At 39.8% G+C, this 72,089-nt stretch overlaps 2 protein-coding genes across 3 annotated transcripts in view; both read right to left on the reverse strand.

Moving 5' to 3' along the window:
• Positions 1–11,022: 11,022 nt before the first annotated feature.
• Positions 11,023–58,245, reverse strand: CDC5L (cell division cycle 5 like). 2 transcript variants are annotated; one of them, XM_015071182.3, is made up of 16 exons: positions 58,050–58,239; positions 55,660–55,763; positions 54,006–54,167; positions 53,278–53,405; positions 51,803–51,902; positions 43,740–43,958; positions 42,216–42,360; positions 40,429–40,617; positions 35,779–35,927; positions 33,574–33,736; positions 30,893–31,057; positions 28,044–28,124; positions 27,512–27,754; positions 24,282–24,479; positions 12,214–12,426; positions 11,023–11,453 (listed from the first exon to the last, which is right to left on the reverse strand). In XM_015071182.3, exons 1-16 carry the CDS (start codon positions 58,092–58,094, stop codon positions 11,349–11,351), a joined length of 2,409 nt encoding a protein of 802 aa, XP_014926668.1. In that variant the 5' UTR covers positions 58,095–58,239; the 3' UTR covers positions 11,023–11,348. The 2 variants fall into 2 exon arrangements, 1 of the variants encoding a protein (XP_014926668.1); XR_003419594.2 differs by lacking the exon at positions 11,023–11,453 and adding an exon at positions 21,875–22,022 and having other exon boundaries at positions 12,296–12,426; positions 58,050–58,245.
• Positions 58,246–65,395: 7,150 nt separating this feature from the next.
• Positions 65,396–72,089, reverse strand: part of SPATS1 (spermatogenesis associated serine rich 1) — a 26,879-nt gene continuing 20,185 nt past the window's right edge. Inside the window, exons 8-9 of the mRNA XM_053223397.1 lie at positions 65,900–66,015; positions 65,396–65,649 (exon numbers count right to left, since the gene is read on the reverse strand). Coding sequence (XP_053079372.1) covers positions 65,621–65,649; positions 65,900–66,015 — 145 coding nt within the window. The 3' untranslated portion in view covers positions 65,396–65,620. The remainder of the gene's footprint in view (positions 65,650–65,899; positions 66,016–72,089) is intronic.

A 72,089-nucleotide genomic window follows, 5' to 3' on the forward strand; every position in this document is an offset into this window, starting at 1 on the left:
TGTGGCCGTTGAGCACCTGAAATGTAGCTGAGATCACTGAACATAATTTTATTAAACTTAATTAAAATGTTCATTTCAATAGCTACATGTAGCTAACGTCCATATTGGACGGCGTAGTTCTAGAACCCGCACTTTTTTTTTTAATTTTTTAATGTTTTATTTTTTTATGAATAGAACTTGTCAAATTGGCTTCCATACAACACCCAGTGCTCATCCCAACAAGTGCCCTCCTCAATGCCCATCACGCATTTTCCCCTCTCCCCCACCCCCCTCCACCCACCCTGTTTGTTCTCTGTATTTAAGAGTCTCTTGTGGTTTGCCTCCCTCCCTCTCTGTAACTTTTTCCCCCCATCCTCTCCCCCATGGTCTTCTGTTAAGTTTCTCAGGATCCACATAAGAGTGAAACCATATGGTATCTGTCTTTCTCTGTATGACTTATTTCACTTAGCATCACACTCTCCAGTTCCATCGACGTTGCTACAAATGGCCATATTTCATTCTTTCTCATTGCCAAGTAGTATTCCATTGTATATATAAACCACAGCTTCTTTATCCATTCGTCAGTCAATGGACATTTGGGCTCTTTCCATAATTTGGCTGCTGTTGAGAGCGCGGCCCTAAACATTGGGGTACACGTGCCCCTACACATCAGCACTCCTGTATCCCTTGAACCAGCACCTTTTTGAACTTTTTTCCTTAGATTTCCCGGCCTCTTTGTCAAAGTACAAAAATGGGAATTTACGGATACAGCACGAGTCCTTGTTCTCCCCATCCTCACCCCCTGACCGCCCCTGCCCTTTCTACCTTCCCCCCTTCCACCAAGTTCTCTAGAGCTTTCTAGGACCAAATATTATTTCTAATAACAGAGCTTTCTCACTCCAGTTATAATCACAAATCCCTCTGGTGAAAAAGTCTTATAGAGAAACAAATGGCCTATCCAAAGGTTTCCGAAAATTGCTTTTTAAAAACTCTTTGGAGTGGACTATGCAGGGAAATGAAATAAGTATCAGGTTGGTTTGAGTAAGTTATCACATAAGCCCCACGAGCTCCAGGGCATGTTTTGAGAAGGCTTTTTTCATGGCTCCCAAATAACGGACAAATTGTTGATATAATGAGTGATCGAAGGAAGGGCTGGGCGGCAGCCTTCAGAGCAGAAAGGCCTCTGCAGGGAGGAGAATATTAATGCAGGCTTCCCGAGAGCAGGAGCAACCGGGAGAGAAACAACCTTCTCCTTCACGTACAAGGCTGCTCCTGGGTATGTTTCCAGCAGTGTTTCCCGAACTTTAACGTGCATGCACACCAGTTGGGGAATCGCATTAAAACGCAGATTCCCATCCAGTGGGACCGGTGCTCTGAGGCCGCTGGTACAGAAACCACACTTTGTGTAGTGAGGCTTAAGGCCTCAATGCTGCTGGCACCCACAGAGAGAGCCCACTGACGACAGCCAGCAGCTGGTTCCAGCGCCCTGACTCCTGGCCCACTCCTGCCTGCCGAGGGCTAGGTTCTCTTGCAAGGATCGCCTCGAAGCCTGTCTCGCAGAAAATCGGCCCTGCTTTGTAAACTCACCTGCTGCAATCAGCAATCAACAGAACTCTGCGAAGTTGCCAGAACCCATCCGAACACAGACGACCGACGCCCCAAGAGCCCAGGGTCTCTGGGAGAGCCAGCAGTCTGAGTGAACACATCTGCGCCACAAACTCACCGGCTCACAAGGGGGCTGTGCTGAGGCTTGGGAGTGGGGGAAAGACTCCGGAAGCCACTGTCAGCACAAATCTCGGCCCCACCTTCTAGCCTTGTTCCATCGGTAATAATGTTGATATTTTCGCTGATTTCTTCTCGGTTCTTCTCTCCCTCACACTTAATTCCGTCTAAACTGGGGGTGAAACACTTGGCCCGTTCAAACCACTTTACCTCCATCTGGAAAAGGAGGGTATGAGAGCACCTACGCTTCTCGGTTTTGTGAGGATTAAGTTAGTGCACAGGGGTCTAGCACCGTCCCTCGTATGACAGGTACTTACTACACGCAAGCCATTACTATAGGCACTTTACAATGTTCGTTCCATGAATAAATACAGATCAGTCTGCAGTAACAACTGCCCTCTGGGCCTCTAGAGCCAATGCCTGCTCGGTATTTCGCTAGAAGCAAACATTTCACCTTTTCTCCAAAATCTGGTCCCCTCAGCGTCTTCTGTCAGAAATGACTAACACGTAGCTTTTTGTTTGTTTGTTTGTTTTGCCTCCATATCCAAATGCCAACGCTTTTCAATCCTGCCTTCACCTCTTGAATTCTTCTGCCTTCACTGCCCCCCGCCCTTGTCACCTCGGGCTCCTTCGGCAACTTCTCACCAGCCTTCCTGCCTCCACCTCTCTCCTTCCCAACCCCATTACAGAAACAGCCCCCAGGTCAGTCTTTCCCGAGCACCGCTGAAGAAATTCCAAACAATTCCAATAAGCAGTTCCAAAGACTTTTATTTTTAAGCAGTGGCGGCACTGTTGAAGTAAGCGCATGGCTTCCTAGGGGACTGCTTGGGAAAAGGCCACACAAATGCACCCTGGCGCTTACGAAATTAGTCCACAATCAGTCATGGTACTTTAGAGCCACATCGCAGGTACTGTGTGACAGAGATGCAGACAGGCCTTCGTTGCCTCGTCCACACTCAGGGAGCCCCCGCTAGGGCTAGATGGTGAGGCATTAACAGCTCAGTCTAGTGAGGGACAGACGTAAGTCTCGGGTTGGAGGAGCCCGTTTCTCAGACAGCACTGGTTTTGTTTAGGTTTTTTCCCTTACATATTGGCTGTGATTTTGTCATCAAGAAATCACTGCTTCTATTTCTTCGTTACTTGCTAGGGATGTTAGGGCCTAGTATTATTTTGGATTTCATCTGGTTCAAAAATCAGGATTTCCAAAGAAGCAAGTTCCCTTGAAAATAGCAGTGACACTGGAGAATGAACATGTTCTGTTTCTCAGATTTGAAGGTCAAAAGTCTTAACCCAGTTGTTGGTTCCTTGGTTGAAAAACAATTCCTCCACTTAACCACTAGATGGCACTTGAGCCGTGGTTCGCGGAGACAGCTGGGTGGAGTTTAGGGCCAAACCCCGCGGGGGCTGACAAGAGACTTGGAATTCGGAAGGTATGCCGCTACTTCCTTAACCCAGACATAACAAGCATGTCACTCAGAACTGATTCTTATTAAAGGCAAGAACAAAATACTTGACTATCAGCAAAGAAGTAGCAGAAAAGCAGAGATGACTTGGAAAATAATTCCACATAGGAGTCTAGGTCATGATTCTTCCTAGCCCCACCCTCTAGTTTCAGCTCCTCACCCCGTGAAAACGACAGCTTTTGCAGGTTAACTACTTCCAAATCCCTCTGGCTTAGCACCAGGTCCCTATCTGCAGGCTCATCGCCGCTAAGATCCCCGCCTTCCCTCTGAGCCCAATTCTCCAAGATGCTATCCTGTAAGTATTCAGAAACCATTCGTTCACACGGGCTCTTAACTCATCAACCAGAAAAGTGGCTCACTGCCAAGCCTCAGTTTCCTTAGCCAAATACCAAATTAAAACATGGCTGTCATCCTCTTTCTTCTTCCTTTACTAGATTTTATGAACCCATTCTGAACTTTGAGGGCAGACACTGGACACTTCCACGGTTGTTAAAAACTTCTACATTTCTCAAGCAAGCAAATCCTGAATCCGGACATCTCCTTCCTCCAATAAAGAATTTTAAACACAAAACTAATAGTTGGCAGACCTGATGCTTTTTGTTGGGGAGTAGGGAGTTCTCCTTGGCAGAAATCAAGTAACCATCACCTACATATTTTGAACAGCTCTCTTCTCCGTCAGATACTAAATTTCCCTGCAAGGGCTCTTCTGGAAACAGAGAGTAAATTACACATTTGATCTTCCAATTAATCCATAACATACCTCCTCGAGGCAAGCCATATGCATCACTTCTAAAATCTGGTCCAGCTTCTGTCTTTTGGCCACCTCCCTATACCAGGACAATCTTCAAGTACATTCTGTCAGAAACTCTTGGCAAGAAGGGGCACAGGGACAGAACATCAAGTGATGCTCGGTGGGAAAGGGTGACAATTGCTCTTCCCTGAATCAGTTTCAAGGGTAATCAGTACAAGATAATACTCCTAAGATATAGAAGTCCATAATTATTCATTATTCATTAAAGAGGGATTATTCAAAAAGGTGGATTTCTTTAAACTGAAAGGTGGGGCGCCTGGGTGGCTCAGTCGGTTAAGCGTCCAACTTTGACTCAGGTCATGATCTCACAGTCGTGGGTTCGAGCCCTGTGTCAGGCTCTGTGCTGACAGCTAAGTGCCTGGAGCCTGCTTTGGGTTCTGTCTCCCTCTTTCTCTGCCCCTTCCCTGCTCATGCTCTGTCTCTGTCTCAAAAATAAATAAAACATTAAAAAAAATTAAAAACTGAAGGGTGATGAGTCAGTCCCAAGTTTATTAGATTATAGGAATGTACAGTGTGATTTCATTTAAAAACAAGTGTCCCTGGATGCATCTTCTTTGAGATTTCAGATCCCATGGTGCCTGCCTACAGTAGAAAAACCAGGCCTACACTCTGGACGTGGCTTGAACATCAATTTCACTATTTAGGCAAATCCCTTCCCCTCATGAGATTTCAGTCACCCCATCTGCAAAGGAAATTATACTGCACTAACCGCTTCGGGTTTCCTCATGACTATATTTTGCACACCTAATATCAAGAAAGAAAAAATAACAATAAAAACAACAAAATCTAACTAGTCACTTCTGCTATTTAAGTTGAAAAGCCCCAGAATCCAAGAATGAGTGTAAGGACAGGACAGTGACACAGTGCACACAAAGGACACAGCCACCACCAGCCTCTCTCAGGCACATATATGTGGGGTGAGAGGCCCAGGAGGGCAGGGCACACCACACTTGTTTTGTTTTTTAATTTTTTTATTTATTTTTGAAGGAGAGAGAGACAGAGCGTGAGCAGGTGAGGAACAGAGGAAGAGGGAGACAGAATCTGAAGCAGACTCCAGGCTCTGAGCTACTAGCACAGAGCCCAACCCAGGGATCGAACCCATGGACCATGAGATCATGACCTAAGTTGAAGTCGGATGCTTAACGGACTGAGGCAGCCAGGCGCCCCATCTGCATTTTTTTTGTGTAATTTTTTTTGACATTTATTTATTTTTGAGAGACAGAGCAAGACAGAGCATGAGTGGGGGAGGGGCAGAGAGAGGCAGAGACACAGAATCTAAAGCAGGCTCCAGGCTCTGAACTGTCAGCACAGAGCCCGATGCAGGGCTCGAACTCATGGACCATAAGATCATGACATGAGTCGAAGTCAGACACTAAACCGACTAAGCCACCCAGGCGCCCCGCCCCATCTGCACTTCTGATCAAAGAGCAGAGAAAGCTGTGGATTCTCTGAGGAGATGTTCCTTATTTCCAGCCAGCTTAATCTAAATTAGCAGTTCTCAACGGGGGGGGGGGGGGGGGGGGGGGGGGTTGGTCTCAGGATCCCTTTATACTTTAAAAAAAATTGAGGACCCCAAACATCTTTTTTGTGAGTCACATCTGTTGATATTTACTGAAAACATCACACTCCCTGATTTCTAACTATATTACAAAGCTACAGTAAGTAACACAGTATGGTGTTGGCATAAAAACAGACACACAGATCAATGGAACGGATTATAGAGCCTAGAAATAAACCCATGCATATATGGAAAATTAATTTACAACAAAGGAGCCAAAAACATACACTGGGGAAAGAACAGTCTCTTCAATAAATGGTGCTGGGCAATGGGACAGCCACATGCAAGAGAATGAAAGTGGACCCCTGTCTTATACCATTACACACAAATTAACTCAAAATGGATTAAAGACTTAAATGTAAGCCCTGAAACCATACACCCTCTACAAGAAACATAGGCAGTAAACTCCCTGCCTTGGCAATGATTTTCTGAACCTGCCAAAAGCAACAAAAGGAAAAATAAACAAGTGGGGTTACATCAGACTTAAAGCCTTCTGCACAGCAAAGGAAACCATCAACAAAATTAAAAGGCAAGCTATTGGGTGGGAGAAAATATTTGCAAATCATGTATCTGGTGAGGGTTTAATATCCAAAATATATAAAGAACTCATACAACTCAATAGCCAAAAAAAAAAAACAATCGATTAAAACATGGGCATTTTTCCAAAGACATACAGATGGCCGATGAGTACATGAAAAGATGCTCATCATCATTAACCATCAGAGAAATGCAAGTCAAAACTACAATGAGACATTACCTCACACCTGTCAGAATGACTAGTGTCAGAATTACTAGTATCAAAATGACAAGAAATAGTAAGAGTTGGCAAGGATGTAGAGAAAAGGGAGCCCTCGTGTACTGTACTCAGGAATGCAAACTGGTGCAGCAAGTATAAAAAACAGTATGGAGCGTCCTCAAAAAAATTAAAAACAGAACTACCCTATGATTCAGCTGTTCCACTTCTGGGTATTTATCCAAAGAAAATGAAAACACTAACTCCAAAAAATATCTGCACCCCCGTGTTCATTGAACCCTTTACAATAGCCGAGATGTGAAAACAACACAGGTATCCATCAGTGGGTGAATAGGTAACAAAAACATCACACACACACACACACACACACACACACACACACACACACAAGAATATTATTCAGCCATAAAAAAGAATGTTCCCTACTTAGGTACTCTCTATCTGTCTACAAGTAGTAGTTCCTCTCTACATCTGCTAGTCCTACATTCTTTAAGGTTGCCTTTGTCCCTCTTAGTGATCGATCTCCCGTTACTAGCAAATAATTCTTTGTATTAAATTTCCCTGTTCAAATTACTGGTATGGTTTCTTTGTCCTGAATGGATCCTGAACCCTAAATGATACCATCATCATCTGTAAAACTTAAAAGAGAATGCATATTTCCTAAATCACTAACAAAATTAAAGCCCAGGGCATTATAGCCCATTTAGGAAATGAGAGGAATCAGTGAGAAAGCATAAAACATGATCACAAAGACCAAAGTCAGTAATTAACATAAAAGCAAATGGATTAGTCTCCCCTATTAAATTGCAAAACCTCTCCAAATGGGTTGAAGTATAAAATCCAACAAGACATGCTCTTTAGAGAAAACAAAAAATTATATAAAAGTTAAAAAAAAAATAGACAACTTATCAAGCAAGTATAAACAAACAAAAAAAAAAGAATATTCCAATCTCAAAGAGATAACACATAAAGGACAAAAAGAATAACTTTATAGATTGCTTGTCTTATGAATGATCCCCAATAGACACAAGTATTTACATACTAAACAACCGTATCAAAATATACAAAGAAAAAGCTCCAAACAAGATAAAACTGGGAGAAAGAACGATCTAGAAGCCTTTAAGACAACACTACTAGTCTATGGTAGTTTACACCCAAAAATAAGAAGATAAAATTTCAATCATATAATTAAAGTGGTTCAGTACGTGTTCAGCTGTCCCACATACACTGAATAAACCTTCATTTATCCATAGCATGCTTTTTTAAAATGCTGGGCCCCAAAACCTCAATCAATTCTAAAAAGCAGAAACTACATAAGCCATTTTTCCTTGCTACAAGTAACAATTATTTAAAACAAACAAAAAAAAGCCAACCACACAGAAATTTTTAAATATTCTGAATTATTTAACCAAAAGTTTAAACACAATGATAAACTACTTAGAAAAAAAAAGACACATCAATGTAGCTGGGATAGGAACATATTTGAAATTAAAGATAACTAAAACCCTTCATTTGTATACATATAAAAACAAAAAATAAACATCAGACTCAAAAAGTTACAGGGAAAAATTCTACAGAAAACAAAAGAAATACACATGAGAAATTAAAATATTTTAAAATAAATCACACATGATAAATCCAAACAGCAGGGTTTTTTTTTTTAAGGGAAAAAAGATTACCTTTATCAAGTCTAATCAAGGAAAAAAAGGAATGGTCAAACTAAGAAAAGGTCATTTCTTATAACTTAAAAGTAACAAACTTAATATAGAAAATTTCTTACCCTAGTATTATTATTACCCTGCTAATAAATGTGTTAAATTTCAACAAAATTCAGTTTTCTGGAGAAACATAAATCACTTAAATTTAAAAAATAACAAACACAGAAGGAGAAATACATTTGAAACAAAATTTTAAAATCAGATATGAAAATACTTAAGTTTAAAAATAGATAACAGTCACAGAAGAAACTTGAGTTATCAAGAAATGACTTCCAAACAGGGCTCTCAATTCAAAAGTTTTATAAGCGCAATCCTTCCATGTTTAGTGGAACAAGTCACCCCAACGATATACGTGCTTGATGCAAATACCCATATTTATCCTATTCACCTCATACAGCTAGCAAAATACGCCAAAAATTGGACATGAGCCCAAAAGACTAAATTCACTCATGTAAAAGTGCCATTTTCCTAAATAACATTATTAGCAAATCAAATTTTATAAGACCAATAGGGCGACCACATTTGAGGAGAAATGCACTGCATGACATCACAAATTTCACAACGGATTTTCCCAGAAAAATAAATGTAAAAATCAGGAGAATAAAACGGTTGAAGTCTACAATTGATGGTAGCAGAAACGCGGCATCATTTCTAATATTTCGGAGAGGAGATCCCACTCATGCTGGCGGGTTTGAGGGCTCTTTATCACATTTAATGTCTGTCCCAAAGTTACTGCCACTTGTACGTGATACACTAATGTTAACCACAACCATTCAATGAATGCCTGTAAGAGAATACGATAAATGTGAATGTGAAAACAGTCACCAAAATCACTCTCAGAGTGGTACTGAAGAACCCTGGGCTTTACAGGATGCTCACAGAGGAGGATGGCAGAACTCTTTACCAGTTAAAGCTTCACTGCTACAAAGCAAAAGCATGAGCCATCCACGATGCAGACTGCCAGTTATGAAATTACACAAACCGTGGTCATTCTTTAGGCTGGAAGTATGTGTGTACTACTTCAGATTTTGAAAACAAAGGGAGCCTTTAATATGAGAGCAGCTATTTTAAATCCATATAATTCAAGTCTACACAAGACGTAAGTAAAATGTAAATCTTAAAAAAAAAATTTTTTTTTTTAATTATCTACCTGATTCCAGGAGTTCAAAGATTGGTTTAATGTTGGAAAAATCGACTGATGATGTCATCAACAAACTAAATGGAAAAAACCCATATGACTATCTTACAAGATACCCAAAAAGTGTATGTGACAAAATTCCAGAGCCAATCCTAATTCAGATTCTTTAAAAACTAAAAATAGATGGGTATTTCCTTTCTAGATAAAGAAGAACTCAAAACAGCCAACCTCAAACGAAAATATTACGGTCATTCCCATGAAAATCAAAAACAAGAATGTCTGCCATCATCATCATTTAAAACTGTTCTAAACATTTGTGCCAACAAAATATGCAACAAAAATGAAACTACTAGAAGAAACATTACTGCTATTCACAGATGATGAAGTGTTTCCTAGAAAACCCATGTGAAATTATTGAAAAAAGTTCTAGAATTAAAGTGACTAGGTAACTAGAAAAACATATAGTCTGAGGAGACCGCATACTGATTACTGCTCAAGTCCCTGCACCTGCCCCACCAGGACTGCCTCTATCCTGGTTGGAGTCAGTATTATTGTTCGTCTGCCATTACCTTCATGCTCAACTAAGTGGCTTCCCCACCCCCCGTCAGCCTGGTGAGACGTTATGCACTATGACCACAGGATGTTTCTAAACCAAATCTGATGCCATTCCTTTGCTCAGAATCTTCTCACAGCTTCCCATAATAGAATAAAAACCAAATTTCTTACCAAAGCCTTCTACATATGCCCCTATACGCCCAGGCCTTACTCAAATGCCATTCTTGACACCCTAGCCACCTTGTCTTCCTTCCTCTTCCTCAAATACCCCAAAGGCGCTTTGCCGGCATTGCTCTTCCCCACATCCTATCTTAAATGTTACCCCTTCAAAGACCTCTTCTGATCATCCAAACTAAAGTCGCCATCCAGTCACTGTCTCCCATCACCCGATTTTAATTCCCTCCATAGAATCAAAGCTCATGATCTGATACTTTTCCCTGTATGTTGAGTATCTCCTCCCACTAATGTCACCTCCATGAGAGCAAGAAGTTTGTCTTAACTCTTTATCTCCAGCACTTAAATAAGTGTCTGGCACTTAAGAAGAGTCACTCAAAAAACATCTGAATTTTAGTCGCCTATCATCATTCCCAATGGACTGTAAGCTCCACAAACTAGGAGTCATACCTACTTTACTCATTGTTCTATCTCCATGACTCTGACACTGGGCGGTTAATAAATTACCTGATAACTGAATAAATCCCTCCTTCCCTCCTTTTAATCCCTAGGATTAAGATGGGGAAATATTCCTGGTATGTCCAACATACTGTTGGTCTATAATGAACTTATAGCCAACTAATAACTATCCCAAACGATTTCATGTGAATTATAAAGTCTGGTCTTCCCACTTCTACCAATTCCCAAAATTCTACACTTGTGTAATTAACTTAGGATAAACACAAAGCTTTAATAAAGTGTGATAGCCTTACTGAAATTAATCTTCAACACACCTTTGCAGAAAAGACATTTAAAAGAACCTAACAGGTCAATAAAAATGAAATCTTTTGAGTCCTAATGCATAAACTGTGTGAGTAGCTGGGCAAAGAAGAGAACTTCTTAAAATTATACTTGAAAAAAATCCAAAAAACAAAAAAACAAACCCTGAGGTATTAAAATGTTAATCCATCTTGTCAGTGTATAGAGAAATGAGTGCCCTGAGCTAAAACTAGCGAGGCCACAAAAGGACTGCCTCTGAAGGAATTAAGATACCGAATCACCATTCTGATTACCCAAGAGTTACTCATTAAATATGACACAGAGTACATGCTTGCTGGTTTGTGGGCACTCTAAGTATCTAATTACTTCAAACAAAAGGCTACACTAACAATTTTTTTATTTTGTTTTTATTCAAGAGTTTACTCACAGGCAGCACTTTAAAACCAGGCTTTTAAAATTAAAGGCCAAAACTAAAAAAATTTTTGCAAATATGACACTGCTAAAAGAATGATCATCTTAATAATTTAAACCCTAAAACATTTTGTGGAGTTAAAGTCTTTATACATAGACTACGTAAGATCAATATCATTTAAAGTAAACAACTGAAAAACCACAGATCGTGGGCAAATTTGTCAATGAAGATAATCATCAGTTTCAGCCTTCCAGAGTATGAAAACCAGCAATTAATTCATCCTGTGACAGAGTATAAACTATGCTTCAGAATTTGGACTTTAAAGTCTCTTTCTCCAGCAGCAGATCAGCATATCTATGCTGAAGTTCTTTTTCTCTTTCCTGTTGTCGCTGAACATCTTCTTTTAGACACTTGAAGAGACAAAAATATTAAATCATTATTTCGTATGTAAGCACGCAATGAAAATTAAAAATATCTTATGGCACTTTATCATCTTACGAACAGAAGGGTTAAGTCGTGACTCTTAAGAGAGAAGTATTCCCCAGAGAAACAAGGAAGAACAACTACTTATGCTCTAAAGCCAGTACTACAACCGTTCTTTGGTCATACGGCTACCATCTTGTTGGGAGAATCTCTGCTAGCTCGAATACACAAGCCACTGCTGCCCTATCAGTACCCACAAACGCACCTCGATAAGCCCTCACGGCCCTTTATCTGGGTAGGGACTATCATGCACACTTTGGAAATAAAAGTCAAACCAGATCTGGCCAGAGGAATTGCATGCTGTACAATGACCAGCTATATTCCCAGCATTCTAAATTACAAAACAGACAACGGTTTAATGTACCTCAGAGAGCTGTAAGAATGGGATGCAATTAGGTTTCAGGGGGACAAATCACAAGGGTTACTTATTCTATTTCACCGTGTATCTATATGCACACCAGAAAATCAGTAAAGGAAAAGCCACTGTATCCACCACTGGCCTGGTCTATCCACCTATACACAGACAATTCTAGATAAGAAAGTCAAAAACTTCAGGCTCCCACTGAAAAAAGCCAGACAGTATCAACTTCAGAGATAAATCTGCACAGGAGAAAGAAAAAAACAGGAAAGCCCTGGTAATTTTTTGCACTTCTCTTTTTAAGCAATGCTGCAAGGCAATGATGTTACCTCTAGCCTCCGGGGAATAGCAGAATCCTCGTGTTTCTTGAGTTCTTCAAAAGTGCGTAACTCCAAGTAAGCCTGCTCGATTTGGTCCCATAAGTCATTCAACTGTTTCATAAGCCCCATAGCACGAGACTGGTAACCCCCAAGCAAAATTTTCATCTTCTTTTCCATCTTTGCAGCTCTCTTGGCTTCCGTTGTCATGTGACCCCTGTTTATCTGGGGGAGCAGGGGAAGATCATCACATCAGCAGACATGAGAAAAGCAGGCTAAATAACAGAAAAGGCCCTGTTGGTTCATGTACCTCCTCAAAGCCAAGACGCATTAGAATTCCTCATACTTGAGCTACTATAACACAAAATGTGTGGCCTAAGAAGGATTTGTCTTGCACTGGAAGGGTTGTACAGTGTAGTCCCAAATAATCGATTTGTAATAATCTCACCCATAATTCAATTTCAAAGCAGGCTTGAATTTCACAGTGTAAGAAAAACTAACCTGCGCTTCTGAAAATAACTTCTGCTATCATTAATCTGCATGGATTTGGGGACTGGCAGAGACCCGTCTTCACCAGCTTCATCCTCAAAATGCATTGCTATACCATATGACGACTACAGCTAAGACTCCTGTATGACGTACCGGGAAGTTGTTACAAGAGTAAATCTGAAGATCACAAGAGAAAATGTTTTTCTTTCTCTGTTTTCTTCTTCCTTTTCTTTACATTTTATCTATGTGAGATGACAGATTTTTAACTGAGACGAGACTGTGATAATCATTTCACAATATATGTAAGTCAAACCATCATGCTGAATGTCCTAAGTTTATACAAGGATGGATGCCAATTATTTCTCAGTAAAAGTGGAGAAAATGCACTTCTATATTATACATCCAGTACATTTTTAATAACTGAATAACAACCAATTACTGCACCACAGTTGTAATCAAAATGTAACCCCCTCAAACTATAAAACTACTGGTTATTTTTATAATGTTATAATTCTAAATTTGGCATAAAACCCATAAAGGAAAAACAATGCCACATTTGGCAAAGAAAAAAATACTTAGTTTTGGTACAGTGAAAAGACACCATAAAATTGAGAGATGGCAGTTTTCCTATTAAATATGTATACTGGGCACAGATGGGCTGCCTCCTCGGCTCACTCTAAAATTAGGGGAAAAGAGTTCAAAATATATAAACTCACAAAAGAACAGGAGAAGGACAATGAACAGGAGCAAGATATCAACAAAATTCTAGAGCTGAAGCAGGACAGAGAAGGCCCCAGTTGAGAGAGAACGAGAGAGTCCAAGGAGAGATGGACGAGAAGGGTTTGAAAAGGTATGCAATGCAGAATCCCATCCACATGGCACCTACACCAGGTATCTAGTCTACGTCCCACAGTATAACCACATCATATTTTAAAGTGATCTGCAAATGCACATACGACACTTACAACTGTGAGGTCAAAGCCTTAAGAGTAACTATTAAATCTGTTAGCTTCTTATATTCAATCTGTGTTAATTTATTATCTATGTCTGTCCGTTCCTTTCCTCTCTCCCTCCCTCCCCTTACTTCACCTCTCTCCACTCTCTTCCACTCCCCCTCAAACTGATTTCATCAAGTGACTCCAAAACTAAGTAGTTTCAAGATAACATACACCCAAATGATAACCCATAATTCATAACAATGTAACTATAAACAAGGAAGACCACGTGACAATGTAAATACTCTTTTTTTTCTAAGATACCAAATGTGGAATAAATAGGATAGGGATAAGTAAACAGAAATGGTACCACGGATAAATGTCAAATGCAAAATAACTGATAGGAAAAACTATACATAGGATGTTTTATTAAAATATTTAGAAACCATATAATCACCAAAACAAATATATAGCTTTCCAAAATAACAACTTTGAAACATCCACTTCAATGCCTAATATCCGATTTAAAAATAAACACATCAATTACAATGCTTTATGGTTAGAATATGTAAGAACACCAAAAAATTAAAATGTTCCTCAAGGGCACCTGGGTGGCTCAGTCAGGTAAGCATCCAACTCTTGGTTTCAGCTCAGGTCATGATCTCATGGTTCCATGAGTTCAAGCCCCCTCATCGATCTCCGCACTGACAGTGCAAAGCCTGCTTCGGACTCTCTCGCTCTCCCTCTCTCTCTGCCGCTCGCTCCCTCCCCCTCTCTCTCTGCCGCTCGCTCCCTCCCCCTCCTCTTTCTCTCTCTCGCTCTCGCTCTCAAAATAAACAAACAGATAATAAATAAAGTAAAATAAAACATAATAAAATATTCCTCAAAATACATAGTTGAGCCTTGAACAACATAGGTTTGAACTGCACGGGTCCTCTCACATGGACTTTTTATAGTACTGTAAATGTATTTTCTCTTATAATTTTAATAACATATTCTTTTCTCTAGCTTACTTTACTACAGGAACACAGGGCATAATACATACACAATAGAAAATATGCGTAAATTGACTTTATGTTATCAGTAAGGTGCCCCAGTCAACAGCAGGCTGTAAGTTTTGGGGGAGCCAAGCCATGCATGAATTTTGAACTGGGGGGAGGGGGGCGGTCAGCGGCCATAAACCCTGTGTTGTTCAAGGGTCAAGTGTATACTTTTACCGGAAAAGTAACACTTCATACCTATCCACCTCCAGCTTCGTTTATTAAAAGTCGAAGTCAAATAAGCCTGTGGGGTGGAAAGAACGAACATGTTGCATGTCCACGCCTTGCCTTAAAAATGTGAGATGGATCTAAAATTAAAATACAGCTTTGTAACAACCATTTATATCTTCGGCATTTTATACAAGTTAATAAGCTTTTATTCCTCTGCAATTCATTTGAAGAATAAATCCAAGAGTAAACAATGTCCTTTATAAAGGGGCCACTTTCCTCTAATAGATAGCAAATCAAAGTAAGTTCCATGGCAGTTGTATGTCTTCTAAGGAAATACTGTGTGAAGTCAAGGCAGCACAGTATAGTGGGAGAGTGAGTCGTTCTTTCCTCGCAGCACAGCCACCCAACTGTTGTGAATCGATACAAGTTATTTAACCTGTCTCCATTTCTCCATCAGTAAAATGGCAGTCACTACTAAGTTATTATGAAGCTTAAATAAGATAATGTACGTAAAAGCCCTTAGCCACCCAGTGACTGGCACAGAGTAAGCAGTTTAACAAATGTCAGCTCTGATTACAATTATTTCATATATACTAAGAGTTTAACCATTTTGATCTCCTCGCTAATGGACCAAGGGACTAATGATGAGGCTTTCAAACCTTCTTTAAAATTCCAACCTTAATTAAAAAATGACCTGGAATCCTTGCTGGAAATAAAACAAGGAAAAATAGCTGTTCCTTCTTTAAGAGAGCAGTTTGCCTCATGAGGACAACCATACCAAGTAACACGTACTCAAACACATCTTCTCAAGCCAGTGGTTTTCAATCCCAGCTAAACTTTAGAATTACCTGTAGAGCTTTTACAATGTACCAGTGTCAGTGCCCTAAACCCAGAGACGCTTATTTAAATGGTCTCAGACTTTGGTATTTTTAAAGCCCCCAAATGATTCTCCTGGACAATCAGGATAGAGAATCTGTTTCAACTACTGTCATTACAGAAGCTGGACATCAATCAGCTGTTTTCTCTTAACTAGACCCACCAAAAAGCTCTCACTCCCAATAATAAGTGAACTAAACCAGTGAGTTGCATGCAGTTCCTTAAATATAATTCAGCACGTTCTAAGATACTCTAATCACATGTGGATTCAAATAAACATTCCAAAAACCTTACCAGTACAGAATTTCAAATACACATAGCACATTTTTAAAAAAATAGACATACAAATTTTCATTTTCATTGGTCAAGACAATCCACTTAACTATACGCTGCACTCCATGGATATTCAATTTCCAATTTGGTGCAATAGCTTAATACTTATGTTCCAAAAGTGTTTAATTAGTCATCAAGGCACATTTACTATGACTGGTATCTTGAATCCGGGGAATACCTTGCCTCGCACAGTTGAGTCATTTATGCTTCCCAAACTATCAAGGATTTTAAAACTACTAAGCTGCTAGGTTCCATTTCACGCCAACAATTTAATTTAGCTCAAGCTTTATATAAAATCTTCTGGCTCAAACACTGTGCTAAGATTTCAAGCAAATATGGAAATAAATGATACCCCAAAAAATTAAGTACAGGAAAAAATTTAGTCAAGTAACTATATAAATTTAATCACTAAAAGTATAAAGAAGAAATTAAATGCAGCTTTTAATATTCAATTTAAGCTCAGTTACTTTAACACTTATCATCTTATAATCTGATCATTAAAATGTGAAGGAAGAGATCTGTACACTTTGTAAAATGTTCTATGACTGCTCAATGTGCTTTAGGAGGGAAAAAACTAACCTATAAGGCTGGCGTTTTTCTAACAACAAGAAATCACAAGCATGAAATAAATGCATATGCAAATTAGTCCAACCCCCCCCCCCCCCCATACACTACAGAAACATTAAAGTCCAACAGGATATAAGACCTTATTGTTTAAAATACAAAAAATCAGGGATGCCTGCTTGGCTCAGTCAGTTGACCACCCAACTTTTGATTTAGGCTCAGGTCATGATCCAAAAGTTGTGGGATCAAGCCCTGCATCTGGCTCCACTGCTTAATATTCTCTCTCCCCCTCTGCCCCTCTCCCACACTTGCTCACTCTTTCTAAAATAAAGAAAATTTTTAAAGATTTTAAAATACAAAAAAAAAAAAACAAAAAAAAACAGGGAAAAAAAGACTCTGATTTAATCATATTCGTGTTTCTAAACCTTTTTTAAAAAATTAAGTATTCACGGGGCACCTGGAGGGCTCAGTTGGTTGAGCATCTGACTTTAGCTCAGACCATGATCTCACAGTTCGTGGATTCAAGCCCTGCATCGGGCTCTGTGCTGACAGCTCAGAGCCTGGAGCCTGCTTTGGATTCTATGTCTCTCTCTCTCGGCTCTTCCCCCACTCGCTGTGTCTCCCTCTCAAAAATAAATAAATGTAAAAAAAAAATTTTTAATAAAAAATATATATTAAGTAGTAGCAACTGCCCTTCCTGAAGGACAACTTATTTTAAACAAAACGATATTGGCTTAAGGAGCTTGGATGGTACATTAGAGCTGACTTACAAAAAGTTCTCAAAAATTTTTTTCAAATCCTTATCTGCACTATAGATATGCACTTCAAATTCCTCTTCAAACATCTAACAGAGGGCTACAGAGGGGTAGCTGGGTGGCTCAGTCACTTGAGCATCCAGCTGGCGCAGGTCCTGATCTCACAGTGGTGAGTTTGTGCCCCACATGGGGCTCGCTCCTGTCAGCACAGAGCCCACTCCAGATCCTCTGTCCCCCCCTCCATCTGCCCCTCTCCCACTCGTGCGCGAGCTCTCTTTCTCTCTCACAAATACTAACAGAGACAGTAGTGGAGACAGGATTAAATACTTTGTTAACTTGTCACTAGACAAACCTACCAAATATGGTTATAATGGAAGTCTATGCTTTAAATACATATCTATATTTCTAATATCTATGAGGAAATTAAAGTAGGCAACACTTGATATAATTAAAGCTGACTACGCCCAAAATGAAAGAATAAAATTCAATCCAAGAGATGAATGAGAATATATCTACAATAAGTGTGTAGGGACACCAAGACGACAAATTTCATGTACCATAACTGTTTTACAATACAATGTCTGGAATTTGGTTCAAAATAGTGGGGAAGGGAGAATGCCATATGAAAACAAAAGTGGCGGTGAGTTGATACAGCTGGATGATAACACTGGAGGACTCATTAAACTAATCCACTTCAGGATGTACTTGAAAACTCCCATAATAAAAGGTTTTATAAAATTCAAATTCAAGATCTACTGCAGAGGCTATTTAAGACTGTACACCACAAACCATGAAACACCAATACAATGAAATATAAGAGACATCAAAATTTACATGTCAACGATTTTAGCACACCAGATGTATATATGAAATGTTAAATTAAAATCCACAATTACGTTAAGATCCATTTATACTAACCAAAATCTGAGCCTTCAGTCTTACTCAATCTCTGTGAAAATCAACCCATATCTCCAATTTCAGACAGTCATCAAAACTTCTAGAATAAAAACTCAGCCACCCTGCTGTTCAAGGTAACAAAGTTACTTCATGACACCTAAAAGTATCAAACCAAGTTTAATCCAACTTAGACAACACTAACGGTGGTTAACAGACCTGAAGAGACATGGGAATTCCCATTTGCTAAAACTTGCTATTTGCTAGGCACACAGTATCTCACTTAATCTTACATTATCTCAAACTCTCACTTCCGTGAGATAAGAACTATTACCCACCCTAATTTTACAGGTAAGTATGAGGAAATACGAGGCTCAGAGACGTAAGTAACTTGCCCTAGGCCACATGGCCACTAAGTGATGAAGCTATGAAGTATGTCCTACTTGAAAGTTCAACACACCACTACTAATAAACCGAATGTCCCCTCTGCCTCAGCCCGTGAAATGCAAACATGCCTGAAGAAATTCAAGCTGTGGGACTGAATGGCTTAATGCCATCAGACAGTTCCCTGAAAAACAAGTTATTCTAGACACATGTAAACAAGATCTTAATTAATGGACCTGCCCATCACTCTTTCCCTGATTGAGACATTAACCTACAAGAGTTTTATTTGACACTTGAGAAAAGCTTTGACTTTCCTCAGATTATCCTTTTAAATTCCTAACTCTTCTATTCTTAACAAGCTATAAAATTATAAGAACACAAACATTTCTCAGAAAAAATTTACAGGGAAAAAAAATGTTATTTAACAACTTCTCAAGAAGTTGGGCAGAATATAACTAGCATAATTGGGGATTTCACCAAACCAGATCTTTGCCACAACTCTATAAATGAGAGCAAGTGATCAGGTCTTTTTAAAATGGTATTTGTAATATGTTATTAAATCTACAAAGTAGTATATGATGATTCCAATTCAGTTTTAAACATCTTCCTCCTTTCATCCACACACAGATGCATACAGTAATTTTTTTCTATATTTAATTATACACACACACATATATTAATAGATATACACACACATACATATCCCTCAAAATGTGTAAGGCGATTATGTTTGGATGGTAGGCTTCTTTTCAAATTGTTTTTTAATTTCTTTTTAAATTTTCTACAAAGTACAGGTATTATTTTTAGAAAAACGCCCACAAATGTTATTTTTTAAATGCATAGAAGAGAAACTGTCTAAAAAAGGCTGGCCAGAGACCAATGGAAAACTGATGGTCCCCAGGAGATGAATCAGTGGAACCATAAGTGTTTCCTCGGGTCATTACAAAAGGGGGCTGTATGGGACTTATAAAAGTGTAATTGTTACTTTCAAACTCACTAAGTTTGTTAAGGTTACTAAGCTTAAGTAATTCCAAAATAAACACATTATCCTTGGGTCTCCAATACTGTCTTCAGTTAAAGTCTGTTACAGTGAGGTTCAGAAACATTAAGAGCATCCCTCAGTGAAACTCTTGCTTGGAGGCCCAGAATATAACTTTACACCACTGGAAAAACAGGTTTAAGGATACCCAAAATAAATACATAGTTGATGGCAGCTCCACTTCCTAGTCCATCGTTTAGCAATATGATCCTATGGTAGTAACGATGTGGTTCAACCACCGAAATGTTTGCAAACAACAAGAGCCCATCAGTGCCTTTCCTTTCATCTCTATACTACTCGCTAGCATTAAATCGTATCAGTGAACCTTCTCCACACTGACGAGATGCAGGTCCAAGCATGTGATTATTGCTTGCATCTACCAGAGTTAGCATCCACCAGACTGCATCCCGGCAAAGCAAGCTAAACAGTAAGGCAAAAAACCTTACCAAAAACCTTTCCGAGAACAGTAATGTACCAACAAAGCAATACCAAGAGCACCTGACATCTGCATGAGCTAGGAAATGAAACACATAAACTGCATGAAAGAAATTCAACTCAACGTTGAGGCATAACAGAAGCAACACGACTGTACCAAGGAGATCTCTGGTCCAGCTCTTCTTGATAGAAAAAGCAAGAAATCTGCCAGTGCCCTTAACGGTCAAAGCACAGAGCAGAATTTGAGAAAGGGAGCATTCCAGAGTACCAGAAACTTCTCTCCTGTGCCCCATGTCACCCCTCCCCCACACGCACAAGAGAACATAAACCTGCCCAGTTACTTCAACATACAGTCCTCCGTCCAGATTTGCCCAACAACTTGATCCTTACCCTAAATTTTCACTCTTTAAAGTATTAAGGGAATTTTTTCCTATGTAAAAATATCTGACTTTATAAATAAAATCACTGAGAAAATATGATCCATTGTACAGCCAATTTTGCTGAAATATAGCCATTCAGTAAAGTCAGGGGTGCTCCTAAGAGTTCTACAAGTACACTGAGAAAGATGTGTTATCTGTGTTTTTCAAGTTACTTTATTTCCAAGAAGTCGATGTTACATAATATTTCTTGACTAAGTTGACTGTGCCAGTAAAATACAGAGAGAAGTATTACTTCTGGACCTAGTTTCCACCTCTAAGGAAAGCCTTTCCATTTTTATAGCTAACATGACAAAATCTACTTTTCAGCCAAACTTCCTCAACGCAGCAGTTTAGATACTATTTCAAATACTATTAAATTTAATAGCAGGCCTAAATTCAGACTTCTCTTTTCACTTTTGCACCTCCTGGAAATTATTTCACTCAAAATAATTATGTCTTCAGACGATTTCCTATTTCCACTTAAAGTGGAAACAAATTAGAACACTTCAAATTCTATTTGCACTTCCCAAATACAGTAATGACTCATTTATCTGGCATCATCAGAAAATGAGGTTCTCCTCCACATGAAGCATTTTCCAGATAACTGATGTCCACAAGAGCATAGAGCTTGTCCGCTTTGTTCCTGCTACGCTCCCAGGTGCTAGAACAACGGCTGGCACATATTAGATGCTCAGTAATAGTCACTGAACATACGATCACATCAAGGACTATAAAGTCCTTTTATTTTTTACCATTTGATACAAAATTTTCCTACTATTTTAGGCATCCTTCTTTAAAAATATATATATAACAGTGAGCAGAAATTAACCATTTTTTTTAAATATCTGGGGCATCACTACAGATAGCAATCACTCTGCTCTCCCACCACACACCCATAATGCCCTCAGAAGCTAATAAAATACTGTATCTAAATGGCCTTGACATGCTATGCTTTCTAACTTTTCTTTTTCTGATATTAGTTATCATTTGTTTGCTGCTGCTGCTGCCTTGTTTGACACACAAATGTATGGCACAGTTCTAAAATTAATTCTGCCTCCAAAGCAGAATAAAACACATGAACTTGGTTACAACTCAGAAGTCTTTCCCACTTACTTCTGACCTGTGACTACTTTCTGATTCCATTTATTTAACAGACTCCTTACACCACCCACCACATTCTACATAAAATCTGAGATGGTTCCATTAGTTTTAAGTGAGTATCCTAAGGATTTTCATTTAAATTCTGCATTTCAAATACTAATCATGAGTAATGGCTCAAAGACCCAGCTCCAATATAAACCTCAGGGCATATTTTTTAATCCATTTAGGAGACACCAACCACGACAAAGCTGGATTTCATCTTGCTTGATACACTGTGATAGGGCCATAATTTAGATTCGCTGTTCCAAAGTTCATGACAGCAAAAATCAAACACACTGGCAGCCATGGTGTATTGTGCTTGCACAGAAAGGCATATCTCCCTGAACCTAAGAGTGGAAAGAATAATTTAAGTATAGCATTTAGTTTATATAATACAACTGGAGTTCCTTCCCCACAACAAACTTTGAATAGTGTTTATAATTTAGCAATCAACTGAAATGATGAAAGAATTACCACAATTGAAATAAAATATTTATGTATTTCAAACCAGGAGAATTGTGTCTTCAAAAACTAAAATAAGCTAACACAAGCCTAGTTCTGAATTAGGGATGGATACAAATAAAATGGGGGAGTTGTTTATTTGGGTTTTTGAGTCTCTTTTCTTCTTTTTAAAGATTTAATGAACTTTCATTTGAAATAAGTGTAGTTTACTAAATTAAAGGATTTGATTACATATTCTTTAAAAGTAACTAGCTGGGTAAACAATATAGTAAGTTATCCAGAAGTCAAGAAAAGAAAAATTACTTCAGACTGTTTTATGAATATTCTTCCAAAATCACCAATCCTTCAACAAAAATAGTTCAACGGAAGATTTCAGTTCCTGGTACTGAACTGAACAAAGAGAGCCACATGTTTTTAATGGTTGCTCATAAACGACCCAAATAAATCTCCAAAAGAATGGCAGTGGTTCTTTCTGTATTTTTCCCTTCAAAACTCACAAGACCAATTCAACATAAAAATAAAAATTACTGTACTTTATGGCACCACTCACTTCGTGACACATTTATTTGCTGTCACGAAAGTTAGTGCCTCAGCAAAGTAAATGAGATTTAGGGAAAAACTTTTTTTATATTTTAAAGAGCACAAAATGTCCTTACCACGTGGGGCAGAAAACGTTTACCCACCTCAAATGAGAAGATTTTCAAACTAAGTGAGAGACCGAAGTATTTATATATAAAGGTTACAAGAAAGCTTTCCAAATAGCTTTCTAATCAATTACAATGCTGACCTTAGATCAGGATTACACTGCTAACTACCACTTATAAATAAACGAAGCCAACACAACAGAAAATGTAACTCAAAATGTGCCCACTGATGTTCTACTTTCCCTGACTTTAAATCCCAAATTAAAACACAGAACAACAGCACACCCTGCTGGAAGTTAGCAGTACTACGGAGTAACAAGCAGCAACTGGACTGCAAAGATTTCACCCACGATGAGAATTACTTCAAAGAGAAACTAATTTCCCACTAAGTGATAAAAGAGGCTCAAAGGCATTAACCACCAGATGCCTATACGTGTAGTCTTAAAGGTAAAATTAAGACTTAAAATAATTTCATATTACAAGAACTCTTTTTCCTGTTCATTTCCCTAGCCCCACATGATACCAACCACTCCAAGTGGTACTGCTATTTTTAACTCTAAATAAAAATATTTTCCAATTTGCTTTCTGTAAAGAGAAATTAGTAATCACAAAGGAGGAAATTGAGGCCATTTCTGCATGTGACTGCCTGAAGCACCCTTTTCTCCCCACCCTACCCTAGCCTCAGAAACATCCCTGAAGACCACCTTGAAAAATCCACAAGACAGCCCAGTGGTCCATGAACCACAATTTACATGCCATTGGCCAAATGCCTACACAGATTCTGGAATTCAAAACCTGCAGACTATATTAAGAAACCATGTGCCATGAAACTCCCATCTAGTACATTTCAACATTTCCTCAGATGTGAAAAAAATCACAGAAGCCATTATCTAAGATAATCCAGCTCGGTGCTCTCTCTCTAACAAACCCAAAGGAATCAGAGAATGAACAGAAAGGAACCAAAGTTACATGAATGTGCTCTCTTGGCTCCAGAAAAAAAAGCTCCTTGGTACCACTGAGATCCTTCTTTACAGAAAACAAGCTATTCTAGCATTGATGGACATTGTTCTGGGTGACCAGTGTTAACTTCTTGTCTTCCTTGCTCCCACACTTAAAAGGTCCTGTTTGACCTGTGATCAACCTGGAGGGCACCATTCTTTATCATAAAGGCCAGCAATTCTGAAAAATTAATGAAAGCCAAACAAGACCAAACACTTTAGTACAGTTTTCCCTCCAGAGCTGCAAAAGCAAGGGGCACTCAGCTGGCTCAGTCAGAAGAGCATGCAACTGTTGATCATGGGGTCGTGAATTTGAGCCCCATACTGAGTGTAGACATCACTAAACAAAAGAAATAGACTTTAAAAAAAAAAAAAAAGGCAAGAATTGCAAAACCAGTAACTGCCTCAGGTCTATTTTTCTGTAATTGTCTCCAGTGGTTATTACTTGGTCCATTGTCTCAATCAAGGTACATTTAAATTAGAATTTTAAAAGGATACCAACCTCAAGCCTCTTTTCAAGTGACTCGATTCTGTCCTTTTTGCTAGCTAAGTTGGCCCGTGTGTAGCGGCTCTGCCCAGGAAGATACAAAACTTGACTGTAGCATTCTTCCCACACCTGGTTATAAGCTTCACTTGAGAGTTCTCCGTGGCTCATACCTTGTTTCACCACTTCCATCTCCTGTACCAAAACATCCTGGGCCTGTGTACAGTAATAATTTCAGTAAGCTTGGGTACCAGAATTACTTGCTATCAAGAGAGAACTTTAAAAAACTAATTTTTCCTCTTTCTTTGGGTAAAGGCAAGGTGTTGTGGTTGACTGGTTTTTTTGTTTTTCGTTTCGGAAGGGGGGAACAATATCTAAACAAAATGAATTAAGAAGCCAGTAAGTTGACGCAGACTGATTTGAAAGTCAAGCTTCCATATATCACCAATAAACATCTTTGCCTTCACCCTATTATTAACAGTAGCTACCATTTCTTGGACATCTACTCTATGCCAAGAACTCAATTTAAAAATTTTATCTACATTATCTCCAAACACCATTAACACATTACAAAGTAGCTGGTATTACTCTCTTATTAAAGATGATGAAACTAAGGCTCAGAAAGATTAAGCAATTTTTCAAAAACACATCACACTAGTAAAGGCAAGACAGGATCATGCCCCAAGCCGAATGGTACCTTCGCTTGGGTGTGCTCCTTCCACTCTACCAATTCCTCCATACACTTCAGACTTCACAGAATTATGAAGGGGAACCAGGCATTTATTGCTTCTGATACATGCCTTTTTTCTCATCTGAAGAGATGCCCCTGACATTGCCAAAGAATGAGATGGGGGCACAGATCAAATAATAATGGCTCACACACCAGCTTTTACTTTACTAAAGAGAGTTTAAGATGACAGAATGAGGAGAGATAAAGTTGGACAGGCCTGGGTACATATCATACCTTTACCATTTAAGTAGCTGTCTGAACTTGCTTAACATCTCTGAGCCCATTTCTCATCTGTAAAATGAGGATAATACCCACCTGACATGTTTGTTATCAGAATTAAATGATAAAACATACACACAGAGTGTGGCCCAACTCGAGACCCAAGGACTCCACAAGCATACCACATCAACTTTTTCCAGCTCTTTGCATCCTGGCTCAAAACTGACAACTATCGTTTTGTGCCTTAAAGAAAGCTTTCGATCATTCCAGTACATCAAAGACCAAAATATATAATAAAATCAAATACAAAAACTTAAATCAACGGAAAATCATGTCTATAGAAGATAAAGAACGGATATTTTTAAAGAAGATCTCTGAGAAAATAACAAAAACAAACCAATTTTAACACACTTAATGAAAACCCAACATTTCATAGTAACAGAAATGGTGTTTCACTCCAAAACTGTACACAGTAAAAATTTACAAATTCAGCTCTTATGATTATTAGAAGACAGTAGTACTAAGTTATCTTTAAATTTTTTTTTTATGTTTATTTATTTTTGATAGACAGAACACGAGCGGAGGGACAGGCAGAGAGAGAGGGAGACACAGAATATGAAACAGGCTCCAGGCTCTGAGCTGTCAGCACAGAGCCCGACGCGGGGCTCGAACTCACAGACGCAAAATCATGACCTGAGCTGAAGTCGGACGCTCAACCAACTGAGCCACCCAGGCGCCCTACTAATTTATCTTTAAACTGCCCATAGAGAATCTGCTCGCTAAGTAAATGCTGTTTCAAATTCATTTTGGAACAGAGAAGAATATAAATATATACAATAAAATATGAAAGAATATTTAAACTAAAAAAAAAAAAAAAAAAAAAAAAACTAGGGCTGCATGGGTGGCTCAGTCAGTTAAGCACCCAACTCTTGATTTCAGCTCAGGTCACGATCTCACTCATGGTTCATGGGTTTGAGCCCTGCATAGGGCTGCACACTGACAGCAGAGGCTGCTTGGGATTCTCTCTCTCTTTCTCTCCTCTCTGCCCCTCCCCTACTCACCCTCTCTCTCAAAATAAACTTAAAAAAAAAAAAAATTCAAACTACTTTGTAATGGTTTCCAATAATTCTAAAGCACTACCTACAACTATTATTTTTAAAAGTTTTATTAGAATCGATTCCCCACAGAACCTTCTGTTACGTAACAATGTGATCCTTATTTCAGGTTTCCATACATACAGTAAATTTCTCAAATCCCATCTTCCCCTATTTTCACTTTAAAAAGAGGAGACTGTTCAAGTATGGAGTTCAGAGTGTAATTCTCAACCCCAGTCCAATGGTAAAATGTGCCTGCCACAAGTGTAAGCATTCAACAGATGTCAGTTTCCTATCATACTTACTAAGAGTAATTCAAGGTTACTCAGAAATCAGGGGCAAACTGTCCTTCCTTTCTCTAATTTCTAAAAATCCTTCAATAAACACGTATTACTTTTGCAAAAAGGAAAATAGAAAGCAAGAAAAAAATACAGGTAAAGAGCAGGAGAGAAGACAGAAAAAAAAAATATATATTGTAGGGATTCTCTCCCCAAGTATTCAATAACCCATTCCAATCAACAAGTCTATAACTGCCCCTCAGGGCTAAGGACTAAAGAAATAAGACTAAAGCTAATGACCACTCTGCTTCCAACAATGACACCAACTGTATTTTCTCATACCATGGAACAGATTTCTATTTGCAATCACAGCTGTTTGCTCTGTCAGAACAGAAAAATCAAATGCATACGGAGGAAAAGGCAGGACAGACTTTATACAAGAAAATGTTCCTGCATTTCCTTATCTAAAAAGGTAGTGGGAAATGATTTAAGGGAAAAAGATTCAGTAAAACCCTATTTCTTTTCTTTGAATAGGTGAAAAAAACGTTTTTTACGCATGCCTGCTTTTTCATATTAATCTAAATAAATGAGGTTTAGGTATTAAAGGTATTCAATTCAACTCAGAAGTAGCAGAGTTAAACACAGAAAATGGCAATTTGCAGCAACTGTCCATGAGGCATACACCCATGAAACAAAACACCTCGCCACCTAAGCCAGTGTTTACCTGGAAAAGGTCTGTCACTGAATGAAGAGTGGGGGGGGGGGGGGGGGGCGGTGATTAAGTATGTCTTCTTCATAACATAACACTTACTATGAACATTTATCTCCTAATCATGAAATTCACTTGTTTATAAATATCAGAATGAGAAAAGACAGTGTTTGTCCATTATACACAGTATTTAATGAATACTTTATAATCAATGATACCTTTTTCAGCTCTTCTTTGGAGAACTTTTCATAAGGGTTATGTTCCAGATAGGCAATGTGCTCTGAATTATTAGTACCAAATCCTACAGTTTTTCCTTTTTTATTTCCAGATGGTTCATAAGGGTGATGTAGAAGGTCATAATGAAGCATTGTGATCATTTCTTTTTTGATTAGTTCTTCACTTTTTTGTAAATCTGTTAGAGGTGGTTCTACATTTAAGGGTCTTAGAATAGTTTCATTTACCTAAAATTTTAAGACAAGTACAATTACCAAACATTATCACTCCAATGCTGATGTTATTACTTGTTCTAGCATGAATTAAATAGTAGTTTTACATTTTCAAAAGAATTTTGCTTTCCTTCTAAGGTCTTATTTGTACCAGCAAAACATTTTACATTATATCTGGGAAGTGCTTTACTATATTCCAGAAAGAATATAATATTTTGTTTCACAAACTTTATGAATGATATAAAAGCATCAATCACATAAGAAGAAACTCAAAACTTCCTAAGCCAGAAATTCTAATACTTACTTCTGATGGTCTTGGCAGATCTTTCTGGACAGCTTTGTGCATTCGCTTCATTTCCTTTACACGCTCTGCCTCTCGTATAGCCTAAAAAAATTATTTTTATATCCATTATTACAGCTATATGGTATTTGCCACATTTCAATAAAGTTGAAAACATGTATAAGAACATGTACGTTCAAGAGTTAAAGCTGTCGAAGTCTGTGTAAGTTTGTAGAAAGGTAATATAAGGCAACAGAAATCAGTCTATTCATTCTCTCATTACAATACAAACTAAGAACTGCCAACAGCTACTAGAGCATTCTCCAAGTTTATGTGGCTCCATCCATCAGATAATCATTCTTTTCTTGTTTAATTTGGAATTCTAATAAAAATCCTAGAAGAGAGCATAGGCAGGAATGTCCCTGACACCAGCTGTAGCAACATTTTTCTAGATATGTCTCCAGAGGCAAGGGATATAAAAGCAAAAATAAACTATGGGAATTACATCAAAATAAAAAGCACAATGAAGAAAATAATCAACAAAAGACAACCTGTTGAATGAGAAAAGATATTTGTATACAACATATCCAAGAAAAGGTTAGAATCCAAAATATATAAAGAACTTATACATCCCAACACGAGAAAACAAATACTCAGTTACAAAGTGGGCAAAAGACATGAACAGACACTTCTCCAAGAAGACATCAAGATGGCTAATGGACACATGAAAAGATGCTCAACATCTCTCATCATCAGGGAAATACAAATCAAAACTACAATGAGATATCACTTCATACCTGTCAGAATGGCTAAAATCAAAAACACAAGAAAGAACAATTGGCGAGGATGTGAAGAAAAAGGAACGCTTGAGCACCGGTGGTGGGCATGCAAACTGGTATAGTCACTGAGAAAAACAGTATGGAGGTTCCTCACAAAGTTAAAAATAGAACTACCCTACAATCCAGAATCACACTATGGGGCATTTGCCCAAAAAATACAAAAACACTAATTCAAAGAGACATGCACCTTTATGTTTAGAGCAACATGATTTACAAGAGCCAAACTACAGAAGCAGCCCAAATGTCAATGGATTGATGAATGGATAAAGAAGTTGTGGTGTGTATATGTGCGTATATGTATATACCTATAAAGATAATGAAGATGTAATACATACACACACACACACACACACACACATATATATATATATATATATATATATAACATGGAATATTACTCCACCATGAAAAGGAATGAAATCTTGCCAATTGCAACGACATGGATGGAGCTAGAGAGTGCAATGCTAAGTGAAATAGTCAGAGAAAGACAAATACCATAAAATTTCACTCATATGTAGAATGTAAGAAACAAAACAAACCAGCAAAAGAAAAAAAAAGAGACAAACCAAGAAGAAGACTCTTAACTATAGAGAACTGATGGTTACCACAGAGGAGGTGGGTGGGGGGGATGGGTGAAATAGGTGATGGGGATTAAAGAATGTACTAGTCGTGATGAGCACTGGGTGAGGTATAGAATTGTTGAAACACTATACTGTACACCTGAAACTAATATCACATTGTATATCAACTAAATTGGAATTAAAATAAAATTTAAAAATTTAAATAATCAATTGGAATCCTAAACTTAGAGGGGACTCTTATTTGTTCCTCCTGCAACACAGCCCTCACTTCCACCCCAAAAGCTACTGATTTTTAATTTAAAAAACTAGCCAATGTGTTGTTTCCTGATTCTTAAATCACAAATAATGTAAGTTAACATATTAGAATTTCAAGGCATTTCTGAGAGTAAATGTAGGGCAAAGTAACTAAGAAAACTAAACATAAAAAGTAATATCCTGGGGGCAGGTGGGTGGTTCAGTGTGTTAAGTATCCAACTCTTGATTTCACTTCAGGTCATGATCTCATGGTTCATGAGTTCAAGCCCTGCACTGGGCTCTGTGCTCACAGTGCGGAGTTTGCTTTGAGGTTCTCTCTCCCCATCTCTCTCTCTCTGTCTCAAAATAAATTAACTTAAAAAATAAAGTATTATCCTGTACTACCAACTAAAAAGCACATTCAGGGGCGCCTGGGTGGCTCAGTCGGTTAAGCGTCCGACTTCAGCTCAGGTCATAATCTCATGGTCCGTGAGTTCAAGCCCCGCGTCGGGCTCTGTGCTGACAGCTCAGAGCCTGGAGCCTGCTTCGGATTCTGTGTCTCCCTCTCTCTCTGACCCCTCCCCTGTTCATGCTCTGTGTCTCTGTCTCAAAAATAAATAAACATTAAAAAAAATTAAAAAATAAATAAATAAAAATAAAAAGCACATTCGTTGACTTCTCTCTGAAATACGTTTACATTGATGCTATTCACACTCGAGTGCCATGAAATTCCATTTCTAAAATTATCCTAGGCATGCCTGGGTAGCTCAGTCAATTAAGCACCCGACTCCTGATTTTGGCTCAGGTCATGATCTCACAGTTCACGAGACTGAATCCTAATTTGGGCTCTGTGCACTGAACATGCACTTGTTTTTAAGACTGATCAATAACACCTTTTCTTGGCTAGAGTGAAAAGCAATGTCTAAAAGAACATTTATGTGTATTTTAAAGAAGCATAATAAATTTGACAGGAGGTATTTAAATTATGTACATACACATATACATACACACATTTTAAGACTGCCTATCAAGATATTCTTGTATATTATTAATTACATGAGTACATATTATTAACTATGTTAAGCAATTTAGGGTAATTTCTTTTTTTAGATATTGAAAAAACTTTTAAATATGGACACATTTAATGACCATTCTTCATTCTTTCAGCCTACTGACACAGTCAGCGACTTCACACTTCTTTTCTAGCACAATTACCCACCTGCTTTCGTGCATCCACATCAGCAGCATCTTCAATGTAAGTATCATCTATTTCACGGTCTTCCAGCTCCTTCTCAGCATTTTCCGGCAGAACAATCTCAAAGTCATTCTTAGGGGCAGGGAGGCCCAACAATCCTAAACGGAGATGCTCACGAGATTCTCTTTCCTGTAGAAAAAAAAATTGATCTTCTCAATTCATACATCTTAAGTATTCAACCTCCATTCTTAAGAGTTTCTAAAAAATAATTAGCCTAATTTTAATTCTAGAAAAATGACCCTAATTTCAGAGCTGAGACAAGTTTGTTTGATTTCTATCTCAGTTTCTTCTCTAAATTAAGATCAAAAACTCTGATTTGTGATCCGTAAAGTTACTCTCGGATATTCTAATAGAAGGTTTGGGAATTATCTCTGCAGGGCAGAAAAAAATCCTTTAGAATTTCCATTTAAGGAATACATTTCTGACCATGAAATTTAATAGCAAATGAAAGAACAAATTCAGAAGTCAATTTGTTCTTGGACCAATAAAATCTAATCTGAAAAGATGCCTGAGTTTTTGTGTGTGTTTATTTTTAATAGAAATTACCAAATCATGGGGTGCCTGGTTGGCTCAGTCAATAGAACATGTGATTCTCGATCTTGGGGTTTTGAGTTCAAACCCCACATTGAGGGTAAAATTTACTTAAAAACAAATTAATTAATTAAAAAAAGAAAAAGAAAGGAAGAAATGACTAGATCATATGATGACCCAAGAATACAGTCCACACTTCCCAAAAGAAACTGCCTGGTACCCAAAGTTTTTCCCAGTACATCCTTGGCTTACCTTTTATTCCCCATAGCTCCATTACACGTATGGTAGGTGTGAGGCCCAACCAGATGACCTGCTATGTCCAAAATACACTCCATGCTTACTCATTTTGTGGCCTCTGAGACAGCCCCCACCTCTCCTTCTGAGCATACCTCAACGAAGGTTTTCCTAGTACCCACCCAACAAATGTGATTATTTCCGTCTTTGGCCCCCCCAAGCATGTTGGTTTTACACAGAAAGCTTATTTTGTTCTTACGTTACAATTATTTGTGGACTTGGTTTAGCATTGTCAATCTCTCCAGAGTATAAACTTCCTTAAGACAAAGGACATCTTTACTCAACTTTAGATCCTCTGAAGTCTCCAAATCAGCGCTCTGCACACATTAAATTCATTTGTTTAGCTATTATGTAGCCATTCACAGTTGACATTACTTGATATCAAGCTGGGCATTAAAAAAATTCTAAACTCGGGATGCCTGGGTGGCTCAGTCAGTTAAGCGTCCAACTTCAGCTCAGGTCATGATCTCATGGTTCGTGAGTTCAAGCCAGCGTCAGGCTCTGTGCAGACAGCTCAGAGCCTGGAGCTTACTTTGGATTCTGTGTCTCCCTCTCTCTCTACCCTCCCCAGCCTGCGCACTCTCTCTCTCTCTCTCTCTCTCTCTCAAAAATAAACAGTAAAAAAAACACTCTTTTTAATAAAAAATTCTAAACTAACCAAATCTATACACTAGGTTAAAATTAATTTGTAAACTAAAAACAGGTATCACTGGAACTCATTAAAAAAAAAACAAAAAAACTCACAATGCTTTTCTGTGGCATCATATAAGACCCAAGAGTGACATAAGAAAAGCAATAACATGGGCAGAAACAAAACTGTGGCTTTTATGATTAGCTGTCTGTATCAGCTTGCAAAATATACAAAAGAAAACTTCACTAAGATAAGCAATAAACATCAACTTAATTTGGCTTTGAGATCTAGATAGTTCTTCTAAAAGTCTAGAGCAAACAAGAATCAAGGCTCAAAATCTAATTTATGAGGCATTCCAAACACACGATTTGTTTTACAGAAGTTAAAGAAAAAAGAGTGCCATTCAAGAAAGTAAACTATTGGGGCGCCTGGGTGGCGCAGTCGGTTAAGCGTCTGACTTCAGCCAGGTCACGATCTTGCGGTCTGTGAGTTCGAGCCCCGCATCGGGCTCTGGGCTGATGACTCAGAGCCTGGAGCCTGTTTCCGATTCTGTGTCTCCCTCTCTCTCTGCCCCTCCCCCGTTCATGCTCTGTCTCTCTGTCCCAAAAATAAATAAACGTTGAAAAAAAAAAAATTAAAAAAAAAAAAAGTAAACTATTAATTAGTAAGTGATAAAAAATAAAATCATATGACATACAAGGAGAACTACTATCAGCATAATCAGTATTCACAAACACATTAAAAATTAGTCAGCTTAGGGGCACCTGAGTGGCCCAGTCAGTTGAGCGTCCGACTTCAGCTCAGGTCATGATCTTATGGTTCATGGGTTCGAGCCACACGTCAGGCTCTGTGCTGACAGCTCAGAGCCTGGAGCCTACTTTGGATTCAGTATCTCCCTCTCTCTCTGCCCCTCCCTTACTCACATGCTCCCTCTCTCTCTGTCAAAAATAAATAAATTTTTTTTTTTTAATTAAAAAAAAAAAAAAAAAAGAGTAAGTAGGCTTAGGAGACCAAAAGGTTCTCCTTCTCAAGTTCTATAAATCATTTTCCTTTTCTGGAATCCATAGGTGTACAGTTATCTTAAAGTATATGTAATATGCACCAACAAGGGACAATATTTTAATACAACGTCCACGAGATAGAACAGTTTAAAAAAAAAAAAAGAATATTAAAGGGATTTGACATGTACCATCTGCTTCACATAAGAGGGATCACTGTAGTCTGCCATTCCATCCTCGGGATTAATGTTTAACTTGTCTCGAAGAGGAGTTCTACCCGGGGTGGAGTTAATAACTGGTTTGGGAGTTGTCCCACTGCGGGGAGTCAACCCTTCAGATCCATGAGAAGGAGTCCTAGAAAGACAGAAATTCCAATTAATAAAAGTGCCAATTTTATCTGGATTGTGCTTCCAAATATTTTTCACATAAATTATTTTACAAAGAAAGCATGAAAGAAACTAAGATTGCAGAATATCTGTCTTCCTACCTGGTTTTAAGTGAGATCTCTACGTTGGAGTACAAGTTTATTAGTTCAACTAGCTTAGTATTTACACACAGTATTTTTATTTTAATGACTTCAAGTAAAGTTATTACATTTGACATTTTCTTGCCTTGCTAAACTAGGCCCACCAAACATTATTTCAACCTTTTCTTGATGCATTGTGGGGTGGCTAAGAACATACCATGGGCAGAGGGCAGCCATAATGCTCAAAGACCCCTAGGAAATTGTTTATAAGTTCACAATAGTGTCTTCATCTTATCATTTGCCCCTCACCACCAGTAGCTGCTGGCTAAAACACCACTATCATAGGTATGCATTCACTTCAGCGGTTCCTCCTTTACGTTCTGTTTGGAAACTGAATACCATGTCTACATATGGACAGTTCTGAGTGAGGGATGAGACTCTCTTAGCAATAAATAAAATCCACAGACTTTGCAACTGATATCTTAGTTGTTCAAAGCCTGTTTTTGGTTGGTTGGTTGGTTGGCTGGGTGCTTACTTCCTATACCTTAGCTCTGTTCCAGACAAGTGATCTGCCAGGCAGATGTTCCCAAAGGTGAGATGAGGTGTTATCAAAAGACAGGGTCCCTGCCCCCAAGGAGCTTACAATCTAGTTGAGAGACAAGACATACACAGGGAAAGAAGGATTAGGCTCTCTTACAAGCCCTGCAAAAGTGTTAAGTTGTATATTAGGATTTGGCTGCCAATGCTTCTTGATCCTGCTGTCAGGCACAGTTATAACGGTTTGAGACACTCCCATACTAAATAACCAGTACGAGGATATAGCCTAACACTGAAAATTAAAAACGAACCTAAAAGATTTCCAAACTTAAAAGCTCAAATTTCATTTTAATATGACCTGCTTCTACAAGGTTTCTATCTAAAAAATTCCTCTTAAAAAATAGTAACTTAAAAAAAAATCATAAACAAAGACTGAACTCTGGACTCTAGTTAATGATAAGCACAAGAAAGTGTTAGAAGTGAAACGGACTGAAATCTGCAACTTATTTTGAAAAGCACTAAATAATTAGATGGACTGACAGATGGATGGATATGTGAAAAGCAAATACGGTAAAATGTTAACAACTGTAGAATCTAGATGGTGAAATATGGATGTTTGCTTTCCCATTCTTTTAACCTCTCTGAATGTTAGAAATTTTCAAAATAAAATGTTGGGATATGGGGCATCTGGGTGGCTTAATCGGTTAAGCATCTGACTCTTGTTTTCAGTTCAGGTCATGATCTCACAGTCATGAGATCAAGCCCCACAAAGGGCATGGAGCCTGCTTAAGATTCTCTCTCCCTCTCTCTCTCTGCCCCTCTCCCGCTTGCTATCTCTCTCTCTCTTTCTCAAAAAAAAAAAAAATGTTGGGAGAAAAGCAATAATAACACATACAGATAAAGGACTACAATTTTTATAAAATTCAACAAATGATCAAACGAACAATGGACTGATTTGTTCTTTTAAAGCAGATAAAATGGGGGTGCCTGGTGGTTCAGTTGGTTAAGCATCTGACTTCGGCTCCGGTCACAACTCTGCAGTTCATGAATTCGAGCCACATGTTGGGCTTTGTGCTGACAGCTCAGAGCCTGGAGCCTGTTTCAGATTCTTTTTTTTTTTTAATTAAAAAAAATTTTTTTAAGTCAATAAATCAGATAAAATGTATTCAGAAAAAAGGTGATAGCATCAGAAACTCTGAAAAAAGAAGACAGTTCCATACAGTAATAACCAACTCCTGGGTATTATTATGTTATTTACTACCATGAGTGAGAAGAAATCAAAAAGCCATGTTAAATACTTATTTCCATTCTCTGTCAACATTACTAAAACAAACATGTTGTCTAAATCCTTGAAGTTTTTCTAAAACAATAAAGACGTATTCATTTACAATACCTGAATGGGGTAGAAAGAACTGTGTTTGGAGTCTGTACAACCTGCCGCTGTGGAGTCACACCTGAGAAGTCGCTCTCATGCAAAGGGGTATTAAGTCCACCTTTCAATGGGGTGTCCACATTGGTCAGGGCCATGAGGTTCTGAGCTTCCTGATAAACAAGAAGGTAAAGAAGTGTGTTTGAACAGTTCAGCCAGAATAGCCGAATCCTCTCTTCTGGTCCTACTATATAAACCTCAAAGGAGACAGAATTCTTCTACATTTTCTTAATGAACACCAACAGATAAAATGAACTCGCCATGACAGAATTCAATACTTCCATTCCTCTGTCAACCTAACACAGCAGATCAGAAGTTTTGGAATAAAGTTTTAAATATCAAAAAATGTTTTAAAATGAAAGTATCATGACTCAAAAGCTTCTATTACCTGTGCCAAATCTCTTTACAATCATAAAGAACTAAAAATGGAAATTTCCCAACATGAACTTAGGCTAAATGTCAGAATACCCAGATTTTAGTCTGGCTTTATCACGAACTCTCTCCAGTGTTCATTAGCCCCTCTGACTCTCAGTTTCCTCTACTGGGAAGTTAGGATACCTCTAACTGGCCAGTCCAATCCACTTCCTGAGAAAACTCATGAAGGCAAATTCCTTTCGGAAGTCTTGTCCTCTTTAGGCAGGCCTGCCAATGTTCTGAAGTCTTTAGTCCCTCTGCCACAACCCTGCAGCACTTACTACTATCACTGCACCCACAATCTCCTAATCCCCAACTCCGGGCCTGTGAAAGACTACATCTTCCAAGATAATGACAGCCATATCTCTCATCTTATGTGCTCTTCTTAGAACCCAACCTTGATACTCCTCCCATCATGAAGTGGAAGTCTATGTCCCCTCCTTTTGAATCCAGGTGGCCTTGTGAATTACCTGTAACTAACAGAATGCAGGAAAAGTGACACAGCTTGACTTCCAAGGCAGGGTGAGCAAACATACAGCTTCCTACCACACTCTTTACAACACCCCTAATGGAGCCTTGAGACACCATGAGAGAAGTTTAACTGTCCTGAGGCCACAGGCTGAAAGAAAGCGCAAGCTTTGGAGAGGCCACATGCAGATGCATTCCCCATTCTCAGGTGAGGACCCAACCCACAGCCAGCATCAACCACCAGTCATGGAAAGAAGATGATTCAAGTCCCTATGTGTCAAGACACCCCCCAGTGCTGAGTCTTCTTAGCTGAGGCCCTTGACATCATGGAGCAGAGACAAGCCATTCTTCCTGTGCCTGGTCCGAATTCCTGACCAAGAGAGACCATTAGCATCAATGACATGTTTTAAGCCAGTAAGTTTTGGGGCAAAATGAAGATAACCAGGGGCACGTGGATGGCTAGTTGGTTGAGTGTCCCTGGACTTCAGCTCAGGTCATGATCCTAGGATCATGGGATTGAGCCCCACATTAGGCTCTGTGCTGAGCATGGAGCCTGTTTAAGATTCTCCCTCTGCCACTCTCCCCCACCCACTTGTGCACACACTCTCTCTAAAAAAAAAATAAATAAAAATTTAAAAAATAAATGAAGATAACCAGAATAAGGCTTATTCCATTATCCATTACTCTGTTCTTAATTCATGGAAAGAACCTTGAATTTCATACTACCAAAGTCCTGTGTGTGTTCTTTTTGCTAGTCCAAATACAAAACACTTTCCCCAACTAGGCTCCTAAAAGTCTGGCCAGCTTTATACCTTTGGGCAGAAAATTGGAAGCTACTTTTCTCAAGAATCTGACTAACCCAAAAGATGTAGAATACTGACATGAAGAATTTGCCAAAGAAACCCAGCAGACAGTTCAGCCTACAGGGAAGCCTGGAGTTGAGGAGCCTTACCCACACTAGAGAGCTTCTAGTCTACTTTTAACTGCCCTGCCCTTAACCCCTAGATACAGGCAGAGAGCCAAAGATCAAAAGATATTTGAGGAAACATCCAATATGAAAAAAGAGAGAACAAAAGAAACTTAAATACTATACAGGGAAAAGAAAACATAAAAATAAAACAAAACCATCATTAATAGCTTCAGAGAAATAAGACAAAATATTCACTAAATGAAACATTTAAAAACTGAATACATTTTTTTAAAGAGCTCTTAGAAATTAAAAATGTGATTGTAGAAATTTAAAAACTGAAAAATGATAAAATTCACAGAAAATCTCCTAGCAAGAAGTCAAAAGGTCAATTAAAACAGAAAACCAGAGAGGAATAAATAAGAAAATTCTTATTTTATTTCATAAGAGAAAGAGACCAATGAAAGGGAGGAAACAAAATTTTCAAAATAACATCCTAGAACTGAAGGCCAGGAATCTCCAGAATGAAAAGATCACTAAGTTCCTAGCAAGTGATTGAAAACAGACCCACACCAAGAACTATGCATGTGAAAAAGAGATCATATTAGCTTCTAGAGAAAGGAAAAAATGGATTTGCTAAATGGCAGAGATCTCAATAGCTATAATAGAAGCCAGAAGACACTGGAGCACTGCCTTCAAAACTGTAAACAAAAACCATTTCAATCTGGGAGCACCTGGCTGGCTCAGCCAGTGGAGCATGCAACTCTTAATCTCAGGGTCATGAGTTCAAGCTCCACGTTGGGTGTAGAGTTTAAAAGACAAAAAAAAAAAAAAAAAAAGATTTCAATCTGGAATTCTATACCCAGTTATACTATAGATACACCAATAATTCACAGCTATGCAAGGTCTTAAAAATTCTATCTGCCATGAACCCTTCCTCAGAAAGTTATTGAAGGAACTTCCATAGCTTCAGTAACCTTTCACTAACAGACATAAACCAAAAAAACCAAAGACATGGGAGCCAGGAAAGAGGTGATCCAAGAGACTTTCTAGGGTGCCAGTAACAGGAAATCAAGAGAACAAGCTGTAAACAAGATCTAATCGTCCAGGGGTATTTGGGTGGCTCAGCTAGTTAAGCACCAACTTCAGCTCAGGTCATGATCTCATGGTTTGTGGGTTTAAGCCCCAAGTCAGGCTTTGTGCTGACAGCTGGGAGCCTGAAACCTGCTGTGAATTCTGTGTCCTCCTCTCTCTCTGTTCCTCCCCCATTCATTCTCTGTCTCTGTCTCTCTCAAAAAAAAACATAGGGGCACCTGAGTGGCTCTGCTGGTTAAGCGTCCAACTCTTGGTTTCAGCTTAGGTCATCATCTCATAGTCTGTGAGTTTGAACCCTGCATCAGGCTCTGCGCTGATAGCACAGAGCCTGCCTGGGATTCTTTCTCTCCCTCTCTCTCTGCCCCTCCTCTGCTGTGTCTCTCAAAATAAATAAACTTAAAAAAATAAATAAATAAGTGGGGCGCCTGGGTGGCTCAATTGGTTGAGTGTCCAACTTCGGCTCAGGTCATGATCTCACAGTCCGTGGGTTCGAGCCCCGCGTGGGGCTCCGTGCCAACAGCTCAGAGCCTGGAGCCTGCTTCGGATTCTGGGTCTCCCCCTCTCTCTACCCCTCCTCCGCTCACGCTCTGTCTCAAAAATAAACATTAAAAAAAAATTTTTTTTTAAAGAAAAAAATAAGTAAAAATAAAAATTAAAACATTAAAATAAAAAAGATAAAAGAGTAATCGTCCAGAATAGAACACCCAGAAATTCTGAGAAAGACTTTTTCAAGAAGCTGAGAGTATCTAAAATTTGATCAGATTACAAGAGATTTGCACAGTGTCAATCTAGAGTTGAATTTGTGCTAAGTCATCAAAAAATTTAGCATCTGAACAAGTATTAACTAAAAAAAAAAAACATAATCATAAGTAATCATAAGGCACTTTGTGGGCTCAGCAATGAATATAGCTTGCACAGTCATAAAGTAAACCATGAATACAGAGCTAATCAAAATTATGATATAACCATAATGGAAAATGAGGGAATAGAAAGAGTGTGCGTGCATGATAGAGCAAGAGGGTGGGAGAGCCAAATGTTCAAATCCCCAGGTGGAGAAGTGGCTAAAACTGAAAATAAAATCAACAAGTAACAAGTGTCCAAGCAAGAAGATGGTAAAAACAGAGTTGTAATTGGTGCCTCTAGAGAGCAAGCAATGAGGAACACAACTATTTTTCTTACTAAGTTTTAATAGGAACCATGTGACTCCCAATAAAGACCTTAAAATTGTACTTCTGACTATTAGAGAAGAGGAAATGAGACGTAAGGATGTTCAATAGTGTTTTGTTAGGTGTGGCTATTCTCTGGCATACAAACCCCCTACAGAGCTGTATACCCCATGTGTTTAGGAGAGAGAGGGAAACTACTGATGGCAGCCTGTGCCAAGCTAAGCACAGAAATGCAAGGAAATTTTAAAAGTTACTGACTACAAACATCTGACTTCTTTCTAGGACTGCTAGGCAATGTGAAATTTTAAAATGCTTTGCTTTACTAATAGGTACTAAAGATTTCGAAGGGCTAGCTTCAAAAAAACAAAACAAAACAAACAAACCTATGAATAAATGTGGAAATGAAATCACCTCATTATTGAATCTGCTAATTTAGGTTCCTAATAACGAAATCTCTAGGACCTAGTTTACCCCTTTTAAAAGAAACAAACCAAATCACTTACTATGCTCCTTCACTTTCAAGGACAAGAAGTGAAAGGCTCACTCTACTATCTGACAGCTTACCTGCAGAATTCTGTCCTGGGAAGCCGGTGTACGAGGTGTTCTAAGAGCGATGCTGTTGTTGGTGACATTGTACTCAGACAAAAGCGTACTGGAGGCAGAGTTTGTTATGCCAGATTCCTCAGCGGTCTGACGTGCAATTTCACTTGCTTGGCCTACTTTTACAACCTCCTGGAGTTCTGCATCTGAAATCTGAAAATCATCATACAGCAACATTTTAACCAAAGAACAATACAGCCTAAAACTTCCATATTCCAGAAAGACGAATCACTGAAGCTGTGTGATGAGTACACAGGGGTTTGCTGTACTACTTTCTTCACTATTGTGGGTTTGAAAAATTCTACAAAAAAGTTTTTAAGTCTTCCCCATATAATGTGGGGATAAATTCCATATATGATATACTATCAAACGGCAAAGTCTTGTATTTCTATAATGAAATGCTTTCAAACCAACTAACACATCAATAAACCAAGAACATAAAATAATCACGTTTGTATACAACCATCAAATGAGGGGGGCCTAAAAACCAATTAAAACATCAAAGTCCACTGAGCCATAAGATCCCTGAGAAAATCAAAAAGCGTTATCTTAGTAATTTTACAAAAATAAGTATCCTAGGGGCATCTGGGTGGCTCAGTCGGTTAAGTGTCTGGCTTCAGCTCCAGATCATGATCTCACAATTTGTGGGTTCAAGCGCCACGTCGGGCTCTGTCCTGACAGCTCAGTCAGCTGTTCTCCCTCTCAAAAACAAATAAACATAAAAAAAAATAATAAATTTTAAAAAAGTAAGTATCCCAAAGAGAACTAAGAAAAAAAAATTACAGGCAAAATCTCAATTTAAGAAATATCACTACTTTAGGGCGCCTGGGTGGCTCAGTTAAGCAATCGACTCTTGATTTCGGCTCAGGTCATGATCTCACAGTTCGTGGGTTTGAGCCCCGTGCTGGGCTCCACACTGCGGAGCCTGCTTGAGATTCTCTCCCTCTCTGCCCCTTCCCCATTCAGGCACATGAGCACTTTCTCTCTCTCTCTATCAAAAGAAATAAACCTTAAAAAAAAAAAAAAAAGGGAATATCAGTACTTGGATGGCAGCATCTGACAAAATTATGTCATGTTTATGCCCAAGAATTTTGTGTTGATGTAAGTGCATCATTTGGATAAAGAAAGAAGCTCTTCTGGCCTCCTAAGTCCATCCTTCTGCTCCATTAAACCAAACAGTCCAATTCTACAGAGCTGTACTATTCAAAATAAACCAAGAACTTTTTCAAAATTCCCATGGTTCTGACCAACTATAATTAAGTCAAAGGAAGAGAAGGCTCTTCCTTGATAAGCTGAATGATAAGCTGAACGAGGGTATGTTTCTCTCTTCACATCTCCCACATTAATTTTCACAGCTGTTGTCTCAAAAAGAGAAGTATGACACAACAAAACATTCCCTATAAGAAAGCAGCCTGAAGTCCACACAGCCAAATACCACCTGTATCCTAATCGGCTACAATAAGAGGCCGGGAGCCCTAACCTGCTCACAAATTGCTAAAAGCTGACAATTACTTACTAAACCATCACGGGGCAATTTAAGGCCAGATATAATGATTTATACAGAGAAGTTGTTACTTATCATAGTAAATCACAAGGACTTATCCTTATGTGGCTCACCTATTACACTGTAAATTTCTTAAGGGCACCCAACAGCTAGCAAAAGCCTGGCATGTAGACCCTTCAAACATGTGCTAAATAAATTATAAGCATATGAGTTCACACAATAAAAAAAACTGTTATTATTAGATTACCTGAGGGGCAGGGAGTACTAGTTTGCTTCTTTTTTTAGTAAATTCAGAAACACCACTAGTCTGAAGAATAGCTGATGGTAAATCAGATTCTTTTTTCCTTTTTAAATGCTGCTTGTCTTTTTTTCTGTCTCTTCCTTCTTTTTCCCTACCATGAATCAAAGCAGAGAGAGATTTTTAAAAGTTACACATAGACAATAACAGTAAAAGCCATATAAATACTCATACACTTCGAACAAAATAATCCCATTCCTAAAAAAATTACTGATAAAAAGACAAAATCCAAATACATTAAGCTGTGCCCTACACCATTACTCACCCACTATACTCAAGAGGAATGCAGGCAGAGAATAGCGATAGAATTAATAAGAAGATATAGTACTAAGTAACTTATATATTAAATATTAAGCCTACATAAAGACTATGATTATAAACAAAATTTTATATATAATTTCAACAAGAAAATTAAACTATTCCTGTATCATGATTACATTCTTACAAAAGTATGTGCGTGCACTTAGGAAAATGATGGAGACAAGCATACAAAAAAACGGAAAACAGTAATACAAAGGGGATGGGATTAAAACACTGAATTTTTAAATTTCCCTTTAAAACTGTTCTTCAATTGTTCATTATGTTTCTTTTAATTCACTTGTTTTTTTAAAGGATATTTCAGTCCTGACAAATGGTTAGTCTAACGCCAGGCTCAAGGCCACCTCTGAAAGCTCCAAGAATGCCTCCTCCCAGTCTGGGTGTCAGCCTCTTCCCCATCCAGCCTGTTCCTTCCAGATGAGCCGCTCCCACTTCCACCTCTTTATTCAAACAGCCTACCTCATACAAGGTCTTAATTTGAGAAACAAATACAATGGAGTACATCCGAGAAAATCCTGTTTCATGGTGCCCGACACCTGTCATTTAGTCCCAATTCATGTCAACTGAGTGGAAGGTCAGTAGGGGAGTAGAAAACTAAAACTCTCTGACAACCATAAAAAGTTCTCCCCACAAAATTCAGATGGAAGAAATAGAAAAAACTCTAAAAATCCCTAGAAACAGGCAAAATCCTCTGCACCTTTAGACAAACATTCTATAAATACACTTACGTATCCCCATAAAAAGACTTAGGTATGCATCGGTAACTTTAATTTCATTCAAAGAAAACAAGATAAAATTTTCACTAGAATAAACAAAAAACCAGACCAGATTTTGACAGATTCCTCAGTCCCTTAGTAAAATAACTAACTTGTTCACAAATGCACATCAACGTTAAGACTGTGACTCAGTGAGTAAAGACTACACTAAGAGCCAAGTGCTGACGTGTCAGGAGATGCCAACAGCCTTCTATGCCAAAGACACGACCGCAAGGGTCACTGGTTTTCTCAGAAACGTGAATCCAGTAAATAAATAAAAACATTATGTAGGTCACATTGTCCTAAATAATAAAAATCTGGCTCTGACAAGGATAGCGCATGGCCCTCCATAAAATTCCTACTATACTTTTCCATTTTCAAAATCAGAAAGGCAACTTACGATCTTAGTTCCCCATCAAGATCTTGTTGTCTTAATTTTCTGAAATCTGCATCAAGAGCCTGGTAGTTTTCCTCAGAAGTATCATAGAAACCAAGAGCAGGCTTTTTTTCAAATGGGATTTCAGCATTATAATCAACTCCTCTCTTCTTTTTTCTCTTCTTCTGAATTTCTATGCCAGCTGCTCTAAGTTCTCTTCTCTTCTGGAGGGCTGCAAGACGCCTAAAGAAAAACAACACAAGATCACCCTGAAAATCACATACCATGGGGAAGGGACAGATCATCTAATAGAGTTAAGAAAACTACTTGGATATTTGGGGAAGAAATATTTATTTAAATTTTTTTCTTAATGTTTTTATTTATTTTTGAGACAGAGAGAGACAGAGCATGAGCGGGGAGGGGCAGACAGAGAGGGAGACACAGAATCTGAAGCAGGCTCCAGGCTCTGAGCTGTCAGCACAGAGCCCGACGCGGGGCTCAAACTCACGGACTGTGAGATCATGACCTGAGCTGACATCGGACGCTTAACCAACTGAGCCACCCAGGCACCTCAAGAAATATTTATTTAAATCCTGACCTCACAACCATTCACCAAAATAAATTCCCCTTTTGATTTAAAGATACGCACACACAAGCAAAAAGAAAAACCAGAAGGAACTATATAAGTAAGTATGCATCTTATCTGTGGTTGGGAATTACTCACTTAATATAAATTAAATAAAAGGCAAAGGTAAATACCCAACAGCTTTGAGTTTTAAATTTTATATCTCTATAGAATTATTTTTTTAATCATAAAACAAAAGTTAAACAACAGGAAAAAACATTTGTAATTTATATTGGGAACAGTTAGATATAAACAATCTATTCAGGTTTTTTTGTTTAATATATTCCAAGGGGGGGGTGGGGGAGGAAACAGAAGAAAACAAATAGTTCTCTAAGGAAAAATATGCAAATAGCCAAAATGATAAAAGGTATACTTAGCTAATAATCACAAATTAAATCAAGTACCATTTCTGCAGATCTAATTAATAGTGTTCAGTTTTTTGTTTCAATGGCAAGTACACAAAAAGTGGACAGTCACCCTCAGTGGTAATGGAAAACAAATGGGTGTAGTTTCCCCAAAGAGAATTTGGAAATACACATTAAAACCCTGAAGTTTCTCACATTTTTTAACCCAATAATTTCATTCCTCAGCCTTTAGCCTAAAGAAATAAGTAACATAAACAAGACCTTGGCTGCAAGACTTCAAGCAGCATTCATAAATAAGCTAATAACTGGACACAATCTAGACATCCAACAAGAAATTAAGAAAACGTATAGCATAATTATAAGCTAGAATATTAGACAGCCATCTATATGACGTTTAAAAAACCTGTAATTTGCCAGGGAACGATGCTCAAGACATACTGGTGTGTAAAACACGTTACAAAGTTTACACACTATAGAGCAACATGTAAAAATTACATGCATATATCTATCAGTGAATATATGCTTGTAAGATGTGAAGGATGTCCAACAAAATATGAACAATAATCACTGGAGGTTAGAATTTCATTTAATATTTACTTTTTTGTATTTTCCCATGATGCTATAATTCTAATGATATAATGACGAGAAAAGTTATTTATAATATTAAAAGGGGAAATCAGCATATAAGAACACTTTCCAGCATGAGGCTCTGCAGACCTACACCCCCAGTAAAACTGACAAAAATTAGAAAAAAAAAAAAAAAAAGTGTAAGTATCTGGAAAGGATCCAAAGGAGATATAGCACATGATGAAACATTTATTCAAGAAAACCTGAGGGGTCCCTGGGTGGCTCAGTCAATTAAATATCCAACTTTGGCTCAGGTCATTATCTCACAGTTCAGGAGTTTGAGCACCACGTCGGGCTCTCTGTTGTCAGTGCAAAGCCCACTTCAGATCCTCTGTCCCCCTCTCTGGCCCTCCCCTGCTTGCGCTTTTCTCTCAAAAATAGACATTTAAAAATTTTTTCTTTTAAAAATTTTTAACATTTATTTATTTTTGAGACAGAGGGAGACAGAGCACAAGTCGGGGAGGGGCAGAGAGAGAGGGAGACACAATCTGAAACAGGCTCCAGGCTCTGAGCTGTCAGCACAGAGCCCAATGCAGGGCTCGTACCCACAACTGTGAGATCATGACCTGAGCCGAAGTCGGACGCTCAACCGACTGAGCCACTTAGGCGTCCCTTATTTTTTTTTCTTAATGTTTACTTTATTTTTGAGAGAGAGCATGAGTGAGGAGGAGCAGAGAGAGAAACACACACACAGAATCTGAAGCAGGCTCCAGGTTCTGAGCTGTCAGCACAGAGCCCTACTGGGGGCTCAAACTCACAAACCAAGATCATGACCTGAGCCCAAGTCAGATTCTTAACCAACTGAGCCACCCAGGTACCCCCCAAAAAATATTTTAATTAAAAAAAAAAAAAAGAGAAAGAAAGAAAGAAAATTTGAAAGACAAGGCACCTGGGTGGCTCATCAGTTAAGCATCCAACTTCCGATTCTGGCTCACGTCATGATCTCAGTTTGTGAGATCAAGCCCCGTGTCAGGCTCCGAGCTGACAGGTCAGAGCCTGCTTGGGATTTTCCTCTCTCCCTATCCAACCCCTATAAATTAAATAAATAAATAAATAAATAAATAAGTAAATAAGTAAACAAACAAATAAATAAATAAATAAATGGAAAAAAGAAAATCTGAAAGAGGGCTTCAACTACCCCCATTGTGGTATCAGTCTGTACTTTTTAAATTTTTATTTATTTTTTTAATTTACATCCAAGTTAGCATATAGTGCAACAATGATTTCAGGAGTAGATTCCTTAATGCCCCTTACCCATTTAGCCCACCTCCCTCCCACAACCCCACAGTCTGTACTTTCTAATTAAGTTCTTCTTTCCAGCTTACCCCCTCAAGCAATAAGGACTGCCCCAAGCCAGTAAGACCCTGCAGGTAATGAACTCCAAGACCTTGAGTGCCAGACTTTTCCTGCCCACCTGCACATACCCACTGACCTTTGTCCCACTTTCCTTACATAAACCAGGAAGTATTTCTGGCATTTTGGAGACAGTCTTTGAAACGCTAGTCCAAGTCTTCCCGGCGTTGGCCTCACTGAAATAAATTTCTGTCTTGTTCCACCACCACTCGTCCCTCCGCCTTTGCATTTTGTCAATGGGGAGTGGCCAAATCTGGTGTGTCTGGGACCCCCCCAGAGCCAGGTACTCTTGCACCCCTGCACCCCAGCTACAAATCTAGTAAAATTCATTAAAGAAAAGTGAAAGTCTATACTATCTGAATTAAGACCCACTTCCTCATCTCCTACCCCTGTCAGCACTGGGAGATATAAACTCTACTCCACACTGGTGCAGCCAAAACCACAGGGTTCTCTCTCCCCTCCAGTTCCCAACAGGAAGGCTTTCATTACAAGAGGGGCACAACATCAGCAATTCTCATCCTGCCTCCAGATACCTGTTGCAGAGGTTAAATTCCAACAAGAGTGGCCCAGAACCAGGGCCACTTCTTTCTTGTGCCCAGACAGAGGCTCTATCTTGGACACAATGCTGCTAAGAATGCTGGGGCTCCAGGAGTCCTTGCCCTAGCTTGCGGGATGAGGCTTCCACACTAGGAGAAGCAAGCGGAGGAGACCTAGGGCTGCTGCCCACACGGAGCACTCAGCTCCTGAAATGGAGATGTCATTCAGAGAGACACACCACAGCCCAAGGGTAGAAGAGAGAATGCCAAATCTCCCCGCAAAAAAACTGACTTCGTTTGCAACAGAGTATGGAGAAAACGTTCAAGCCTAAAAGCACTCTCAAAAACAGTGGAACTTGTGGTAAGAGGTAACTGGGAAGAAACTGGTAGATTCACTGAAGAAAGAGACTAAACTGTTGGCCCACTAGTTTGCCAGAAAAAAATGGGAGGAGACTTCCTGGGGTCAGAGCAAATACCAAGCACTGATGTGAGAAACTATGCCTTCAACTGGGTGTTGTAAGTGACAAATGAATCACTGAATTTTACTCCTGAAACCAATATTGCACTGTATGTTAACTAAAATTTAAATTTAAAAAAGGAGGAGGAGGGAGGAGGAAGAAGGAGGAGGAGGAGGAGGAGGAGGGAGGAGGAGGAGGAGGGGGAGGAGGAGGGGGAGGAGGAGGGGGAGGGAAGAGGAGGAGGGGGAGGAGGAGGAGGAGGGGGAGGAGGAGGAGGAGGGGGAGGAGGAGGAGGAGGGGGAGGAGGAGGAGGAAGAGGGAGGAGGAGGAGGAGGAAGAGGGAGGAGGAGGAGGAGGAAGAGGGAGGAGGAGGAGGAAGAGGGAGGAGGAGGAGGAGGAAGAGGGAGGGGGAGGAGGAGGAGGAGGAGGAGGGAGGAGGAGGGAGGAGGAAAAACAACCATCCTTTCAAAGGAGCCCAAATTTAATTGGATAGGTTTGTGGAACACTTTATGTGTCCCAAGACATTGTTGAAAACAATACACCAATCAGCTGGCAATTAGTAGAGCTTAAAATGTGGGTGTAGCTAGGGAAAAAGATGCCAAAAAGTGTGGTCAAAACCACACCATCCCAGGTGACTGTGGGCATACCCAAGACTGCACCCCCCATGAGGTGCAACATCAGAGGCTTTGCATTCTGAGGGGGCTGCTAGGGGAGAAGAGACTTCACTAACATAACCCACACACAAGCAAATAACAATAAAAAGTCTGGATGGAGAGAACACAGCACCCAGAATTGCTACAATGTATGATCTAAAGTGTCCAGTTCCCAACAAAAAAAGACCTGTGAAGAAACAGGAAAGCAAGACCCATACGGGAGAAAAAAAGCTGGCAACAGAAACTGCCAGTGAGAGCAACTAGATGTCAGATGTAGCAGACAAACTTCAATGGACCCATTATAAATATTTCCAAAAAACAAAAAGAAACCATGATTAAAGCAGCAAAGTATGATGAAAATATTGCATCAAATAGAGAAAATCACTTAAAGATAGAAATAACTTAAAAGAACCTAGAGATGGTAAAGATTAGGCAATCCAGAAAAAAAAAAAAAAAGTAAGAACAGAGCCTCACAGAAATGCAGGGCATCATTAGGTGCACCAAAAGGAGAGAGAAAAAGAATAAAATATTCAAAGAAATAATGGCTGAAAATTCTCCCAAATTTACCAAACCTACACATCCAGAATGCTCAACGAACTACAAGTCAGATAAAGAAATCTTCACGCAGGGGGTGCCTGGGTGGCTCAGTCGGTTAAGTGTCCGACTTCAGCCCAGGTCGTGATCTCGTAGTCCGTGAGTTCGAGCCCCGCGTCAGGCTCTGTGCTGACAGCTCAGAGCCTGGAGCCTGTTTCAGATTCTGTGTCTCCCTCTCTCTGACCCTCCCCCGTTCATGCTCTGTCTCTCTCTGTCTCAAAAATAAATAAACGTTTAAAAAAAAAAAAATTAAAAAAAGAAAGAAATCTGCACACAGAAACATCATGCTAAAAATGTTCAAAGCCAAGGGAACTCCAGTAAGGTTAACAGCTAACATCTCATCAAAACAACATGTAACAATATCCCATTTTATACAAATATTACTGTGTGTATATGTACACATAAATGTACCTCTGTACTGAAAGGCTTGCAAAGACACACATTTCAAAAATAAAGTTATTTCATTCTTTTTTTTTTTTTAATGTTTATTTATTTGGAGAGAAAGAGAGCTGGGGAGGGACAGAGAGAGAGGAGAGAGAGAAGGATCCCAAGCAGCCTCTGTGCTGTTAGCACAGAACCAGACATGGGGCTCAATCCCATTAACCGTGAGATCATGATCTGAGCCGAAACCAGGAGTCAGACACTTAACCCACTGAGCCACCCAGGCACACCAATAATTTCATTCTTTAAATAAAGGAAATAAAGACTTCAAATGACATCAGAAATGCTTTCACTAAGTGAATATAACCAAGCTAATAGCATCATATCAACCTCAAAAAGAAAACAGTGCAATACCGGAGGAAAAACGTATTACATTTATAATCAATAAAAAGCTTTAATGGGAATGCAAGCTGGTGCAGCCACTCTGGAAAACAGTATGGAGGTTCCTCAAAAAACTAAAACCTACAACCCAGCAATTGCACTACTAGGTATTTATCCAAGGGATACAGGTGTGCTGTTTCGAAGGGACACATGCACCTCAATGTTTATAGCAGCACTACTGACAATAGCCAAAGTATGGAAAGAGCCCAAATCTCCATCGACAAATGAACGCATAAAGAAAATACAGTATATGTATACAATGGAGTTTTACTCAGCAATCAAAAAGAATGAAATCTTGCCATTTGCAACTACATGGATGGAACTGGAGGGTATGATGCTAAGTGAAATTAATCAGTCAGAGAAAGACAAATATCATATGACTTCACTCATATGAGGACTTTAAGAGACAAAACAGATGAACATAAGGGAAGGGAAACAAAAATAATACAAAAACAGGGAGGGGAACAAAACAGAAGAGACTCATAAACATGGAGAACAAACTGAGGTTTACGGGACGGGTGGTGGGAAGGGGGATGGGCTACACGGGTCAGGGGCACTAAGGAATCTACTCCTGAAATCATTGTTGCACTAGATGCTAACTGATTTGGATGTAAATTTTAAAAAATTAAAAATAAAATTTAAAAAAAAAAGCTTTAAAACACATCTGTAATTTAGCATTAAAGAAATAGTCCTGCAATGTATTTTACATACAGACCAATCTGGTCTATTACAAGACATATGTACAAGTTAAGACACACAGATTCTATAAGAAAATCTACAAGATAGACCAGAGAAAATTTAAATCTGTAAAACAGTATTTAAAGCAAGCAATACCACTTATACTTAGAGAAGCATCCTTAGCCATCCACGGTTAAAAGGCTCAAAATTATTTGGTCTCCAAACAACAATGGACGAAAATGGAAAAGTGAATTTTTTTCAACCCCACTCACATTATTTAACCCTAAATAGTGTACAAAATACAAAAATGACTGAAACTGGGCAGAAAATTGAGTATCTCCTCTTCGTTTCTGTTTATTGTTCCAGGCCATTCATACTTCCATTAAGTAACTATTCTGGACTAGTGGCTGGCCAGCTTAGCTATGCCAAGAAGCATCCTCAGGTGTGATCCACCCCAAGATCTGGCACTTCAAAGTCACTACTGGGGAAACCATCAACATAATGCTAGTCATCAGGTCAGGAAGGACTTCCTAGTGTGGGGACCAAAAACGGCAGCTGTGTAAGCTAGGAAGGTCACCCCAGTACCCAAATTCCAAAAGCTAATAAGCTCTTAGACAATTCAGATTTTCCCTTTAACCATTTCATGGTTTCTGGGCCATAGGAAATGAGCTCAATCATAGATCTAACCAAAAGGAAAAAGGAAGGGGAAAGTGGAGAAAACCTCGAGCAGACGGCAATGATACCACTCACTTTTTAAACAAAAATTTCTAGAAGGGCCTAAAATTTGGTTCAAGGCTCATTAACTCCCTCTACATTCAGCCAAGTTTCTTATTTCACAGCCAATACCTGCACAATACTAATCAAGGAGAGTAAGTAACAGTCACATAGCCTTGTATGTCCTCTAGCCATATGACTCCAAGATGCCTACAACAAATGAAGCTCTCCTATGTTAACAGAACAAATCCAACATAATCAAGCGATCACCTGGGCGTCACTTCTGCCAACATCTTTTACTTCTTACAACATCTCTTTAAAGACGTATTTTTTTTTCTGTATCTATTCTATGATGGTTAGGGAGAAAAAAATAAGATTTTTCCAAAGTATAAGGGTGTCTGGCTGGCTCAGAAGAGAAAGTATGCAACTCTTGATCTAGGGTTATGGATTCAAGCCCCATGCAAGGTGTACAGATTACTAAAAAAATAAACTTAAAAAAAAAAAAAAAAAAACTTTTCCAAAGTATAAAGGAACTAAAGAGTATTAGCAAAACTGGAATCGGACGATTCTAATTATTACCCAACAGAGTTGACAGATCACAGTTTTATGGGGTCTAAGGATACACAAACTAATTGTTCAACTACGGATGGAAACAACTATACCTTGCTTCTTCCAACTGTTTCTCTCTTGCTTTCCTCTTGGCTTTCTTTCCCTGAGTATTTGCCAAGCGGGCTCTAGCTTCAGAAAGCATCTCAAGTTCATCTGCAAAAATAGAGAAGAAAAACTAAGTTCTTCAACAGAAGTATGGTATGTGAGAGATATACTATAGTACTTAAGAAGAGAAAAACCATAAATATAATCATTACATGGTGTTGTATGGGTTTTGAAGTCGGAGAAACCGAAGTTAAAAACCAGGCCCACCACTTGCTAGCTCTGTGACCCTGGATAACTTATTTACCCTCCCTGAGCATGTTGCGTCATCTATAAAAAGGGAATAACAAATCTTATTTCACAGGAATGTTGAGAAGAGCTAAGTAAAATATAATAGGTAAAGCATCAAAAAGTATTCATTAAATAGTAGCTATAATTACCATATCTCTCATTATCATCAATTAACTGACACAGCACCAATCGTAACAAACTACTGTAAAAACTACTATTTAATTATAAGGAAACAGATACTCTATTAAACAAACCTTTTTTTCCTCAGAAAAGGTTCTTTTCTCCCCTCCAATACATTTCCACGGCTCCCAAAATAGAATAAATTTCATTACTGATGCCTTACAGCAATTCCTGTATAAGGTTGTTGAGTGGAATCACAACTTTTTTTTTTTTTTTTTTTTTTAACAAGATAACTTTTTAAAAAACTCAGATCCCAAGATTACCCACTCCATGCTGCAGCTTACTGACTCAGATCTCCCGGGGAGACCCTGGTACTTGTATTTTTAGAAGGTCACCACATAACAATGATGCAGGTAGGAACCACTACTTTTAAACTTCTAAATTTTAAAATTTCAACAAACATTCACTGAACACTTCACAACATCTCTGTTGAGGTAAGATAGCTATCATTATTCTCTATCTAGCAGGAAAGAGAATCAAATCTCAGAAGGATTATGATCTTGCCTAAGATCAATAGCTAATAAGTGGCAGGCAGGAGACCAAAATCCAGTTCCTCTGATTCTCGATTCAGTGTCTGAAGAAGGCATCATGAGTCTGCCTCCTAGTACTGCACTGCTGCCTTACTATAAAGATTAAATTACCTGCCTGAAGTCAAAATAGTTAACAGGACTGAACTCCAAATCCTGTCGTGGTGCCTCTCTCCACAGAATGGGAAGGAGAAAACAGAACTCTCAAGGGCTTACAACTAGCCTTTAGGGAATCTGTCCAGTAGTATTACGCTGCTTAATTTATTAAATGAAATGAAAAATCAAAAAATAAAGAGACACTGTCCAGAAAGAACAATTACTCTATAATAGAAGACTGGACACAATTAGAAAGAGAGAATAACAACTGCAGACAGAACTGGGGTTCTAAAAAGTCGGAGGAGCTTAGAAAGAAAACTCAAAGAGTTAAAAAGAGGCCTGAGGACTCTATGGTTACCAAAGAAATAAAGTCCTCAGAAGCACGCACTCACCCTCATCCATATCAATCGGATCAGGCCGTGCTGGTTTTGTTTCTGGATTTGGATCTATTTCCCCAGGTTTAAGTTTTCGTGGATCATCTGTCGTTTCCTCTTCATTGTCTCTTTGTGCAGCTTTATCCCTAGAAAAAAGCCCATAAAAGTTAGTCACACTATCACACCATTCAGTCTTAAGAAATACCAGGTTTCCTAGCACTGGCACTCTTTTCTTTCAAAAACCCAACAGATGGACATTCACAAAATAAAGTGATTCTACTTTAGAGATGGCATTCAAATTCTAATTTCGATGAGTGTTCCATTCACTATGAAACAGAACCCAAGGAGCTCCTTAATCACAAATGCAATAAAGTCATACAAAAAAAAAAAAAAAAAAAAAAAACTTTTCGTGAAGAACCAAGATGTTCTGGTTCACTCTTAGCAATATAATTACGGGTGTAATTATGGGTGATTATTAGCTTTTTTACCATTTTTTCCCTAATTTTCTAAAAAAATAGAGTATGTATGATTATATAATTTTAAGTTACTCTTTTAAAAAGCATGTAACAAGTATGTAATATTATCAATAACATGAGACTTAAGAGTATATACTCCGATAGCTTTAGCTCCTTTGGCTTTACTCAGATCTGTAACTGAATGTTTAAACACAGAAAATGCTAAACGCTTATTCAGCCTCATTCAGGAGATATACATACATTTTAATACTGATTTGGAAATTCACTTACAAAAGAAATTCATAGTGTTCCAAGCACTGGGCAGCTGTTCTTCCAATGATTGGCGCAATGGTCCTCCACTGAGTTGGCATCAACTTGGCCAAGTGCAATAGTTTTTCCTCTTCTTCTCGGGACCATTCTGTTTTCTTAATGCTTGGATCTAGCCACTCATACCTATTAAAATGATACCATTTGATACATTCATTAGTCACTCCGCACGAATATCCTATTTACACATTAGATATACTAACTTCTGGTGTCTCAAAAACACAAGCCAACTCTCACCCTTCAATTACAAAAGCTGTTCTTTTTAACACTATTTGGTTAACTTTACCCCATTTACTATTCCCTATCTCACTGACTTCTACTGTTTTTTTTAATTATGCAAGACTAGTAATGCTTGAAAAAGGTACCCTAACTGAAACATGATCATATGCCTTCTTTCTCTACTATCAATTGTTTTCGTTTATTTTACACTTTATTAGAGGTTTTGAAATTACCTGAAATAAGACAGTACCACCTCACATTTTTAGTGTTTCTAGGTTTCATAGTACTTTCTCACACTTTTTTTAAATTTTATTTATTTAAGTAATCTCTACACCCAACATGGGGTTCAAACTCCCAACCCCAAGATCATGAGTCACATGCTCTTCCGCCTGAGCCAGCCAGGTGCCCCTCTCCTACTTTGATTCAATTCTCACAATACCTTGGCTTACTTTAAGTATCTGACTTATACTCACTAAATGCTTCCCAATATCATGATTTTGGAATTTTAATTTAAGTAAAACTACTATGCCATCCTCTATCTTTCCTATTGCCCAACCCAACCCACCTTTTCCATCCAGTCTACTTAGCTGCAATTAAGATACAAGCCTTACTAAATATTGGGGCAGGAGCTTAGCTCCACTAAGACAAGCAGAAATCCAAACTTCTTCAGGCTGAGGACAATCTTCCTCTTTGGGAAGAGGATCCTTTCTGATCCTTTCTGATCCTTTCTCCCACCCAGGTGCCTAGGAAATGAAATCACTCTTGTACAATCCAAAATATGATCTTAGTACCACATGGGTCAAGGCTGGGGCGAGATCACTCATGCCAAGAGCTTAATGTGTCCACTACCCTGTGACTTAAAAGGAGACACCACAGGTGCAGTGTTGAGGTAAGTTATATTTTGGGATAGCAAATACACAATATTTCAACCGTGTTGATGAAGAAAACTCACTACTGTGAGCTAGCCTAGAAAACTAACCATTATTTATCATTAATTTCTTTGAGAAAGTAAGTTCTAAATCAACTTACAAATTTTTGGAACACAATCCACTTACAAGCTGGGGTCCATCAATACTAAAAGTAAATTTATTTTATGCTTAACAAAACACTCTCAAGCACATTAACTCATCTGTACCTCGTATCTCCATCAGTTAGTAAGGATTATTATCTCCAATTGGGAGAAAACAGAGACAGGAAAGAGGGTATAAAAAAAATGCCTTGCCTAAGATCACACAGGAAGCAAGTGACAGCTAAGGCTTAAATCTGAATTCCCATCTCCCACTCCATACTTTCTGTTGTATCACACTGCCTGCTTTCTTTGGCAAGGTTCAAAGAACTGACATTTTCCTCATCATAATTAAGGTCGCTTTCTGTTTTCTACTCATTAAGTGGTACATACCATCTGGCTTTGCACTGCTTTGCTGATTTTCTATGCAGCAGTGAGGCAATCCTAGACCACTGGTTTTTTCCATATTTCATTACTGCTGCTTTCAGAATTTCATCCTAAAAAAATTGTCAAGGAAAAACAATATATTCAATCACAAAATTCCAAGTGAGAACAGACAAAATTTCTCCCTAGGACTGATAGGGAGAAAAGTCATAAACACACACACACACACACACACACACCAAGGTCTGGAAAAAAATACAAAAATTTCATTTACTATAACAAACAACAAGCCAGAATTGGCAAAATGCAAAATATTAAGAAGAAATCACTCCGAAGGACATCCTACCCTCCCTAATACACAACCTCCCCACCCTAATAAGTTGGGAGTGAGTACAGCCCAATCTGAGAAACACTACCTGGCAGTGATTAACAAAAAGTACTCTCCAACGTTTGGCTGTCGTTCTCAAAAGGATACAGCTCCATCATTTATTCATTCACTCAAAAAACATTTCCTATTTCCTGTACTAGGTCTTCCATACTTCAGAAAAGAGAATGAAATAGGTCTCATCCAGCCTTTAAGAAGCAAAGCAAGACTCTGGGAATCCATTCTCCACTCCAGTTTACAAATGTCATTTTCTCTCCAGTCCCATAACCCCTGCTCTGACCTAAGAATCCACAGGTATAACTCAAGAATTAAGCATTTTTTCCCCTACTACACCAGTCAGCTCTTCTTCTAGCCTTTAGTTATTGTTTCACCAGGGCACCCATTCTGATTTGGAATTCACTACTCCCAGGGGAGTCCAGAAAGCTAAGCCATAGATAGACACCAAGGATAACAGAGCGACAGATGAACGCACTTGGGCATCTCACTTTTAGGCTTTTTTCCACATTGAACTTGTGATACATGCCTCATATATGAGCCACTCCACCCCATCCCACCCCCTACCTCATCATCAGAGATTTAAAAAGACTGCAGGGCTTTGGCCACTACACAGGAATCCTGCTGTTACTTGATTTTGTACATCTGTCTCTCCCCCAGAAGTCATCTCTTCTCCAATTTAAACAGCCTGGTTCCCTCTGTACAAACTGTGAGACAAGGTTGTCACTGATTTTACGTGTCACTTTGGTACAATACGCATCTTGAAGTAAAAACAAATAGCAACTGTCCAACCTACTAGATTCATTCTGCAACCATTTGCCAAAAAGATTATTTCATGGTGGTTACTGTGCGAGGTTCTAGGGATTCCAAGACCTGGTTCTCTTGCAGTGCTGTCTGCTGGGGAAAAGCAATGTCAACTAGCACTTACTGAAAGACTACTATGTGCCAGACTCTATTCTAAATGTTGATTCATTTAATCTATAAAAGAAGATTACTGTTACTATTATCATCCCCAGTAGAAAACTGAGGCTCTGAAAGGTTAAGAAACTTATCAGCATCACACAGAAGAATATGATGCTTGCAAAAAGATAAAACATGCTGTATCAGATGGATGAAAGATGTACCATGGGGCCACTTATTTTTACAGGGTGATAGGGCAAAAATTCAAGAGTTTCTGAACTGGGTTTTGAAGGATGGTCAGAAAGATGTCAAGCAGTAGGGCATTCTGAGAGGGCACAAGCAGTAAAAAGACACAACATAAAAAGATAAGATGTGCTCCTGAAACTGAAAGTTCAGTGCACTATGAACACAAAATGCATCAAAATCTTACTTGTATTTTACTTTTTCTCTACTGCCCTTTAGCTAGCCATTGGCATTATCCATTGCGTTTCTGAAGCAAAGAGACTACTGCAGGTAGTTTGTCCTATCTGGTTTCTATCCTGGCTGAGGCGGAGGGACAGGAAGAGACAGGCCTTGGGATCCGTCGTGAGGACAAACAAGTTATGCCTTGATAAGAGATAACAAGAGGGATGCGGGCATACACGGGCCCTGAACTTGGCACTCAAGCTGCTTCCCCTCCGCAAGGAAGTCAATGAAGGAACAAAGTTGTGGCCACAGCACTTCTCTATATTTTATCAGAGAAGCACAATGCCCAGGCTGACGGACGGGGGTGTGCCAGATAACCAACTCTCCCAGAAGTCCTATCCCGCCCCTTCTACACAGTGAGCTCCTCCATGGCAGGGGCGCGTCCTCAATTCAACAAATATTCACTCAGGGCCTAACAAGTGCCTGGCACGTCAAGTGATTAAATCACGGTCCCTGTCCTTGAGGTGCTCTGATGACTCAAGGCCGGACATCAAGTTAAGACCTTGAGGGTCCGCCCCGCGCTGCACCCCACCCCCCGCACCGCGCCCACGTAGACCCCGCAGGGTATCCTCCTCGCCTCCCCGACCTCCGCGCGCGTGCGCACAGGCCGCCGGAGGGGGCGGAGGGCAGCGGACGGCGGGAAAGGCGGACTTACCTCGGTATTCCTCCACACACCCCCCTTAATCATAATTCGAGGCATCTTGGCTGCGGGGTGTCTCGGCAAGCGGCCGAGAGGAGCTTCACAGAAGTAGTAACGGCGCTGCGGCCACGGGACCTGAAGCCGACACTTCCTCCAAGCGCGACCTTCTGGCTTGAAGAGATTTGCGCAGGCGCAAGGTGGGGGGCGGGGGGAGCAGAGTAGCAAGTCTCGCGAGAACCGAGGCTGCTGAAAGGACTAAGTGCCTTGTTGTTATAGCTCTGGTCTAGGAAGACTGACAGAAACCCATCAAGCCCCTCTGGCTAAAGCGCTCTACGCCCCGCGCATGTCCAGAACAGGTTGGAGGAAACCACGACTCTCGCGAGATACCGCCGGTGGCTCTTAGTAAGCAAGGTTGTGGTGGGATTGATCGTGAGGTCACCTAGTGGCGGAGAAAGGGAACATCACGCGTGCAGAATTAGCCAGCTGGTTTAGGAAGAGCTTTGTTAACTTATTAATTTAGCATTTTATTAGGCATGTAACTAATAGGAATTTACTCGCGGAATACTCAGGAAAAGGAAATAATTTAACCCTAATTTTTTTTTAAGTTTATTTTGAGAGCGTGGGCTCGTGAGCGAGGGAGGGGCAGAGAGAGAGAAAGAGAGAGAGAAAGAGGGAGAGAGAATCCCAGACAGCCTCCGCGCTGTCAGTGCAGAGTCCAGCGCCAGGCTCAAACTGAAGAACAAGGATATCATGACCTGAGCTGAAATCAAGAGTGGGAGGCTTAACCAACTGAGCCACCCAGGCATCCGTAACCCTAAATTTTTTAAGCTGTAAAATAGGAATAATAGTATAGCAACCTCATAGGGTCGTCCTAAGGATTAAATGAGATCATAAACCTAGGCCAGTATCTGATATATATAACTACCCCTAAAAGTGGCAGCTGTTATTACAAGAAAGGCAACTTCAGATGATCGGTGATTGTCCCAGAAACCCACAAAAATATCATCAGTTTTTCATATATTTCTATTCAATCTATGTGGATTAATAATAAAGTGTTACCATTGATAGGAACTGGTATTAGACAAACTCAGGTTGGATTGAAATCTTCGCTCTCTCATTAGCTTGGGTAATAACCTTGCTGAATCTCAGTATCCTCATCTAAAAAGTGGAGTTAACAATACCTACCTACATAAATTTGGGTGGCAAATTAATTGATACATACCTAAAAACCCAATGAGGTAGAGCTTGTCAAAATGCCATTCCAGCACCCAGGGACTCACTCAGTGTCTACAATTTCTAGGATGTAAGTCATGCCCCCTAAGGGCATGCATTATACAACCTGCCCATTGGGACAGAGCAACCCTGTCAAAATGTCCCCCAAGACACCCTTGAACATGCACACTGCATGTCTCACTTAAGGATTCAGAAAATGCAACATCATGACACTTCCATAATGTCTAAAACCAAACCCAATAGCCATGAACACAAGAGACTGTCCTCCGACGTCGCGTGCACTGGCCAAACCCCCACAGTATCACCCAAGCCTCACCAGCCAGGACTCAAGAGTCCCCACAAAGAGGCCATCACCATCCCAGCTGGCAACACTAGAACTAAGAGAGAGGCATGCTATATCTCCCCGCCTTGAGCACCCGAGAATGATGCAACCTTGCTGACACCTTGATTTCTGATTTCCAGCCTCCTGAATGAACTGGGAGAGATTAAATTTGTCTCACTGTAAACCACCCAGTTTGTGGTTTCTTACAGCATCCCTAGGAAACAAAAAAGCTCCCTTTTTAATATAACATTTCCAACAAAGTTGACCCTGGAAACATTTTTTCTTATGCTATCTATTGGTATTTAGGAAACACAATTTGAGAAACTCTGGCCCAGGAAAAAGAAATTGCCTGCCTCACTCAGTCAGTGGAGCATGTGACACTCGATCACAGGGTGGTGAGTTCAAGCCCCACGTTGGGTGTAGAGAATACTTAAAAATAAAATCTTTCTTAAAGGCCGGGGGTTGGGGGGTGGCACCTGGGTGGCTTAGTTCGTTGAGCATCAGACTTCAGCTCAGGTCACAGTCTCACGGTTCATGGGTTCAAGCCCTGCATCAGGCTTTGCACTGACAGTGTGGAGCCTGCGTCAGATTCTGTGTCCCCCTCTCTCTCTGCTCCTCCCCCCCCCCAATAATAAACATTAAAAGTATTTTTTTAAGAAGTTGGCAGTCCATCCAGCTTACAAAGGAGTAACAGGGATGTTAGCAGGAGGGTTTGTAGGTTGCAATGTCCCCCATTTCTCCACCTCTCATTCCTTTCTGAGGAACCGGTTCTGACTGGGTTAACTTTGCTTAGCCAAGAAAACAATCGAAATTCTAGTTTCCTCCTTGTCCAGTTTTTACCATCAAATTGTGCAGGAAAAGGGCTAAAGTTAGGGTCAGAAGCCTGTGACAATACCAAGACATTGGGGGCTGGGGTTGTAATCTTCATCATCTCCCCAAATAAGCAGATGGAATTTCAGTAGAAACACTGTGCTGCTTTGCAAATACAATTTCAAGACCTCTAGGCCTGCCCTGTCTACTGGATTGCTACCCCTAAGCCTTTCCCTTCCATTTAGAAACCCTTCAGCTAATGTTGGAAAAAGCTAATGTCTGGGTAGACATGAAATTCCACGTACCCTAAGTGCTGGTAATTCATACCGTAATGCTAACCATGGTTAATCATCTAAGTTGGTTTGGGGATGCCTGGGTGGCTCAGTCAGTTAACCTTCGGTCTCTTGATTTCTGCTCAGGTCACGATCTCACAATTCGATTCTTTAGTTTGAGCCATGCATCAGGCTCTGTGCCGACAGTGCAAAGCCTGCTTGAGATTCTCTCTCTCCCCCTCTGTCTCTGCCCCTCCCCCACCTCAAAATAAACTTATTTTTTAATATGAAATTTATTGTCAAATTGGTTTCCGTACAACACCCAGTGTTCATCCCAACAGGTGCCCTCCTCGATGCCCATCACCCATTTTCCCCTCCCTCCTACCCCCCTAAATAAACTTTAAAAAAACAAATAAACTGGTTTGGGTTTCGCCTACTGACGCTTCTTCATGGTGGGCCCAGTTGTAGTTTGTAGTCTTTTTCTCAGGTGCTCATATTCATTATTTCTAGGGAGTCCCCTACACCCTGGGGTGGCAAAGTGTTCCCAAAGAGGATTTGGGTTTTTTTCTCAGGCCACGAAGTTTCAGAGCTCTCTTTGAGCGCCTATCTTGGTTTGGGATCAATATTTTGATCAGGTTATTTATTATCTAGACCCTGCATCCACATGGCACTGGCTTGAGATTCATATTTCTCACAGGAGCCTTTTTTCTACATTCACGTACCAGTCCCCAGCTGCATATACCCAACTACATCCCAAACAATTCCACTCTGTGTGTGTCACAGTTTCCTCAAATTCAACTTCCCAAAATTGAGCTCCCCCTAGACGACTTCCCCAGCATTCTCTATTTCACCAAAGAGCACAGGGCTGCCGTGTATGGTTGTGTAAGTAGTTCACTACACAGGGACAGAAGGGGGCTGAAATCTAGCTGGCACACTGCTTACCAGGCAATGCATCCATACGACTATCTCCCCCAAGAGGGCATCTTTCCCTAAGTGTATAAAGACACCACGTGCTGCCCTGGCAAGGGCACCACCAGCCACCTTGTTGCTACTTGTCCTTTTCCCATACCTTCCCCCTACCCATATCCAAGTCTTTTTACCTCCTAGTTAGCCCTCAAATCCATCTCCTTTGTGCCACTTCTGTAAGTTGCCAGATTTAGCAAATAAAAATACAGAACTCCCAGTTAAACTTCAATTTCAAGTAAAAACAAAACATATTTTTAGTATAATTATGCCTCATGGGTCCATTCCGTCCTCTCTAAGAGGACCCCGCATGTTACACCAACCCACACTGTACCCAAACAAAAGAGCATGTTTCTAACCAGATGATCCTAGCCACGCTCACACCATCACCACTAAAAGCTGCCCCCACACCATTTTTATATTTGGTGGAAACCAACACATTTCCTCAGAAAACAAGTTATGGGGTGGGGAGTGGTTCAGTTGGTTGAGCGTCAGACTCTTGATTTTGGCTCAGGTATTGATTTTGGCTCAGGTCATGATGCCAGGGTCGTGGGATCAAGCCCCACATCGGATTCCACACCGAATATGAAGCCTACTTAAGACTCTCTCACCTTCTCCCTCTGTCCCTCGCCCCCACTCAGTCTTTCTCTCTAAATTAAATTAAATTAAATTAAATTAAATTAAATTAAATTAAATTGAAACAAGTCATTGGTATATTTGGCTTCTCTTCGGATATGAGGCTGGGCCTCCTCCCCCATGCACATTAAGAAATGTTTACTTTTCATATTAGTATTTCTTACAAGGTCCGGATTTCAGAGCCTCAGTGTTGGTTCCTCAAGTCGGTAGTGGCGCCCCCATCTCCAGGGAGGGTTCAGGCCATAACCCTTCCTAGAGTTGCCCAGCATCAGAAAGACACCACATGGGTTCCCACGTCCTTTCCCAGAGCCCACAGGGAACTTGGCCAGTAGACCCCCTGCAAGTGCCCCATCTACATCAGGCCCATTGCTCAGTTTCGGGTCAAAGTATCACTGTGTCCTGATTTTCCAGCCGAGAAAGAAAAGCCTCTCCGTCAGTAGCATGATCTGGAGGAGCTCCAGCACTGATATATTTCAGCAAGAAATCCTATACAAGGCTTCTATCTGCCCAGCTTTTAAGGGTCAAAGGCCTAAGAGCAAAAGGAAACAGTCTAACCAAATTGGGTAGCTCATACCAGAAATGTGGACAATTAATGAAATTATACAGAATATTCATAACCCGTTTGTGGAACTGTAAAAGTTTAACATCCAAATATCTTAACATTTTGATGACTAGGAGTGCAGAGACTATAGAAACAGTCTTGGAATTGTCTTCATTTAGCTTATTTGGACTTGAACGTCACCAGCTGCATAACATAATATTCCCTCCAGTCCACAGAGGCTAGTTTTCATTCTTCCCAGGATCTGAAATTAGAATACCCTGTGTACAATATGAAGTTGTTACTCTAATGAATCTACTTGGAAATGTCATGTACAGGTTGCTTCCATTAAGCTTGAGAGTTTCAGTGATTGAAAGTAGGAGGCGAACACACACACACAGGTACACACATGTGCACCTGCACCCACATGCTTATTTACCAAGGAACCTGCAGTGAGGTGAGGGGGGTTTTCATGCCTTAAAAGGTCCAACATTTTTGTGCCTAGGAAGAAAGGACTGGGACAGCTAGGACACCCACATATTTTTGCCATTTGGCCATTTAGTCTATGCCTTACTCTCCCTGTAAGTTTTGTGAGTTTGAGCCCCGTGTCGGGCTCTGTGCTAACAGCCTAGAGCCTGGAGCCTGCTTGGGATTCCATGTCTCCCTCTCTCTCTCTGCCCCTCCCCTACTCGCGCGCTCTCTCTCTCTCTCTCAAAACTAAACAAACCTGGGGCGCCTGGGTGGCGCAGTCGGTTCAGCGTCCGACTTCAGCCAGGTCACGATCTCACGGTCCGTGAGTTCGAGCCCCGCGTCAGGCTCTGGGCTGATGGCTCAGAGCCTGGAGCCTGTTTCCAATTCTGTGTCTCCCTCTCTCTCTGCCCTTCCCCCGTTCATGCTCTGTCTCTCTCTGTCCCAAAAATAAAATAAACGTTGAAAAAAAAAAAAAGAAAACTAAACAAACCTAAAAAAAAAAAAAAGGAATAATATAGACCTCTTTGAAATCTTCAGGCCGCTATACATCTTCCAAAACTGTACTCTGGGTGTTTTTCTCAATACCTTTATTATATAGGACTCCGTCCCTCCAAAACACCAGGGTCCCCTCTGAGAGCAGTTTCCTGGTCCACCTAGATAATCCCACCTGGAAATTCCTGCAGAATCCTTTTTTGCATCTATATCGTGTTCTCCATTATCCATCCAACACAGGTGGTTGCCACTGAATTTTTTATATTTTAAATAATAGAAGCACAAAAGTTCTCTTTCACAGGAGTAGGTGTCTTTGAGAAAATTTGTTGGCAGCCTCTTTTTTTTCCTTTTCTAAATTATTTGGTTTTGTTTGTCTGTTTGTTTGTTTATTTATTTATTTATTGTGGATTTTGTCGGGGACAGCGGTGAGCTTTGTGTCCCAGGGGCAAGGGAACCAGCGCAGAGGTATGCTGATGCTAACCCAAAGAGTGGCCAGACACAGTTGCTGGCTGTGGCCACCATGTTGTCTTCTAGTTGATCCAAAGGTGTGTATAAAGACAGCAAGGATGTACTCCGTTCTAAACCCACTTCATTTACTTCACTTATTGGCTACCTCTGGAGACAATGTTTTCACAGAGAAAGAAGTCGTGTCTCGTGTCTCGAACAATTTGGAGTCTCAGCATGGGCCCCAGTTCTCTCTTTGCGCTTTAACGTTTCGAGAGACCAGACCCACAGCCCTCATTAGCCAGCCAGTGGGGTCTCCTTAGTAAAGGAGATCGGCTATGAGGATGCTGAGTCACTGGCTTGACTGCCGAGGGTCACGGCCTGAATGTATATGGTTGGCTTTTATTCCTATCTTTTCTTCCAAATATTTGCTTCTCGCCTGATTGATGAAAGGCCCTAAGACTCACGACTGGCACTCACTGAGCTCTCGTCCTGCTTGGCTGTGTGGTCAAACAAATACAGGAGTGAGGGAGGGAGTTACAGGGGCAATGGTATGAGTCGCCTGTGGCGATCCAGCCTTCACATTTTTCTGACATGTACCACGTGAATAGTAGAGAAAATCTCGAATGTATTAATGAGAATAGTTTTACCAAACTAAAGCTGACGGCTGCATTTTACCATTGATATGAGGGCATTCTTAGAAAACGAAATTTAACTGACTAAAACTGAAGGTGGACCGTCAGAGAATTGTTATCAATGTTAGGTTCCCCGAACTTGTTATTTTGTATTGCAACTGTTGGCGCATATCCTTGACCTTAGGAGATGCATATCGGAGTATATAGTATGTAGGAGCACAGGGTGATGATGTCTGCCACTCCTTCTCAAACAATTCTTCAAAATAATAACAGAAGGGGCACCTGGGTGGCTCAGTCGGTTAAGCGGCCGACTTCAGCTCAGGTCACGATCTCGCAGTCCGTGAGTTCGAGCCCCGCGTCGGGCTCTGGGCTGATGGCTCAGAGCCTGGAGCCTGCTTCTGATTCTGTGTCTCCCTCTCTCTCTGCCCCTCCCCCTTCATGCTCTGTCTCTCTCTGTCTCAAAAATAAAAAATTTTTAAAATAATAACGGGAATGAAAGAGAGAGAAAGAACGCACAAATTCGGACAAAGGCTAACCACGGTGAATTCTAAGTGAAGGACATGTAGGTATTTGTTCATTGTATGATCCTCACAACTTTTCTGTAAGTTTGAAGGTTTTCAGAACATAGAGTTAAAAAAAAAAAGGCAACGCACAGTGATTACTTATCAAAGTCAAACATTTGACTTAGAGCAATCACACTGACAGAAGCGACCAATTGGAAGAGGCTCTCCAGAGTACAGTCAGTGCATGCTCTGTGGGCCTGTTTCTGCTTAGGATTGTCTCGGCGAATCCAAAGAACCTGTGGATAGAGGCACGGAGTTGAAGGTTGTGCCCCATTACAAGACTAATGGTGCTCAACCAACACACTCAACCAGTGATGCGTGACCATGATAACAGCAGCCCAAGGGACCACGGTGTGGGGCAAAAGATACCATCCACTCTGGGAGAGGCTTTGCCTTCTCTCCTCTCCACTGCGAAGCCTCTCAAAAGCCTGCTCTTCTGGGCTTGCCTCCAGTTTTATACTATTCTTTGAAGGTTCTTTAACCCACCAGCAGGGAATAAACTGTGCACCAAGGGGACCGCTGGGTGCCAATTGTCAAGCTCCTCCACCTCTCTTATCTCGGTCTTCAGCCTATTGGCCTTCTCCTTCACCCAGAAAGGCAAGCTGCAGGAAGAAAACAACACCTGAGTTTGAGTTTGTCTAAAGCAAAATGCACAGACACGTTCAGTGGATAAGGTACTACATCCTCCAAAGTAAGAAGGCCTCCGATTTAGGAGATCAGTGACAAAACACCATGTGAAGTTGTTCCGCATTTGCCCCTCCCTCCAAACCCAGATCTCTTTTCTGCCCTTCTCTGCCCAGGGAGCTGACCCCTGCAACTTGCATCACCTTGATTCCTCTGTGCCCTCACCTTTGAGCTGGGCTTAGCTAATGGGAGGACAGGTAAGAGACCAGAAAGCCAGAAGAGAGAGAGGTTGGGGTATTTCTCACCTAGCTTCTCTACTCCCGCTCATCTCCTGAGGCACCTCGGTTCCGGCAGTGAGTGCACTCTCCACTGCCACAACCCCTTCCAGACAGCCCATCTCCACCTCCCCCCACACAGGGGGGACAAGATCGCTCTTCCTGCTGCTCAGACACATGAGTGGTAAGAGCTGCCCACTGGTGGGAGCCCCTGGATGCTTCGCCCTTCCATGTGAGTTCCCTCGACTGGTTCACACATCTGTAAACAGTCCTTTCATTCAGGATTCTTCAGAATCCCACCTGAGCATGCCTTCTGTTTTTCTAACACTGACAGCCAGCATCCTCCCAAGTCTGTTGGGATTTGAAAGGATGTATGCTGAGCCACACTGTGTATGTTCCAAGAGGTACCAGGAATTGTGACTCCTGGGATGAGTCAGAGAAAGAAGATGAAGAATTTTTTTTTATCTTTTAGCAGCTTTGATTTCCATACATTTAGGGAGAAATGCACCATGATTGGGAAAATGGCCCGATACACCTGCTAGGGATGTGGAAGTTCTTGCAAGAAGGAACGGGGTATTACCACGTAGGTAATAGTTGGGAGTCAAGGGCATCATGTAAAGCTGACAAACCAGTAGGAGAAGCCCAAATAAGACCAGCAGGATGAAGAGCAGTACAGAACGATTCTAGCATAAAGAATCCCTAGAACAAGGGGCGCCTGGGTGGCTCAGTCGGTTAAGCGTCCGACTCTTGACTTCAGGTCAGGTCATCATCTCACAGTTTGTGGGTTTGAGCCCCACATCGGGCTCTGCACTGACAGCACAGAGCCTGCTTGGGATTCTCTCTCTCCCTCTCTCGGCACCTCCCCTGCTCGCTCGCTCTCTCTCTCTCTCTCTCTCTCTCTCAAAATAAATAAATAAGCTTTAAAAGAAAAGAATCTCTCAAACAAAACCACCGTGGTAAAAATAATATAGTACAAATAATAAATGTAACAAAATATTAGGATAGAATTGAAACAAATCTGCCGAATCATTAATGCAAAAGATCTTAATTCACCTATTAAAGACAAAATTTTTCAGATCAGCTCACAAAGCAAAAATCCAACTCTGTGTCTATAAGACAGACCTAAACCGAAGTGCTTTGAAAGTCTAAAAACAAAAGAATGGGCAAAGGTATATCAGTCAATGCAAACAAAACAAAGTATGAGTTGTAATCTTAATATCTGGCAATGTATAATATAAGACAAAAAGCATTAAATGAGAAAAAGAAGATTTTTTTATTTTAATTCTAATCTAGTTACTATAGGATGTTATATTCATTTCAGGTATGCAATACAGTGATTCATCACTTCCATATTACTCAATGCTCATCAAGATAAGTATACTCTTGATCCCCTTCACCAATTTCCCCCAACTCCCACCCACCTCCCCTCTGGTAACCATCAATTTGTTCTTTATAGTTTAAAGTCTGGTTTCGGTTTGTCTAATAAGATATTTTTATAATGTTAATGGCTATACTTAACAATATAGATAGAAATACATTAATATTAGCACACAATTAACACACCCATTTTCAGTCCTAGCTAGGTCAAATGGACAATTTTAATCAAAAAGATAAATCTTCTGGGGGCGCCTGGGTGGCTCAGTCAGTTAAGCGTCCGACTTCGGCTCAGGTCATGATCTTACGGTCCGTGAGTTCGAGCCCCGCATCGGGCTCTGGGCTGACAGCTTGGAGCCTGGAGCCTGCTTCACGTTCTGTGTCTCCCTCTCTCTCTGACCCTCCCCCATTCATGCCCTGTCTCTCTCTGTCTCAAAAATAAACAAACATTACAAAAAAATTTTTGTTAAAAAAACAGATAAATCTTCTGGGTATGTATCTAACTTTGCAGCCTGATGAAATAGATACATCTTCAAATGCATAGAGAGACAATCCCCATGTTGAGCATGTATTCAGTCACAATGAAAAGTTGGCAAGTTCCATAAAATAAAAGTAATAAAAACAATATCTTCTGATCATTGGGTGATAAAAGTAAAAATGAACTGCAAAATAAAAATCCAAAAGCTCTTCCACCTGGAAATTTTAAGTCTATTAAGTAATTCTTTAGTCAAAAGGAAAAGGCCAACACAGAATTCTTTTAAAAAGTAAGGATAATCTACACTTCAAAATTTGTAAAATAAAAGGAGAGCAGTGGTCAGAGGTGCTTTCATAGCCTTTAATACATATAGTAAGGAATTTAAAAATGAATTAAACATCCCATTCAAAAAATTTAAAAAGTGGGAGCACCTGGGTGGCTCAGTTGCTTAGGCATCCAACTTCCGCTCAGGTCATAATTTCATAGTTCATGGGTTCGAGCCCTGCATCAGGATCTCTATCAGTGCAGAGCCCACTTTGAATCCTCTGTCCCCCTCTCTCTCTGCCTCTCTCTCTCTCTCTCTCTCTCTCTCTCTCTTTCAAAATAAATAAACTTAAATACATAAATAGGGACGCCTGGGTGGCTCAGTCAGTTAAGCGTCAGACTCCTGGTTTTGAATCAGGTCACGATTTCACAGTTTGTGAGTTTGAGCCCCACGTGACTTTGACCTTTGCCATCAGGCTCTACGCTGATAGTGTGGAGACTGCTTGGGATATTCTCTGTCCTCTCCCTCTCTCTACCCCTCCCTCAGTCATGCTCACTCTCTTTCTCTCTCTCTCTCAAAATAAATAATAAAAATAAATAATATACAAGTGATGAGTTTACTTATGGGGCTCCTAAATGGCTCAGTCAGTAGAGCATGTGACTCTTGACCTCAGAATGAGATCTCAGAGTGAGTTCGAGCCCCACATAGGGTGTAGAGATTACTTTTTAAAAAAATCAAAAAGAACAAAAATAAACCAAAAGAGTAGAAAGAAGAAAATAATAACAATAGAAGCAAAGACTGATGCTTTAAAAACAGAGAAAGAGACAGTATAAAAAGAGAATACAATCTTTAAAGCTGCTTTTTAAAAATAACAAATACACAAACCACTATCTAACCTAATGAAGAAAAGGGGGAATAAAGCACCAACACACAAAATTAACGATAAGGGAGAAACAAGTGAAAGAAGACAGGAAATTGTTTGGAACAATTCTATGCAAATAAATTTGAAAACCTAAAAGAAATAGATAACATTCTGGAAAAATTAAACATTACTCATAAGAAAGATTACGTTTGAACATATGTTGAGGTATGTTCCCTCTGTACCCAATTTGTTGAGAGTTTTTATATCACGAAACGATGGCGAATTTTACCAAATGCTTTTTCTGCATCTGTTGAGATGATCATGATTGTTTATCCTTCATTCCGTTAATGTGGTAGATCGCATTCATTGATCTGCGGATGTTGGAGCATCTTGCATCCCTGGAATAAACCCACTTGCTCATGATGTATGATCTTTTTAATGTAACGTTTAATTTGTTTTGCTGAGAGTTGAGGATTTCTGCACCTATATTCATCAGGGATACTGGCTTGTAATTATGTTTTCTGGCAGTGTCCTTGTCTAGTTTTGGTATCAGGGTAATGCAGACCTCATAAAATGAATTTGGAACTATTCCCTCCTCTTCTACTTTTTTGGAAGTTTGGGAAGGAACAAAACTAGTTTCTTCTTTAAATGTTTGGTAGAATTCACCAGTGAAACCATTTGGTTTTGGGCTCAAGTTAACAGATTTCTGATTACTGATTCCGCCTCCTTACAAGTCATTGGTCTGTTCAGATTTATTTCTTCAAAGGGGCACCTGGGTGGCTCAGTCGGTTAGCATCTAACTTCGGCTCAGGTCATGATCTCATGGTTCATGAGTTTGAGCCCCGCATTGGGCTCTGTGCTGACAACTCAGAGCCTGGAGCCTGCTTCGGATTCTGTGTCTCCCTCTCTCTCTGCCCCTCCCCCACTTGCGCTCTGTCTCTGTCTCTCTCTCTCAAAAATAAATGAACATTAAAAAAAAAATCAATCAATAAAAAAGATTTATTTCTCCATGATTCAGTCTTGTGAAGTTGTATGTTTCTAGGAATGCACCCGGTTTTTATAGGTTGTCCAATTTGTTCGGTGGATAATTGTTCATAGCAGTCTCCTAAATCCTTTATATTTCTGGGATATCAGTTGTAATGTCTCCTTTTTCACTTAATGTTATTTGAGTCCGGTCCCTTTTTTCTTTGGTTAGTGTAGCTAAAGGTTTATCTATTTGGTTTATCTTTAAAAAAAAAAAAAAAAAAAAAAAAAAAAAGCTCTTCATTTCATTGATTTTTTTCTATTACCTTTTTAGTCTCTATTTCATTTATTTCCCCTCAGGTTTTTGTTATTTCCTTCCTTCTACTAACCTTGAGCTTAGTTTGTTCTTTTTTTAGTTCCTTGAGGTGTAAAGTTAGGCTGTTCATTTGATATCTTTCTTTTTTCTTAACGTAGGCATTTACTACTCTAAACTTCTCTTTTTGATCTGTTTTCGCTGCATGCGTGGTTTTGGGGTGCTGTATTTCCACTTTCACTTGTCTCGAAGTGTTGTTGTTGTTTTTTAATGTTCCTTTTTTGATTTCTCCTTTGACCCATTGGTTACTCAGGAGCATGCTGTTTAATCTTCATATATTTGCACAGTTTCCAGTTTTCCTCTTGCACACGTTTTCTATTTTCACACCATGTGGTCACAAAAGATACTTGATAGGATTTCAGTCTTCTTAAATGTATAGACTTGTTTTGTGCCCTGGCAATTACTTTTAAATATTTTAGAATAGCATCTACCAAAAGTGTGCAGTACACAAGGTACCTTGGTGGCTTGGTCAGTTAAGCATCCAACTCTTGATCTCAACTCAAGTCTTGATCTCAGGGTCATGAATTCAAACCCCACATTGGGCTCCACACCCAGCGTGGAGCCTAGTTTCAAAAAAGAAAAAAAGCATACAGGGGTGCCTGGGTGGCTCAGTCAGTTAAGTGTCCAACTTTGGCTCAGGTCACGGTCTTGAGGTTCATGGGCTCGAGCCCCTCATCGGGCTCTGTGCTGCCAGCTCAGAGCCTGGAGCCTGCTTCGGATTCTGTCTCCCTCGCTCTCTGCCCCTCCCCCACGCACGCTCTGTCTGTCTCAAAAATAAACATTTAAAAAAAAAGTTTTTATGTATACAGTACAGACATGAGAGGCCCTAATTATCTGCTTCATGTAATAACGCCGTATAATGAAGGTATTAAAGCTCCCAAGTTTGGAATAAAAGGCTTTTTATTTCCACTGAGCTCCAGGGTTTGGTTTCCCAGCTGGACTCCAGTGGGTCAGACTGTGGGTCACTTGCCCACTCTATCTATGTTTATATGGAACTGTTTTGTATTAGAAAGCGAAATTTTTTATACTGACACATATCTTTTTCTAGGTCTAAACCCTTCTTGGGCAACTAGATGAGGTTCAGAAAGGACCTGAACTTAAAGTATGACATCAGAGGAATGATACTTCCCTCTAGTGCGAGAATATTCTGACAGCTTTTTCTCTGCCTCTTCAAACTCTAACCATCCTCCCTGGCTGGACTCATTTAAGCCTGTCCTTCTTTTCTGACAACTCTTAGGTTTTAAACCTCAGGGACCCTGCCTTTTTTCTCCATATAAACGTCCATTAGTGCATACCTACCACAACACATGGCATCCAGCGGACTGTCCATCATATGGGGTGAAGACGTGGACAGCCCAGCTGATAGACTGCACAGCACTTGCCCTCCAAGTGTCTCACTAAAAACGCTCCATACAAACTGCCCCACCCACCAGCTCAGATTCTAAAGGTCCTTCTGTGTTGGGTG

Source organism: Acinonyx jubatus, chromosome B2 (genome assembly GCF_027475565.1).
Source record: "Acinonyx jubatus isolate Ajub_Pintada_27869175 chromosome B2, VMU_Ajub_asm_v1.0, whole genome shotgun sequence".
Taxonomy (NCBI): Eukaryota; Metazoa; Chordata; class Mammalia; order Carnivora; family Felidae; genus Acinonyx; species Acinonyx jubatus.

Excerpts from the sequence above, each read along its gene's own strand:
- CDC5L (XM_015071182.3), bottom strand. The coding sequence starts at position 58,094 with ATGCCTCGAATTATGATTAAGGGGGGTGTGTGGAGGAATACCGAG. Across the intron at positions 42,361-43,739 it reads CTTGATGGGGAACTAAGATC|GGAAAAAGAAGGAAGAGACA; the intron begins GTAAGTTGCCTT and ends GATTCATGGTAG. Across the intron at positions 28,125-30,892 it reads ATGTGGATGCACGAAAGCAG|GCTATACGAGAGGCAGAGCG; the intron begins GTGGGTAATTGT and ends TAATTTTTTTAG.